At 61.7% G+C, this 60,948-nt stretch overlaps 1 protein-coding gene across 1 annotated transcript; it reads left to right on the top strand.

The window, feature by feature from the left end:
• Positions 1-506: 506 nt before the first annotated feature.
• Positions 507-40,007, top strand: KIF21B (kinesin family member 21B). The gene is made up of 35 exons (XM_060088687.1): positions 507-568; positions 12,596-12,818; positions 13,085-13,267; positions 15,524-15,673; positions 15,758-15,892; positions 16,147-16,320; positions 16,575-16,690; positions 17,161-17,356; positions 18,434-18,623; positions 19,450-19,513; positions 19,593-19,793; positions 20,139-20,220; positions 20,504-20,603; positions 21,648-21,839; positions 23,496-23,695; positions 26,624-26,731; positions 27,155-27,223; positions 27,598-27,830; positions 27,964-28,111; positions 28,214-28,408; positions 28,494-28,595; positions 29,779-29,944; positions 30,125-30,176; positions 30,347-30,404; positions 31,111-31,316; positions 31,395-31,469; positions 33,027-33,140; positions 34,635-34,673; positions 36,333-36,469; positions 37,252-37,432; positions 37,546-37,710; positions 37,917-38,034; positions 38,667-38,837; positions 39,315-39,514; positions 39,908-40,007. The coding sequence occupies exons 1-35, from the start codon at positions 528-530 to the stop codon at positions 40,005-40,007; spliced, it is 4,884 nt and encodes a 1,627-aa protein (XP_059944670.1). The 5' UTR covers positions 507-527.
• The last annotated feature ends 20,941 nt before the right edge of the window (positions 40,008-60,948 follow it).

Raw genomic sequence — 60,948 nt, 5'->3', positions numbered from 1 at the left:
TCCCTCCGCGACCCCCAAGCCACCCAGCCAGGCCCCCAGCAAACGCGTGGACATGAGGCGAGGGGTTCCTTTAAAGGCTTCCGCCCCGCCCCTGCTGCCGGCTCGGGCTTTCGATTGGTGCAGCAGGCTCGGGGGTGGAGCTAGGGGCGGAGCCGGGGCTGGTTCGGGGGCGGAGCCTCCGCCGGGCCGGCCCCCGCCCCCTTTGTTCGTGCGGCGGCGGGAGGCGCTGCGGGGCTGGAGGTGCGCGCGCGGGAGTCGCGCCGTGGGGAGCGGGTCGCGCCCGGGCTGTCAGCTGGCTCCGCGCCGCCGCCCGATGGCTCGAGGGGGCGCGCGGGCCCGGCCCCGGGGATCCTCCGCCGGCCGCGGGTGAGCCCTCCGCCGGCCGCCCGCGAGCATGTCACCTCCAGCCGCCGCAGCCTCCGTCCGCAGCGCCCGCGCCCTCGCCTCTCGCAGCCGCAGCCGCCGCCCGGGGCATTGGCCCCCAAGCCCCCGCCCCTGATCGACGCGGGACCCGGCGCCGAAGCACCATGGCGGGCCAGGGGGACTGCTGCGTCAAGGTGGCCGTCAGGTAGGACGGGCGGGGCGCGTGCGCGGAGGACTCGGCTTTGTCTCGCGTGGGCGCGGGGCGGGGGTCCGGGGGTCCCGGGGAGCCGCTCGACCCGCAGTCGGCGTCCGTGGAGGTCGGGCTGGCCAGGCTGGAGGGCGCCGCGTGCTGGCCCGGCCCCCGCAGGGATCGGCGGCCCCGCGGGCGGCTGGAGGTGGCTTTGTTTGGGTGGTAATTTCGGGTCCCTCTTGGGAGCCCTTAATGATCAGAAAATCGAATAAACAAGGAAATCCGGTATTTCACACCCAGCCCTGGCCCAGGCCGGAGCGTCTGTGTGTTTCCTCTTCGCCTCCCCACGGGCTGCTGTCTAATGCGGGCACATTGGATGGGGGGAAATTTCCCTGCATCCACCCTAGCCGGCTGGTCCTGCGCTCTTGGTCCAGCTGGGGAGGCAGCACGTCGCCCCCGGGCCGGTTCCGCAGACAAAGATCGAGTGCTGCACGGATGGAAGGGCTGGGATGGGGCCTTGGCCCTCCTTGGGGAGTCCAACGCTTTGGAGAGAAGCCTGCCGGCCCTGTCCCAAGAGGGGCTGGGTCTGGGCAGGGAGGATGGGGTGTCTCCGAGGTTCTGCCTCTGAGAGGACAGGATGCTGTGACGCTGATGCCCATCCTTAGGCCTTCAGACAGAACTGAGTGGGACAGGGCCGCATGGACTTACTTGGGACTTGAAGGGACATAGAGGCAGAAGTGAGGTGGGCAGAAGACAGGGCACCTGGAGGTGCGGGGCTTTGTGTTGGGTGGGGACACTTCACGCCATGTCACTCCTCCATTTTTGATTTGGACTTTTCTCTTTGAGGGGGTCTGATGGTGGGAGAGTGCCAGTCTGGGACTGGTCACCAATGAAGGGATGGTGGAGGACATCATTCAGCCCTGTGTGATGGGGGTGGGAGTCTGCGTCCGGGTCTAGGGTGGGTCTGAGCAGGTCTCTGGTTTCCCTGGGTTGTAGATGACCCAGATTCCAGGATTCCAGGGCAGTCACTCGGAGATGACTATGGAAAACACCCCAGGGCAGGTGCCGTCACCCCCCCACCCCCGCACCAGCCACCTGGCCAGCCCTCTGCAGCCCGGAGAGGGTCCGGGGACTGCTGACCACAGCTCTGGGGTTGCGGGAGGGAGACCGAGGTGCCCTCCTCCCACGTCCCCGGCTGCACTTAGAGCATCACTGGGCACAGGCTTGTTGGCTCCGGACAGCCTGAGACAAAGAGGAGCCCCAAAGGTGCCTGGTGGGCTGGCTGGGCGGGGCCAGGCTGCTGCGTGGCTGACTGTGCAGCAGGATCCTCTGGGGGGGCGAGGGCGAGGGCACGGTGTGGGTGGGAGTGTGGGAGTGGGAAATGTAAATAAGACAGCTGCAGCAGAGTGGGAGAGCCTGGGAGCATCATAAAAGGAAACTGTGAACCGGGGCTGGGAAGGAGGGCACTTGGGGTGCCCCTCCCAGGGGGCTTTCCTTTAGACTCCATCTTACCCGAGAGAGCCAAACAAAGCCCCCCGCCCCCCGCCAGCAGGGCCCCCAGGCTAGACTGGGGCAGCGTAAGATGTGGGAAAGCCCATGGCCTTGGCACCTTGTGCAGAGTGAGGAAGAGCTGGTGCTCCTTTGCCACCACCGCCAGAAGTTCCCGGGACCCTTCCCGCCCAGAGGGCACTGTGCCTGCCCACTGCTCCGGCTCTGCTTCCACGGAGATTGCCCTGGGGGCAGCCGGACGCCCCCACTCCTTGCCTCTGTGGCTGATCTGGATGAAGGGGTGGAGAGATTTGAGCATCAGAAGAGCCGGGCTTTCAGGGCCTCCTGGAAGGTGAAGGCCCCACCCACTCCTCCCCTCCCACCCCAGCCCAAGCGCCCAGCCAGGCACACGCCAGACCTCCATGCGCAGCTGGCCGTGGAGGGCAGACAATGCCTGGACAGAGCCCAGTTTCTAATCACCAAGCTGAGGACAGGACCTGGCTTGGGCTGGGGCTGGGACGGGGAGCAGGTGGTGCCACTGGGGGGCTGTAGGGGAGAATTCTCCGGGCTTTGGGTCCCCTTCAACCCCCCACTCCCACCCTCGGCAATCGCTTGTCCCACTTAAAGGACTGGGTGGTGGGCTGGAGTAGCGTAGAGCGTTGCTGGGAAGAGCCAAGGCTTTGGAACTGCCAAGAGTCTAGCCCAGCACCGCGCTGAGCTGTCTTTTTGGAAACCCTTTCTTATATCTAACTGAGAATAACTAAGGGCAAGCCCTGGGTCCAACTGTTGAGACAGGGAGGCCGGGAAAGAGACAGACTTGGTCTGGGAAGGGTGGGGGGGTTGTGTGTATGTGTAAGGGTGGAGGTCCGGGAGCTGCCAGACTAGGTAAGAAGTGCCAGGCTCTTGGCCCTGTAATCTCTCCAGATGAGGCTCAAAGCTGGCTTGTCTGCGGAGCCACGGAGAAGGCCAAGGGGGTACAGAGCCGGAGGAGGCGACTTTCAGGACCTGGGGCTGTGGGATAAGGGGAGAAGGTGTACATGTGAGCAGACCCCAGAGCCCCACCCCAGGCCACCCTGGAGTCTGGCCCATCTGACCCTGAGCTCCGCACCGAGACTCCCAACCTGCCCCGTGATACGTTTCTCCATAAATCCCCTCGTATGGACTCCCTCAGCTCCGAGGCTGGCCTAGGGGCCCGCTTCTACCTGGGGCCGGGGTTTGGGGGGGACCCTGGGGAGAGCTGACCTGCCCCAGGCTGCAGAAATACAGGCCTGACTAGTGGGGGGAGAAGGGGAAGGGATGGCTGTTAAGAAATGCCAGTTGGCAAAGTTGAGATTGGGGAAGGAAGCCAAGTCGCGTGGTGCATTTATTTAAGACCCTTTCAAGCCCCCAGCTCTGAGTCCCCAGCCCGAGGGGAGCCCTCAGTGTGGCCTAACCCCCTTCCCCTTTATCTTTGCCTGGTTTCCTTAAGCTTCCTTCCTTAGTCTGCTAGGGTGGGGATGGGGGCTCTGCCGGTTCCACATCCATCCCTGGACACTGCAGGGTCAGGCAGGGGCTGGAAAGGGCATGGGGAGCACCAGCCAGGGGCCCAGGGACAGTCAGATGGCACCCCTGCTCTCTCCCTTGGGTTCTCTAGCTGCAGTTATTCCCCTGGATTCAGGCTCCTCTGAAGTCTTAGTCAGTGTCTGTCTAGATTTTGAATCAAGAGAATTGGTGGTTTACGACAAAGACACTGAAGACAGAAAAAACTGAGTGAGGGTGGGGATGCCGTGCCTTCAGAACCCCCCTTCCCCGCCCCCTGCCCCACTCGGGCGGAGTCCAAGCCCAGTCAGGGCCAACCAGGGCCCCCTGTGGCCCCTCCTGTCCAGTTCACAGACCTGGGAAACTGAGGCCCGGGCAGGGCCTCCTGTGGCCAGTGGAGACCTGAGAGTCCTGGTGGCGGGCTTCTGCTGCAGAACTAGGGCTTACGTCATCACCAGGAAGTGCAGTGTGGTAACCGCAGGCCCCGGAAGTGTGCCCCCCACCCCGCCCCAGCCGGCCTGCCTGATTGGCTCTCAGCTTTTGAAGACCTCAGAGAGGGGGGTGGGGGCAGGGGCTGAGGAAGTGGCAGAGGTGACATGGGCCCGGCACCCTTATTCCTACAGCTCTGCGGGCAGAGGGCAGGGCTGGGGCCCACGAAGTCGGTTACTGGCTGGGTCATGGGGCCCCATTTCTGTTTCTCCTTCTGGGCCTCAGTTTTACCCACTGTAGAATGAGATCAGCACTTGGTTCTGGTTTGGCCATTTGTGAAGAGGAGCGGTTTGGATGCAGTAGAAGGTGGCCCGTCCTTAAAGGGTGACTCTTGAGAAGCTAAGTGTGAATAAAATGTTTTAAAAATAAGCCCTTAAAGTGTATCTAAGCGGTGTCTCTCTGGGTTAAGCCACAGTGACTGTTAGGTAAAGAGAGGAATTCACCTCCAGCCCTTGGATTGATTGATTGATGGTTGATTGCAGGAAGCTCGCTGTGATGGAAGGACTGAGCGGGGAGGGAGGGGCTGGGCGCTGTCCTTTCCTGCATGCTCACTGAGCGCCAGGTGTCACGCCTGCGTTGTCCCACGGGGGCCTGCGAGGTGGCGATGTCACGCGCATGGTAGAGATGGGCACAGGCTCACAGCAGTAAGTGGAGGCGTCTGAATTTGGACCCGGGGCACCCTTGCTTTCCAAACACGTCCTCCTCACCCTGCTCCATGTGGCCTCGTCATCCGGCTGCTGATTCGCTCTTCCTGGGCACCTCTGTGCCTCCGTTTCCTCCAGCCCTTTCCGCACGTCATGGCCGTGACCGCGAACGCGGGAAGGTCCTCGGGGAGGCACACAGAGCTGCGCAGATGTGGCAGGTGAGGCCGGCTGGGCCTTCTTTGTGGGCTGCCTGTCCCCACGTGCTCCTAGTTTGGGGGAGTCCCTCCCCCCCCGGGTGGGAGCCACCTTTCTCCCTTTCCTGAGATTCACGCAGCTGCCCCTGGACTTTGTTTTCCTGCCTGAGTACCACCTCGCCGCCCTCTAGGGAAGTTCCAGGACAGCCAAGTCTACACCCACCCCCACCCCCAAGTGTCCTTGGGCTCCCATCTCTCTCCTTTAACCTCTAGCCCAGCAGCTCCTTAGGAGAAGGCGGGGCCCTGAGAGGCTGCTGGGCTCCCTGCTGGGGTGGGGATGCTCGGCCTTGACCCCGGGGGCTAATTCTCTGTCCCAGGGGGATGGGGCCGTGGAGTTCAGTGGCAGGGGCCACGGAGCCCACAGCACGTGGCAGCGCTGTTGGCTGCAGTGTCCTGTCCTCTGGAGCACTCCCTCTCTCCCCTCGGCTGCTCTGCAGGTGGAAGGGATGGAGGGTTCCCCATCCCCAGACCCCCAGATGCCTGAGCCCCTATCCCTCTGCCATCCTCGGTGGAAGCCCGCCATCAGAGTGGTGGCAGAGGCCACCAGTCCTTCCTCCAGGCCGGACTGGTCCTTCCTGAGGCTGGAGTTAAGGTGCCCCGAGGAGAGCCTGGCCGGGCGGCTGGGGACCAGGGCCAGCGGGCTGGGGAGAGGCTCAGGCCAGGCGCCTGTTGCTGTGCATTCCTCAGCAGGGGAGTGTCCCCAGGGCCCAGTCCCCACTGAGCTGTCCCCCACCAGATGCAGATGCCGGCACAGCTCTGGGCTCTGCCGCGTCTCCTGGGAGGTCATGGGAAACCCCTGCCAGATGCCCTGGGATGCCGGAGCACAGCTGAGCGGGCTTCCCTGAGCTGGAAACGCCCTCTGGCCAGGCCCTGAGCTGCCACTCATAGGCTCACAGGCCTGCAGGCTCGAGTGGCCAACAGCAGGCAGGGGCCTGGGAAGCTCAGGATCAGGACTGGCCACCCTCAGCCCCTCCTCACTCCAGCTCCTGCCCTCCCAGCCCCTCTGCCCGCCTGCTTCCTCCCCCGTGCCGGCTTCGGCCATTCTGGGGGTGCCTGGGCCCAGCTGAGATCCCGATGCCCTGGGGGGGTGTGGATAAGACTCCCCGCACCCTCCCCCATTGGACGGCCTGTCCGGGCATTCCTCAGAAGTCAGTGGCCAGAACCCCGGGATGAACGGGGGGGTGGGGGGGCGGTAAGGGCGTCCTCCGGAGGGAGTAGGGTCGGTGTGCAGAACCCCAGGTCTCCTGTAGGTTCCCTCTGAGTGTCTGCACCACTCCCTGTGCTCCCGGGAAGATGTGTGAGGGCAGAAGTAGGCAGAGGGGGCTGACAGACCCCTTTCCCCAGGCTGAGCCCTGTAAACCCATGCCCTTTGACCCCGCCGTACAAAGCCTTCTTGTTTGGGGGTTCAGAGCCAGTCTTTTCCCTGCGGCAGCCTCTGGAAGGCTGGGCTGGGGAGGGTCTGGGAGGCCAGGAGAAGGGCCGGTGGGAGGACACCAGGGTCCTCTGGCTGTCACGGGGCTCCCCACACTGCACCCCTGAAGCTGAAAGGGCGAGCACCCCAGGCTGGACCTGCCACCCTGCTTCAGAGAGGACTGGCCCCCACGGGAAGACGCTTTCTCTGCGCTAAGTCGGCTAAAGCCCCCCGGGTGTCTGGGAGCCAGACTCCCCAGAGAGAGCAGGGATTTTGCTTCCAGCCGCCTTCCCGGAGCTGGCAGGCTGCCACGGTGGGAGGAGGAGGGGGAGGAGAGGACGCCTGGTAAAGTGGGTGCGGGTGTCCTCTTTCTGCGGCGGAGGGAGGCGGGCGGCGTGCTCACGCAGGGAAGCAGCCTTCTGCGTCCTCAGCCCCCTGCTTCCCCTGCCCAGGCCTTGGCTTTCTTCACCACAGAATGGGAAAATGCTTCCCCAGCAGACAGCTCTCAGCCCTGCTGGCAGCTGGCAGCAGGATCATCTTTCTCCAGCCCACCTCTCTCAGCGCCAGGGCTGCTTAGAGGGTGAGGCCAGACTGGGCACAGTCAGGCTTGGTTTGAATTTCACCTCCACCATTAGGGGTGTGTGACTTCGGGCTTGCTCAGATTCTCCTTTCTGAGCCTCAGTAGAGAGGGGTCTTTACACGACATGTGTTCATGCATGTAAAGGAGCTCCACACATAGGTTCTCAAAAGATATTACGTACTGTCCTTATCAGATGAGGCTCGGGTGGTATCAGTGACCATGATTCCAGAGGAGGAAGGTTGCACAGCCTCCCGAGCTCCCCTTCCCAGGGCTCCACAGCCTTTGCAGGCAGGAAGTTCCTTCTGCCAGCTTATCTGAATCCCTCCCGCTGTAGCTGATTTCCCCTTTGGTCTGGCTGTGTCACTGACGGGGATGAGGTGATCCCTGGCAGGTCATGGCATGGCTGAGTGGTTTGGTGTGCCAGGCAGACAGGAGGTCCTGGGGCTCCTCTCGGTGTCCCCTGCCACACACACACACACACACACACACACACACACACACACTTCCACGACGGAGGCCACGACAGCCCAGCTCCAGATGAAGCCAGGCATGCCGACTGTGGGCTGGCCTGAGGAGGGGAGGCCGTGAAACCTGGGCCACCCTGGGAGCAGCACACCCCGAGACGGGGCGCTGGGCGTCCTTCCTTCTCTGGGCCTCCCTGGGCTGTCCCACTTGCCCAGGGGCTCCTATTCAGGGTTCCAGAAAGGTGTTAGGGGGTCCTGAAGGAGAAAAGAACAGATAGGCTTATATCCCTGGGGCTTTTTCCAAAAGGACTAACTAGTTACATGGGTGACCGTGGCCATCTGAGGGGAGATTCTAGTCCGGGTCTGTGGTTCTTCTCAAAGACCTCAAGGTGAGGCCTGAGAGGGTGTCTCCCAGCCTGGAAGCCCCCAGAGTGACATTACTCACAGGTGGGCAGCTGCATTCAGGCTGGTTCTCCCTCCTTCTGCACTGAATCTTCAGGCCCACAGCCAGGAAAGATGGTCTTCCTAGAAGACGTTGTTACTAATTAGCTATGTGACCTTGAGCTGCGTTAATTTCTCTCTGAGCCCTCGTTTGTAAATTGGGGCGGGCGGGGGGATACCCCCCTTAGAACGTGTGCAAAGTGTGGTAGGTACAGAGACCAGCAGAGAGGCATCTTGCTCCCTAAGTGCGGGGTTATTACCTACTGGGGAATTGAGTCAGCAGAGATGTAACGGGGTTCCAGGTACCAGCAGAAAAGGGTGTCAGGAATCAGACCGTACACCAACAGCTGTAAGAATCTTCTAGGATTCTGGAACAGTTCTTGGTTACCTGTTACCTCTTGGAGAAAAGTAAGACTTCTTCGAGGGGAAAGAGCCTGGGGGCCGCATCCCTAGGAATTTTGGGCAAAGATTTGGGGGCAGGTCAATGAGGGAGCAAAGGAAGGACCGGAGGCAGCTGATTGGGCAGGACGGATTTCACCTGAGAAGCTGAGCGACACCCACCGCCCCTCCCCCAGCCCAAGGTTACTGGGCGGAGCCCTGGGCGATGATTGGCCGGCTTTGTGCGATGTCACCGAGGGCGGGGTGGGGTGTGGGGCTCCGGCCGGCTACCCTTTGAGGGAGGGACTTTTCCTCCTGGGCGGTATCAGCATCCCCGGGGCCTGCCTGTCTCCCCTGTCCGCTCCTTCCGCCCTGTGCCGGCTCCCCGAAGAGCCCAGGGACCGTCGAGCTCAGTGGCTGCCGCAGGCCTGGGCTCGGGCTGGCGGCCTCTGTCCCCCGCCTGGAGCACCAGCCCGTGAGGGGGCGGCCACGAGCGCCCGCAGTCCCTCTGCGCCAGCGTGTGTGGACAGATACTAAAATCACCAGCCACAGCACCCCAGCTCCCGCCCCGTTGCGCACCGAGGACCCTGGGCCAGATCCCGCCTCCGAAGCGCTAGCGCCGCCCCTTTCTCCGCGACCCCGTCCCCGCCCCCGCCCCCTCCCACCGCCCTCTCTGCGGGTTGCCGAGTGGCAAATAGACCGGTCTCTGTTCTGGGAGGTTCCGGGCCTTTCTTAGTGGGGCCGTCCGCCCGCCCTCCCCATGCAGGACCTGGAGAAGGGATGGGGGAGGTTTGGGGGGGATGGGGCTCGGGGTGAGGTGCCCGTGGGTGACATTCAGGGGGGTCTCTGGATAGAAATGATACTGGACGTTGGGTCCACAAAACTTTGACAAAAACAGGCAGCACGGTTTGCCAATTTGAGTTTCCAAACATTGCATTAAATCATGATTTATCTTGATTACTGAGTGAGTTTTTTTCATGCTCCCTTAAATTTTGCACTTGAGGCGAATACCTCACTCACCTCACCCCGGCCCTGCATCTGGTCCACAGCACCCAGCGTCCATGGTTTATTGGCAAGACCCTGGAACCTGGTTCCCACCGCTGACCTCCCGCCCGCGCCCCAAGGGAGGAACAGGGCTGGGAGTGGTGCCATCCTGCCACCCTGCATAGCCGGAAGCAGCCTCCTTCCCCTCATCTGGGGCAGTGATGCTGGCGGAGGGCCACTAGCTCTCAGGGCAGCCCACAGAAGTGACCTCACCCCAGGCGGGGCCGGGACAGGAGCTGCCGGAGGGGAGGGCGATGGAGTTCTTAGAAAGTTAAAGCTGGGAAGAGGTCGTCCAGATGACACAGGAGGAAGCGGGGGCTCCTGGACCACAGGAGGAGGGGACAGGGGCTTGTCCAGGGACCGTCTTTATCTCCTGCCTTCAGGGCCTGGGTTCAGATTCTCCACTGGGCGGCGTGTGGTGGGCAGGCGCCCCAGGATGCCCACCCCCGCTGGACTGTGCCCTGAAGGCTGGGCGCCGGAGGCCAGCCTGGCGCGTGTGTGAGGCTGTGGTGGGACTCCCCCGGGCTGCCTCCTGCCCCTAATGGTGATGCGTGGAGGAAGTTTATGTACCCATCTAGACATTGAGCTTCCCGGGCAGGAGGCAGCTGGACAAGTGGAGAAGCCGCAGGCTTCAGACTCCCAGCTTCCCTGTATTTACTGTGTGTGACTCAGCTGCTTCAGGCCTCGACTTTCCTCTCTGGACAGTGGGCGCTGAAATCCCTAGCTCACCACCTCCCTTAAGTGAGGTGGTCCGTGGCCGGTGCCTGGCCCAGCACCTGCACATGGAAAGCATCCCTGCAGTCTTCATGGTCTCTGGTGCCATCTCCAGTAACTCATTCAAGGCCCACTCCTGGGACTAACACGCTGCCCTCCTCATCCAGGTCAGTGGCTTTGGTAACTAGTGACTCACCCTGGGCCCGTGTCCTCTGTCTCCCAGCTGGTACCCCATTCTCTGCGTAGCAGTGCTCACCCATCATACCTGCCAAGCACACTGGTGCGTAGAATGGGCCCCCAGCCAGAATGGGGCTGGCTCTCTGGCCCCAGAGGACGGCACACCAGGATGTGCCAGGCTCTGGAGGGTCCCAGGGTGAATGCCTGGCTGACCCCGTGACACCTGGGGTCCCTCCTTTACGCCCTGTCTCCTAGGCTGCTCTTCTGGCCACCCTCTTGGTCTGGGGGCTGGTGGGTGGGGCAGAAGCTGGTCCCTTGTCAACTGGCTCTGCCCGGCAGGGCTGCTGCCCCCCTCCCCCGCTCCCACTGGCTCCCGGGACCCTAATTCGATTTCCTCCAATCACCAGCATTGCCATCTGCTTGTGGTAATTAAATGGTGTTTGAACTGGATCCAGAAATCCCATCGCAAGCAGCCCACGTGGCAGGGAGGGCGTCTGTGGGAGCTGGTGCCGGCCAGCAGAGTTGGAGGGGCCTCAGAGGCTGCCCCCCGCCAGGCCCCTGGTCCCCCTGGGAGCCCTGGACACCCTGGGCCCGAGCTCCTGATTTCCCGCCTGAGGCCCGGTCCCCTCTGAGGTCACTGGCTGGCACGCTGGGCCCTGCCCCTCAGCCACGTGAAGCACAGGAGCATCGAAGCAGCAGAGCACGCCCCGCCTGGCCTCAGACCCTGCTGCCTGTGACTGGCCGGGCACCATCCATTTCCTCGTCCACGGTGGGGACCACGGCGTCCCCCTCGGTGTGGTCGTGCGTGTCGGCTGCCACCACCGGTGGTCCAGGTGGGAGCGCTGCGGCCTGGGCGTCTTACTGGCAGGTCAGGTTTCTGGTCTGCAGGTGCAGAAAGGATGGGTGGGATCCACAGCTCCCTTCCCAGCCAGAAACCAGTCTGGGGGAGACTGAGAAGCTAGATTCTCACTTCAGCCTGGCCCGGAACAGCTGGATGGGGGGAGGGGGTGGTAGCCTCCTTGGACGTCCGGACCTGGCAGCCTCCATGGTGTGAGGACCTGTCCACACCTCAGGGGAAAGGCTGCTGAAGGAAGGCCACCGTCCATGGGTGTGAACTGGACCTGGGGTTCTAACCACCTGCTCCCCCGGTCTCTTTAACCCCCTCGCGGCAAAGTGCAGGTAGCAGGCCCAGGTGAGCACCTCACCTGGCCTGCAGCTCTGAGGGGCCTCGGGGGCTGGACAGCCGGGGACAGGGACAGGATGGCAGCTTGGAGGGCCCGCCTCTGCAGCGAGGCGCCCCGAGGTCCTGGACGCCTGCCGGCCTGGCCCTCGCACTCTTTTCTTCTCTTAGTAAATGTTGGCTTAGGGAGAGGGATGCTGACAAGCAGTTCATTGTGAGAGGCCGGCAGAGGGGCTGGCTTTGTGAGCCCATGAGCGGCGGAGCCCACCCCCCGCCTTACTTTGGGCATCAGGAGGTGCTCCCTGCCAATCCCGACATACACGCATGCTCACTGACTCCCACTTGGTTGCCATGGGGACCTCCTCCGGCAGTGGCCGCTTGGAAGAGGGGAAGGGGCGGGGCATGGAGACGGCCCTGTCCAAGGCTGCGCCCCCCCTTAGCCCTGATGCCACTTGCCTTCCTCTTTACCGGGGTGCCCCCAGGGTCTGGGATGTGGCCCCTCCTGTGGCTGGTGCCCCTGCTGGAGGTCCCTGCCTTTCTCCACCTTTTGCCTGGACCTGCTCTGCAGGGCTGTGCCTAGTCTGCCCCCTTGGCTCCCTGAGAGGAAGGAGCTTGTGCCTGAGACTGTTCCTCCGGCATCTGGTAGAGGGGGGCGGGTCCTGAGCTGGGGGTCCCTGCAGCACCCGCAGGCCTGGGCAGAGATGCTGGTCTCCTGCGGAACGGAGCCCCGGGGGGAGCAGCCAGGGCTCGCCCTTCCTTCTCCTCCCTGGTCTTGGGCTTTGCCTCCCCAGAAGGGGGCCAGCTGCCTTCTCTCCCCCGCTCTGTGACAGACTCACACGCTCCAGTTGGGAGCGTGTGCTTAATGTCAGTCAGACCTGTCACGGTCCGTTGCACAACCTTGGGCAAGTCATTTAAAGTCTCCCAGCCTCTGTTTCCTCCTCTGTAAAATCAGGCAAATAATACATACCTCGCCGGCTTACGGTAAAGAATACATGAACTCATTTAGGTAAAATACCTTTAACATAGATTGGATACATGGAGTGCTCATAAAATGTTAGCAGCTGCTGCTTTGGGGGGTGCTACTTATTGTTAGCGTTGTGTTACAAAGCTGCCCTCATCCTAGGTTTCCTTCCTTCTCCTCCCGCTTGTGGGGCAGGAGGGGCCTGGGGGAGGTGGACGCTGGGTGGCAGGACGGGGAGGACGGTGGCTGCAGTCCCCCCGCAGCTGGGTCTGACCCAGGACTCCCCCCACCCCGGGCAGGATCCGGCCCCAGCTGTCAAAAGAGAAGATTGAGGGCTGCCACATCTGCACCTCGGTCACCCCGGGGGAGCCCCAGGTCCTCCTGGGGAAGGACAAGGCCTTCACCTATGACTTTGTCTTCGACCTGGACACCTGGCAGGAGCAGGTTTATTCTACCTGCGTGAGCAAGCTCGTGGAGGGCTGCTTCGAGGGCTACAATGCCACGGTGCTGGCCTACGGGCAGGTAAGCTACCTCCTCCCACCTACAGCCCCTGCAACCCCGGGCTCCCTGTCTGATGGGAGAGAGAGCCACCCTCAGAGCAGCTGAGACGCAGCTGCAGTTTTGTCTGTGGTCCGAGGGTGCTGCTGCGTTGCTGGCTGTGGCTTTGGGACCAGGCCGGGCAGGGACCCAGGCTGGGAGGTAAATGAGGGGGACGCAGCCAGGGTGCGGGGCTCGCTGGCGCCCCCAGGGTGCTGGGTAACGCCCTCCTTCCATCTTTGCCAACGCAGACGGGAGCCGGGAAGACGTACACTATGGGCACCGGTTTCGACGTGGCGATGGCGGAGGAGGAGCAGGGCATCATCCCGAGGGCCATCGCGCACCTCTTCGGGGGCATCGCTGAGCGCAAGCGGCGGGCACAGGAGCAGGGTGTGGCCGGGCCCGAGTTCAAAGTCAGCGCCCAGTTCCTGGAGGTACCGTGGCCTCGTGGGAGGGCTGGAGGGAGACGGGGGTGGCAAGACCTGGAAGCTGGGCTCCCCGCCAGGGCCGCAGGCATAGCCTGGGGAGCCAGGGAGGCATCTGCATGTGAGGAGGTTCCCGCTGCTGGAAGTATCCCCGCCAGAGCCAGAGGACCACCTGGTGGGACACTGAAGGGGCTCCCTGCCTCAGACGGAGCTTGAGTCAGTGAGAACCTGTAGGATCTCTTCAAACCCTGACTGATTACAGCTCCAACACGTACCAGATGTGTGACCTTGGGCAAGTCATTTCACCACTCTGCAGAATGGGGGTGATGACACCTATTTCCTAGGGGTTTCAGGGGATGATGAGGAAGCACAAGCCCAGCACACAGTGAGACTCTAGTTCTCGCCCCTTCTGGCCTCTGCTGGGTCCTCCCCAGCCTCAGAGCAGCCTGCCCTGTCCCTTTCTGGTTGAGGTCCTTCCTGACCCTCTGAGCCTTCTCTAACCCCAGGGCAGGAAGGTCCTCCTGAGGGGCCTTTCTGGCATCTGGCCCTGCCTCTCCCTGGGAGGATGTCCGGGTGCCGAGCCCAGGGACCGTGGCAGCTAGGGGCCTTGGGGGTGGGGAGGGGACCTCTGGCCTGCCAAGGGGCCTCTCAGAAGCGTGTCCAGGAAGGCCGGTGGGCCTGGGTGCTTCTCATGAGGCCCGGTGTCACCAGGCTCCTGCTCTAGCACACCTGGACCGGGCAGCTCCAGTTCCCAGTGTCCAAACTCCAGCCCACGGACCCCCAGCCCTGGGACGTTTGCTGGGTGTGGAGCCACCCTGGGCTCAGACTGCACCCAGAGGACACTCGGGGGGAGAGATGTGGCCCCAGCCCTCCCCAGGTCTCGTGTCCCCCCCCACCACGCCCCCCGACCCTGGCCCCAGCGTGGCTTCCTCCTGGGCCTGCAGCATGGCTGCTTTCCCCTTAGGGGACCTGTGCTGTAGACTTGAGAGTTTCTCTTTATTCTTCTGGACTTTTGCTTCTGATAAAGAGTCTGCCTCTGTGTGTGTATATGTGCATATATGTGTATGTGTGTGTATGTGTAGGCATGTGTGTGTGTCTGTGTATGTGTTTGTGTGTATAAGTATGTGTAGATGTGTGTAGGTGCATGTTTGTGTATGTGTGTAGGCATGTGTATATGTGTGTATGTCTGCATGTGTTCGTGCCTATGTGTATGTGTGTAGGTATATGTGTGCGTATATGTGTATGTGTGTGTGTATGTGTGTGTGTGTATGTGTGTGTGTGTGTCTGTATATGTGTTTGTGTGTATGTGTGTCCTATGCTGTGTATTTCTGTAAGCTTCCTCATCTCTTTGTTTTTTCCTTTCTCCATCCTTTTGCCATAGAGAGCCCCAAAGAGCAGTTCAATACCTAGAAAACCCATGCCAAAGGGTGACCCACAAGGGGTTAAACGATGCCATGCGTCTGTCCCAGCAGACAGACAGACACCAAGGCCCCCACGTCTGCACCGGTCCCTGCCGTTTCCTCTTCCCCTTCCTGTGGGGTATTTCTGTCCCTTTAAGGCCATCAAAGCCTCGGATGTCCGAGGGCTGTGGCCTCCCCCCTCCCCCACGGGATTCTGTTGGCTGCTGACCGGCTGCCCTGTCCCTCCAGCTCCCTGCATGGTGAAAATGCCAGCAGGTGAAACTTTCCCTGCCAGCAACTCTAAACACAAGAGTCTGCAAGCCGGAGACCATCTGAAATGGGGTGATGCTCGTGGCCAGGCCACCTCCCATGGTGGCGTCCCCAGACTGCCCTCCAGCCCACATTCCTCAGCCCCCAGGGACCATAGGGATCGGATAGGGCGCTTCTCGGCTCTCCACTGAGTTCCACCCCCCTCCATCCTGGAGCCACCCCCCACCCCCCTTTCCCGCCCTGTGACATCCCAGGCTCTGCCCCAACCACGGTCACATGCTGTTCGTCCACGTGAGGACTCGAGTCCCCTTGTCCCCACCAGGTCCTTAGCCCCCCACCAGGGCTGAGCGCTGGGTGCCACCTCCTTGGGGAGTGGGAGGGCTCTCAGGATAGCTCTCCCCGGGGCCCAGCTGCCCTACCCTGTCCAGGGGAAAGATCCCGGAGCCAGAGCCCAGAGAGGACCAGGGGTGGCCAGGTAGCCTCCCAGAGCCTGGTTTCCACACCTGCAAAGCAGAGCTGGCCTGTGACACGAGAGCGAGCCCCGGGGGCCCCTCCGCCCCCACCTGCGCCCAGCGGCTGTCTTCCGCCCACACAGCTCTACAACGAGGAGATCCTCGACCTCTTCGACAGCGCCCGCGACCCCGACGCCCGCCACCGCAGGTCCAACATCAAGATCCACGAGGACGCCAACGGCGGCATCTACACCACGGGCGTCACCTCCCGCCTCGTCAGCTCCCAGGAGGAGGTGAGCATCTGAGGAGCCGCCCGGGGGCTGGGGGCTGGGGGCCGGGCTCTGCAGCCAGCTGGTCCTCACGTCTGCCCTCCCCAGCTGATCCAGTGCCTGAAGCAGGGCGCCCTGTCGCGCACCACGGCCAGCACCCAGATGAACGTGCAGAGCTCCCGCTCCCACGCCATCTTCACCATCCACGTGTGCCAGATGCGCCTGTGCACCCGGCCCGACCTGGTGAGGAGCCCGCGGCGGCGTGTCGGAGGGCGGGGTGGGGACGGAGTCCGGGATCTGGGGGTTCGGGCTCACCCTGCCGGCTTGCGGACCTTTCTTTTTCTCCGGGGGGGAGAACCGGCACATGCACGCAGTCAGATGTGCTGTGTGTGTGAGCCCCCCAGCCACGCTGCACCCCGAATCCCGAGGGCAGGGGCTGAGAGCACAGGAGCCCAAGGTGGGCGGGGGCCGGGAGTCACACGCCCGCTTCCCTGCAGGTGAACGAGGCCGTGACCGTGACCGGGCTTCCCGACGGCGCCGCTCCCTCGGGCGAGTATGAGACGCTCACCGCCAAGTTTCACTTTGTGGACCTGGCCGGCTCAGAGCGGCTGAAGCGGACGGGGGCCACAGGCGAGCGGGCCAAGGAGGGCATCTCCATCAACTGTGGCCTGGTAGGCACGCGGCGGCCAGCACGGCTCAGCCTCAGACCCTCCCCAGGCCCCCCTGGGGCCGACTACTGGCCGGAGCCCCATATGTCACTACTGGCTGGCCTCTGGACCCTCCCTCTCCCCCTGTCCCCGACTGCCTGACCTCACCAACCATCACACATCTGCCTTTAAACCCTCAGGGAGCCTGAGGGCTGCTGGGGTCAGCGGGGCAGGTCCTGCGGCTCACGAGTCGCTGGTCCCACCCCCCTCTCCCGCAGCTGGCCTTGGGCAATGTGATCAGCGCCTTGGGGGACCAGAGCAAGAAAGTGGTGCACGTGCCCTACAGGGACTCCAAGCTCACCCGGCTCCTCCAGGACTCGCTGGGCGGCAACAGGTACCTGCCCACCACCCCAGGGAGGGGCAGGGGTGAAGGCGCAGGGGCACGCTGGTGGGAGGGTTGGAGCCAGAGGCCCAGCGGACAGGGGGCCCTCCCGCCCCTGTGGGCCGCAGGCCTCGAGGTGCCCGTCGGCCACTACGGTCGGACCCAGCTTTCTCGTCTGCACAGCAGGGAGGGATAGTCCTAAAGGAGGTGCTAGAGCCCAAAGGGGAAAATAAATGGGGACGCTAAGGACACACACAGGGCCATGATTTCGGTGATGACACATCACGGCCTCCCTCGCTGTGGTCACCCCTGTTGGAGTGGTGGAGTCACCACCGGGCTACGTAGTCCGGATCCCCACGTCCCAGCCTCTGCCCAGGTCCTCAGGGCTTCCAGGCGGGAGCGGGATCTGCTCCGAAGTGATGCTCCTGGGCCGGCCATGCCTTCGTCCATCACTCCCCACCCCACTCCCCCATGCTCCCCAGCCAGACCATCATGATCGCCTGCGTGAGCCCCTCTGATCGGGACTTCATGGAGACGCTCAACACGCTCAAATACGCCAACCGAGCCCGCAACATCAAGAACAAGGTGGTGGTGAACCAGGACAAGACCAGCCAGCAGATCAGCGCGCTGCGGGCCGAGATTGCGCGCCTGCAGATGGAGCTGATGGAGTACAAGGCGGTGAGCGGGCCCCCCCCCCCAACCTGGCCTCCGTGCGCCCTGGGCATCGCCATGTGCCAACCACGGCAGCCAGTGCCAGGCTCACCTGGTGGGTGACCTGTGCATACCAAGTCAGAGCCCTCAGGGCTTAGAATATAAGAGAAGGAAGAGCACACCCCTGGTTGCATAGATCTCATGTGTAGGGCAGACGCTCTGCTGGGGTTTCCCGTCTGCTGAATATGCCGTGTTGGACCAGGTAAGACTCTGGGCTGCGGCACAGAGTGAGGAGAGTCGATGGGGACCACGTGAGTGGTCCAGCGTGCCTGGGGGATGCTGCAGGGGAGAGGGTTGGCCCTCCTTGCTCAGGTGGTCAGGGAGGGCCTCATGGAGGAGGGGACCTTTTATATGGATCTTGAGGAATGAATGAGATACCAGCAAAAGGAAGTGGAGCAGGTGTCTTAGGATGCCGACAAGCCACGTGCAAAGGAACAGAGACAGGAAAAACGAGTGCCTTTGGGGGAGCATCCCATTCTGTGTGACTAAGGCAAAAGTCACCAGCTATGGCCCCTGGCCCGAACCTAGCACACAAGTGGGTTTTGGTTTGCCTCGCCCTTTGCTTTAAAAGAATGCAACGTAGTTACCACGCTTTCTGAAAATCAGGGAGTTTCCGTTTTCCTTTAAAAATCTGAAGCTGTAACGATCTGGCGCCGAGCTGGCAGGAGTGGCCCGAGTGGCTGTGCCTTTCAGACTGCGGGCGACCCTGGGCTCCAGTCCCCGCCCCCCGCCCCGTGGTCTCACCCAGACTGCTGCCCTCCCTCGTGCCGCCCACCGGGCCCTTCGGGTTCCGACCCTCGGGTTCGTGTCTGGGGAGACGGGAAGGTGAGCGGTGGAGAGGGAGGTGGAGTGAGAACACAGTGGCCTGCAGTGGCTGGTCACAAAATGGGGACTTTTTGTTGTCACTGGGGCCCCGGCAGGTTTCTGAGCGCTGGGAGGTTGGCAGGGCCGCCTTGCCGAGGGAGGGGCCGGGGCGGGGGTGGCGGGGAAGCGTATCCTCCCCCCCTCCCCGCCCCTGACCCCTCGCCCTGCCCCTCCTCCCAGGGCAAGAGGGTGATCGGGGAGGATGGCGCCGAGGGCTACAGTGACCTGTTCCGGGAGAACGCGATGCTGCAGAAGGAGAACGGGGCGCTGCGCCTGCGGGTCAAGGCCATGCAGGAGGCCATCGACGCCATCAATAGCCGCGTCACGCAGCTCATGAGCCAGGAGGCCAACCTGCTCCTGGCCAAGGCCGGTGAGTTAGCGCCAGGCTGGCTCCGGGCGCGGGCGGGCTGGGCCCTCCGCCCCACACCAGCCCGGGACGTGGGGTGTGCAGGACGGCGTTTTCTTTCTCTGAAAATGCGATCATATGTACTGTCCTGTGACTCCCTTTCCCCTTAGCATTACGCCGTAGGAATCTTTCTGTATTTTTCTAAAATTATTATTTTTGGCTGCGTTGGGTCCTTGTTGCTGCACGCGGGCTTTCTCTAGTTGCGGCGAGCGGGGACTAGGCTTCATTGCGGTGCTTGGGCTTCTCATCGCGGTGGCTTCTCTTGTTGCGGAGCATGGGCTCTAGGCGCACAGGCTTCAGTAGTTGTGGCACGCGGGCTCAGCAGTTGTGGCTCGCGGGCTCTAGAGCGCAGGCTCTGTAGTTGTGGCGCACAGGCTTCGTTGCTCCGTGGCATGTAAGATCTCCCTGAACCAGGGATCGAACCCGTGTCCCCTGCATTGGCAGGCGGATTCTTGACCCCTGCGCCACCAGGGAAGTCCCGGGATCTTTCCATATTAAAAACATACAAGCCTACTTAGTTCTCTTCAGCTGCACAGGGTTCCATATGTGATGGCGACGAATAATTTATCCTAACAGCCTCTATTGATGGATATTTGCTTGTTTCCCGTCTCGCTGTTAGCAGCTGCGCCTGTGTGTCTCTGCGCCCACAGACAAGTCCCTCTTTGATAGATTCCTCCCTGAAAAAGGCCCTGCTGGAGGAGGCACTGATACAAGACCACCAGCTCGGAGCTAAGGTCCTCGCTGAACTTATTATCCTCTTAACTGTTCTTCCTCCCTGCCACTCCCTCAGGAGACGGCAACGAGGCCATCGGCGCTCTGATCCAGAACTACATCCGGGAGATTGAGGACCTGCGGTGAGTGAGCCCCTGCGCACCTGGGCGCCCGGGGGCCGAGGCAGTGCCGCTCACCTGCCCCCCACGCTCCCTTCCGCAGGACCAAGCTCCTGGAGAGCGAGGCCATGAACGAGTCCCTGCGTCGCAGCCTCTCTCGGGCCTCGACCCGGGGTCCCTACTCCCTGGGCGCCTCCCCGGTCGTCCCGACCAGCTCCATGGAGGATGCCGCGGAGGTCATCCGCCGAGCCAAGCAGGACCTGGAGAGGCTCAAGAAGAAGGAGGTCAGGCAGCGGAGAAAGAGGTGAGGGGAGGCTCCCCCCAGGCGGCCCCCAGGACCCTGTGCCCAGCAGGGGCTGTGCGTACCCCGGGTGACCTGGGGACTCAGTGGGCAGGTCTCGTTTGTGGGCAGAAGGCTCCCACCTTCCTCTGACGCTGGGCTTTCCCCGAGCAGAGGGAGGGTGGAGTCCACCCAGGGTTCATTCTGAGTTGGGGGCCAGGGAAGAGCAGTGGATCCCTGCAGAACCGGAGCCCAGCCCCATACAGGGCCCTAGAGACGAGGCGCTCTTGCCTCCCCATCCCCCCCGCCCCACCCACACACTGAAGGCAGGTCAGTCCCCTAACCGGTCCACCCTTCACGCCTGGGCAGCCCAGAGAAGGAAGCCTTCAAAAAGAGGGCAAAACTCCAACAGGAGAACAGCGAGGAGACCGATGACAATGAGGCCGAGGAGGTGAGGGTCCCCCGCCCACCTCGGGCCGCCCCCATGTCCCTGCCGGGGTGCAGGTCCCCGTGACGTCCTTGCGCCGGGGTGTGGGTCCCCATGACATCCTTGCGTCCTTATGCCTCCCGGTATCTGTTCACCATGGTGACGTCCCTCCTCCCAGCTGGGGGATGGGGGCCGGAGGCTTCCACAGAGGGGCTCTGCCCAGGCTGTTGGGAGGAGTGGGTGGGAGGCGCCCCCAGCACCACGACCCCCCCACTCCCCACCCCTCCTGACGGCGCCTGGTGCCCAGGAGGATGAGGAGCCGGAGGAGAGCGGCCGTGAGGACGAGGACGAGGACTCGGGCAGCGAGGAGAGCCTGGTGGACTCGGACTCCGACCCCGAGGACAAGGGTGCGTGCTCCTGGGCGGGGCTGCCCGGGGTGGGGCTGCCTGCCACGCAGGCCCAGAGAAACTGCTCGGGGCAGCGGGTGTCCCGGCTGAACTCAGACGTGAAACCAGCAGTAGCAGAAACAACAGGGACGCAATGGCAGCAGCAAACTCTCACTGAGCGCCCACGGGTACCGGGCACTGAGGTGAGCCCTACCCTTCACGTGCCTGGCCTCTGCATCCTCACAACCACCCTGGACGGAGGTGTTAGGTCTCCTCCCTTTGTCACCACTTTGATCCCACATGCCGCGGAGCAACTAAGCCCGTGGGCCACAGCTACTGAGCCTGCGCTCTAGAGCCCATGAGCCACAACTACTGAGCCCACGTGCCACAACTACTGAGCCCTCGCGCCTAGAGCCCGTGCTCTGCAACAAGAGAAGCCACGGCAATGAGAAGCCCACGCACCGCAGCGAAGAGTAGCCCCTGCTCGCCGCAACTAGAGAAAGCCCACACACAGCAACAAAGACCCAACACAGCCAAAAATAAATATAAATTTTAAAATATATATTTAAAAAAATAATAAAAATAATAAATAAAATTTAAAAAAAGAGCAAGCTTGCGAGGGTTGGTGGCCTCCGCCAGTGTGGGAGATGCAGAGCTGGGCCTTGGACCTAGGTCTGGCTGGTCTGCAGTCCACTCCTCTAAACGGGACGGGTGTCCCTCAGCTCTGCTCTGACCCAGAGTCCTGCTGGCTGCTCTGGGTCCTTCCCTCCTCCAGCCCTGCTGGCTCCCAGGTCGTCCACGGCGAGTGGGCATCAGCCTCTGGGGCACAGCAGAGGTGGGTGGGACGCCTGGTTCCCCGCCCCTCCCAGCTCCCTGGCCCAGGCCTGCACTTCCCGGGCAGCTCTTTAAGGGTGTCACCACCTGGCAGCACCTTCCCACCATGGGATGTGTCACTTCCTCTCGCCACTGGTCACCGAGTGGTCACGGCTGGCCAGGGGAAGGCCCGTCCCCTCCACCACGCCCCTGGCCCCCGGCCCCCGGTCCAGCCTGTCTCTGCCCCCACAGAGGTGAACTACCAGGCTGACCTGGCCGACCTGACATGCGAGATCGAAATCAAGCAGAAGCTGATTGACGAGCTGGAGAACAGCCAGCGGCGGCTCCAGACGCTCAAGCACCAGTACGAGGAGAAGCTGATCCTGCTGCAGAACAAGATCCGGGACACACAGCTGGAGCGGGACCGAGTGCTGCAGAACCTCAGTGAGGCCCCGCCCCACGAAGTCCCGCCCCCACGAAGCCCCACCCCATACCCACCACACACCCCCTCCCCGAGCCCCTCCCCGTCAGAAGGGCACCACCAGGTTACCTGGGCCTCTGGGTGGGGCATTCTGACCTTGGACTGTGCACTTAGACCCACAGTCAGAAAGTTCTTGTGTCCAACTCTGGTCCCTTTGCTACGTTCTCAGTTTATCATTTCTGTTATTTTTACCATCGCCTCAAGTATTAGAATCCTGTCTCCAGGCCTGTGAAGGTGAACTCCCTCAGCCTTTCTTCCTGAATTTGCTCCTTGGGTGTTTCCTTTGATCGCGTTTACAAGTCTGCTTCTCACAGTGTTACCTTCCTCACATGGCTCTCGGCCCCTTCATCCCATGACGCACTCACTCATCCCCTCACTTGTTCACTTACTCAGCAAACATGCATTGAGTGCGTCTTGCAGAGCGGTCCTTGTTCTAGATGCTCGAGATTTTGGAACGCACGTTCTAGTGGGGAGAGACAGACATAAATAAGATAAGTGGCAGCTCCTATAGCATGTCAGGGGGTGATAAGTGTCGTGGAAGAATGCAGCAGGGAAGTGGGCAAGGTGTGCTGGGGAGGGGGTGGGCGTGTTGAGAAGGATGGTCGTGGGAGACTTTGCTGAGAGGCTGGCATCTGAGCAAAGACTTGAAGGCGGTGAGATAGTGCTGGAGAGAATGAGTGAGGGGAAGAGCATTGCAGGCAGAGGGAACAGAAGATGCCAAGGCGCCGAGGCAGGCATGCACCGGGCGTGTTGGTGGCATGCCGAGGGCCCCGATGGCTGGAGCGCGGTGAGAGGGGACAGTAGCAGTGAAGGGGATCGGAGGAGGAATGTTGGACCAGGTGTGTCCGTCGTTTCAAGGATTTTTGTCTTATTCTCTGAGGGACACGGGAAGTGTGGGGTTTTAAGGGGTGTGATGTAAATCTTGTAAGCATTCTGGCAAGATCACTTTGGCTGCTGTCAGGGAAGCTTGAGGCCAGTTAGGAAACTCTTATAAAGGTCCTGGTGAGAGATGGTTTGGGCAGGAGGAAGTGAGAAGTGGTCGTATTCTGGATCCATTCTGAAGGTGGAAATGAAAGGCTTTGTTGATTGGCTGGTGGGGGAGCCAGAGATGCCTCCAGGGAGGGAGCTTCTGGAAGGACGCGATGAGATACTGAGATGGGGGGGACTGCGTGGGGGGGTGGAGGTCGAGGAGGTGGGTTTGCACCGCTAGCTTGCCATGTCTGTTAGACGCTGCAGTTCAGGTAGGAAAGGTCAAGGGTGGAGAACCAGGCCGCTCCTTCTCCCCACGCCCACCCACTCTGTCTTCTCTGGCTAACACTTCCCCTTCCCACTGGTCCCGGCCCTTTCCTCCAATCACGGGTCAGAACCGAGCCAGCGGGAGTGGTCCTCAGGCTCCTCATGCAAGCTGATGGGCAGGGGCTCAGAGATCTCAGGATGAAATCACCCCTTCAAGGTCCCTAGAATGCCCTTGGGTGTCTAGTCCGAGCCCCTCCTTGTTCACACGAAGGAACGGGCGGAGGAGGGTGTGACTCGCCCGCATCACGCGCCGACACTGGAGCCCAGGCTGCCCGGGCACTGGGGTCCAGGGACCTGTGCAGACCCCGCCCCGCTGCATGCAGGTACCATGGAGTGCTACACGGAGGAGAAGGCCAACAAGATCAAGGCGGACTATGAGAAGAGGCTGCGGGAGATGAACCGGGACCTGCAGAAGCTGCAGGCCGCGCAGAAGGAGCACGCGCGGCTGCTCAAGAACCAGTCTCGCTACGAGAGGGAGCTCAAGAAGCTGCAGGCCGAGGTGGCCGAGATGAAGAAGGCCAAGGTGGGGGCCGGGGCGGGGTGGGTGGGGGTGCTGGGGCCGGGCGGTGGGTGGTCCTCTTAGTGCGTTGTCCAGGGTGAAAGCACCTTTCCCCCTGGAGGGGCAGGAGAGGGCCCCCAGGGACCCCGCCCCACCACCGTGGCCTCCAGTCCACACGCAGTGCACGCGAGGCCTCCCACTTGGGCCACATTTGCCTATACTCATAATAATACTAATTACGTAGTGACGATTGGATGTGGCTCTCCGCCAGTCCCCCAGCACCACGACCGCATGCGGTCCCGAGGTGGAGCTGGAGAAAGCAGCTCAGATGTCACTGCCACTTCCTCGGAGAGTGACTCCCACCTCCTGGGGCAGCGCCGGGATTCAGACTCAGTTCTCTGCCGCCGCCCTTCTCCAGTTGCCGTCGTCCAGGGCGCTCGAGTCTGGCTCCTGGCTCTAATGCCTCCCGGTCCGGCTGGGTCCTCATTCCCGCCTGGGCCTGCAGATCCGTGCTGCCTTTACGTCCTCCATCCCCTTGGCTGCCTGGTCCGCGTTCCTGCCCTGGCCCCAGCCCCCCGTGTACCCCAGCTCCCCGCAGCCCTGGGACAGGACCCCAGTGAGCTGCAGACAGCTGGCCTTGGGAACAGGTCCCACAGAGGGAAGCACCCGGGGCCATAGTAACTGCGTCCTCACCGCCCGACTGGGCTGGCGTTAACCAGTGTTCAGCGGAGAGAGGTGATGCTGTGATGATGCAGATTCTGACAGGTGGACCCTCAGCCATCGGGCTAGCCACCTCCCCTGGGCAGGCTCCGTCCCCAGCCACGCCTGGGCCACACATCCAGGGCCCATCAGCCTGTCCAGGGTGGAGAAAGGCCAGTCTCGCTCTGCTCAGACTGTCTGTCCTGCACTGGCCCCAGGGAGCCAGTTTGCCCGTGGGACCTCCACCAGCAGATGCTGATCTGGGCTGCTGCAGGAGGAAGAGGGGGACTTGGGTCAGCGGGCGCCCTCTGGTGGTAGGAGGGAGGGACCAAGGCCTTGGCTTCCCCATTTGGGGGCTGCACTGCACACCCTGCAGCTCCTGGAGCGTTCTGGGGGCTCTGCCTGCGTCCTAACTGTCTCCCTGGAGGCTCCCTGACTAACACCTCTCGAGGCGGTCCTGGCTGGTGCCGGCCGGCCATCATCTCAGCGGGAGGTGACCCTACTGTAGATCCTTATGAGGGAGGACCCTTCTATGGCTCTGAAGCCTGGAAAAATAATATAATAACGCCCAGGATCTCTGTGAAGGACAGACGGTCCCTGCGTGCTCCTGGGTTTCAGTCTCAGCTTGCTCAGCCCTTCAGCCGGGGGCCCCGCCCTGCCCGGCTAACTGTGCTCTTGTGAGCCTAGGAAAGAGGCTGAAGAGAGCACCCTTGGGCTGTCCCAGGGTGCCCAGCAGGGGCCCCGGGTTTCTGTCCGAAGCACCGAGGGCAGCAGTCAAGGATTCTAACCAGATGCCGCGAGAACCAGTGCCCAGGACCCTCCCACCACAGTCCAGGGGCTGGCCCTGCGGTTTACAGAGGTGTCCTAAGGCGAGGAGACACTCAGAACAGTGCTGGCCTCGGGTGCTGCGCTGTCACATGCCTGCAATGTTCCCACCCGTTCTGAGCCCACCACCCCTGTGATGACCTCCCTGGGACTCGGCCACACAGGCAGAGTTGGACAGATGGACCTTTGTCCAGAGAGACACGTTCCTCCCCAGGAAGGCTCTGGCCCCGGCTCCATATGAGGGCCGCCGTCTCAGTGTGTATGTAGCTCCCTGTGGGCGGGGCTTGGGTCTGCTTCCAGCCCAGGCTTGGCTTCTCTTGTCAGCTCCAGCCCTTTGGGGGAGCATTTGTTCTGGACCCCCAAAGGCCCAGCAGCAGGGAGCCCTCCTTCTCTCTGTAGCTTCCCCCCCCGACAGCCTGCCTTCTGAGGCAGAAGCCAGCGCAGTCCTTCCAGCCTCCCTCCGGGGCCATTTCCTCTCTTAACTGTCCTCAGGGCAGGCTGGTGACATTCCTGGGGTGTCTGAGGCCTCAGTGGCAGAGGAGGGACAGCCCGCACCTGATTCTCATGGTGCCGTCACACGGAAGGAGTCTGACCCCTGTGCACTTTGCACCCTGTGCTCTGGGGCCAGGGGGGTGCATGCTACAAGGACCCAGCGCACGGCTCCCGTTGTGCCGGGTCACCTCTGGCCTCCCGGATGATGCTCTCTGAGCCTTTGGCCGGCCCTCCGAGAACTCGGCTCCAGGCTCTGTGCTTGGTCGCCAGCTCTGCTCTGACCTGCCCTGGTGCCATCCCCACGGCCGTAGTAAGAGCTGGATTTTGAAGCAAAGCGACCTGGGCCAGGAGTCTGGCCACCCATTACTGATTTTCTGACTTTAAGTCATTTTGTCTCTCTGAGGCTCCTTATTTATAAAATAAGAGTGATAATGCCTGTCACGTATGATTATCTCAAGGACGGGGCTGGGCATGTAGTGTGGGCTCAGTAAATGATGCTGGTTTTTATGTCGTCCTCGTGAGAACCTGGCCTGGGAACGCGCCCCGTCGGCAGCTCAGCTGCGAGTGGGAGAGAGAACACTGCTCCATCCAGGCAGGACCACTTGCCTCTAGCAACTTAGGCTGGTCCCAGAATGTCTGGGCACTGGCAGGGGCTCTGCCTGAGGACCGCCAGGGGCTGTGAGCAGAGCCCTGGGGGCCGTGGCTGGACCCTGCAGAGTGGTCTCCCCTGCACGGCTGGGCTTGGCGGTAAGGCCGCTCCTTTCGGTAGGTTGCCCAGGTGGTGGGACACCTTCAACTCCTGTGGACAAGGTGGGCCCAGACCCCCTGAGGCACTGCCATCTGGTGGCTTCCACCCCTGCCTGGCATCCTCCGAGCCAGCCCCTCCGCGCAGGCCTCGGGCCTCCCCTCAACACCCACCTCCCCTCCCCGTCCCAGGTGGCCCTGATGAAGCAGATGCGGGAGGAGCAACAGCGGCGGCGGCTGGCGGAGACCAAGCGGAACCGGGAGATCGCGCAGCTCAAGAAGGAGCAGCGGAGGCAGGAGGTGAGGGCGGCCCCGAGGCTCCCCGGGCCCCCGGCCCCCCTGCATGCCCGGCCGCCCCTCCTGACCACGCAGGCCTAAGCGGTGACGGTGGCGCTTAGAGGAGAGGGGCAGCTGTACACGGGAGGGCAGGACGGCTGCAGCAGCCCAGCCCGGTCCTTGTGGGCTTCCGAGCCAGGCCTCGAGCCCACCGCGGGGTAGGACCCCGCCCAGGTCACCAGCAGCTTCCAGCCCTCCGCTCCAGGCTCCCCGCCCATGGTGGGGAGAAGAGGCCGAGAGACGTGTTCCCATGGAGAAAGGGACCCAAACGCTGGGTCGCCTTTACCGGCGAGTTCTAGCTGCACAAGGCGCTCACCTCCAGGGCCAGCCCGGGTGGAACGGGCTTAGGGCCCGAGCGTAGACCCCAGCCTCTCCTCTCACCCGCAGTTTCAGATCCGAGCTCTGGAGTCCCAGAAACGGCAGCAGGAAATGGTCCTGAGGAGGAAAACCCAGGAGGTGAGCCCGGCCACCCCCCGCAGCCCCGGCCCTGCCCCCCTGTCCTGAGAGCAGCCCCCTGTGGCCCCGGCTCCCCCGGCCACGTGCTGACTTGGGGAGGCCCCCGTGGGAGGGCCTTTCTCAGCTAGAGTGCTGAGGCTGGGGGTGGGCTGCAGGTTCTGGTCCAGCTGCCTGCCGCAGTGGTTAACTTTTAAAAAGGACGGGGAGCCTCTTGTGTGTCCATTTCACGTTGGAGACCCTTTGGACCTTTCTCAGTCCCAAACCCAGGCCAGGACGGAGCGGCCCTGTATTCTCCCTGCCCCGCGCCCCAACCTGGGCCTTTCCGCGGGCTGGGGGCACCCTGTCCACTGGGTCCCGCTCCTCTGGGCCCCCAGGTTACTGCACTGAGGCGTCTGGCCAAGCCTATGTCTGAGCGGGTGGCAGGCCGAGTGGGACCAAAGCCACCCATGCTGGACTCGGGCGCCGAGGTGTCGGCCAGCACCACCTCGTCCGAGGCTGAATCGGGGGCGCGCTCCGTCTCCAGCATCGTGCGCCAGTGGGACCACAAATTCAGCCACTTCTTGGGGAACCACCCCATGCCCACCGTGTCTGGTGGCCGCCCTGCGAGGTAAGGCGGCCGGGAGCACCTGGGAGGGGCAAGCGCCAGGGTCCCCTTGGCCATCGGCTCTGGGTCGGGGTCTCCACGCAGCTGCAGGGGCTGAGGGTGGTCCTGCCCCCGCCCCTTTGCCTCTGCCCCCCAGAAAGAAATTCCAGAAGAAGGGGGCCAGCCAGAGCTTCAGTAAGGCTGCCAGGCTCAAGTGGCAGTCGCTGGAGCGGAGGATCGTCGACATCGTCATGCAGAGGATGACCATCGTCAACCTAGAGGCTGACATGGAGCGGCTCATCAAGGTGGGCCCCCCCCGCCCGGCTGTGTCCCCCCCCACCCCTCCTCCCTGCGGGCAGGGCCTGCCCCGCCGGCGCAGCAGCCTGAGGCCTCCTCCCTCCCCCCAGAAAAGGGAGGAGCTGTCCCTCCTGCAGGAGGCCTTGAGGAGGAAGCGGGAGCGGCTGCAGGCGGAGAGCCCAGAGGAGGAGAAGGGGCTGCAGGAGCTGGCAGAGGAGATCGAGGTGCTGGCGGCCAACATCGACTACATCAACGACAGCATTGGAGACTGCCAGGCCACCATCGTGCAGCTGGAAGAGACCAAGGTGCCCATGGGCGGGGCAGCGGGAGGGCGCCGGGGCCCGGGGCGGGGCAGCCCTGCTGACGCGGGCCCTCCGCCTCCCGGTCCAGGAGGAGCTGGACTCCACAGACACGTCGGTGGTCATCAGCTCCTGTTCCCTGGCCGAAGCCCGCCTCCTGCTAGACAACTTCCTCAAGGCGTCCATCGACAAGGTAGGCCGTGGCTCGCCTCCTGCCGGGCCGGTGGGCAGGCAGCCCCGGGACCCGCCCCTGAGGTGAAGCACAGGGCCCGGCCGGGCGCCCGGCAGCGTCCCTCACAGGCGCCGGTGAGCGCCAAGGCTGTAAAGCCGGGTGACGGCTTGCTGCGCGCGCGGCTTTAAGGAGATGACAGGGCTAGAGGTTTGGCGTGGCGCCTGGCACACAGCAGGGCCTCCGTCGGGGGCGACCCTGGCGTCTGGTGTGAGCCCATCCAGAGCAGGGCCGGTCCTGAGCCCGCGGAGGTGGAGGGGGCAGCGTGTGTGTCTGTGTGTGCGTGTGTGTGTGTGTGTGCGTGCGCGCGCGCGCGTTTCCAGTGGGGCAACAGGAACAGATAGACATGCTCCACCCAGGAGTGGGGCCAGTGGCATCGTGCAGGAGCAGAAGGCATCCCTTGGCCTGTGTCGGTCCCCTGTCCCCTCTGCCCGACAGAGCGCTGGCCGTGGGGACTTCCTTCCCCCGGGGTCTGTGCCTGCGGGGCAACTCGGGGAAGGGGCAGGGGCCTGGCCTCCTTGACCCCTCACCCGCCCAGGGAGCCCTCGCAGCTCTGCGTCGCCACGCAGGGGAGCGTGTTCCTCTGCCGGGGCTGCCGGGGCCAGCACCGCGGACAGGGGGCCTAAACAGCAGACGTTTACTGCTCCCGGTCCTGGAGGCTGGGGTCAGAGATCGAGGTGTAGGCGGAGCGGGTCCCCCTGAGCCTCTCTCCTGGCCCTGTACACTCGGCCTCTCCCTTCCTGAGGTCCTCCGTCTGTGTGTGTCTGTGTCCTGATTTCCTCCTCTTATAAGGACGCCGGTCGCAGGGATTAGGGCCCCCTCTAGAGACTTCGTTTTAACTTAATGATCTCCTGAAGACCCCATCTCCAAACACAGTCACGTTCTGAGGTCCTGGAGGTTGCAGCATCTGCCTATGCGTTTTGGGGACACGATTCTGCCCATAACAGGGCGTGTGTCCCACAGCGTGGATGGGGGGTAGGTTAAGGGGGCTGGGGTGCATCACAGGTCTGTGATGGGCACAGGCTGGGGCCTGGGAGCTAGCAGGGAGGCATCTGGTTGGAAGCAGATCCTGGGAGGGCAGTGACGGGGCCCCCCCAGCCCCAGGCCGGGAGGGGTAACGCCAGGCCTCCTCGCTCCCCGCCCTCAGGGGCTGCAGGTGGCCCAGAAGGAGGCCCAGATCCGGCTGCTGGAGGGACGGCTGAGGCAGACAGACATAGCGGGCCCCTCCCAGAACAACCTGCTGCTCGACGCCCTGCGCGAGAAGGCCGAGGCCCATCCCGAGCTGCAGGCCCTCATCCACAACGTGCAGCAGGGTACAGGGCGGGGGGCAGGCCTTGGGGCCCCCAGGGACCCCCAGGGCTCCCTGCCTCCCGCCTCAGAGACCCTCCCTCCCCGAGGCTCCCCGGGAGCCACGGTCCGATCCCAGAGGGTGAGGGGTGGGAGGGAGGGTGAGGGGTCGGGGCTTCACCCCTCGGCTCCCTCCTCCCCGGCAGAGAACGGCTATGCCAGCACAGATGAGGAGGTGTCTGAGTTCTCGGAGGGGAGGTGAGTTTCCAGGTTGGGAGCGAGCATGTGCCTGGGGCTGGATTGGGGGGTTGCCGGAGGGTCGAGGGCTGAGCCTGGGCTTGGGGGCTCTTTGGGACCCATGAACCTAAGTCCCAGGGAGCCGGGACATCAGCTGTCGGCATCCTGACCCTCGTCTGCTTTTTCCTTAGCTTCTCCCAGTCGTTCAGCATGAAAGGCTCCACCAGCCATGACGACTTCAAGTTCAAGGTGAGCCCCACCAGAAGGCGGCCGGTGGGGGGTGGGCTCCACCTTCCTGGGGCTCTGCCCCTACCCTCGGCCCCAACCCAGTATTGCCTCCAGCTGGGATGAGGCGGCCAAGAAGGGTCTAACCTGGAAAGGGTCGGGGTGCACACATGTGTGACCCGTTACAGCCCATTCCTTTTGAAGTGGGTGGAGTGACATCACCATAGCCCGAGGCCTCGTTGTCAGAACTCACCCTCTTCCCCACCAAGACTTTGCCTCCGGATCTGAGTCAAAGACCAGCCCTGGATGTCTAGTTACTGTGTGTGCGGATTACTGACTCAGCAAGGAGGGAGTCTGCCTGACACTGAGGGAGCAGCTACTAGACTAGACAGAACCACGAAACAGGACTCACTAAAGAGAGAGGGGAGAGCCCTGCAGGCTGGGAGCGGTGCCCTGTGCACAGCCTCTGAGTAACTGATTAGCTGGTGAGCAGCAGAGGTCGGCCTGGCATTCCGTTTGTGACGTCTAAAGAAAGGCAGCAGAGGCATCTCCTGTTGGTCTGGCTTCTCCAGAAGCCTCGGGAGACGTGCCTGGGTCGTGTCTGCCGGGGCCGTTCCATCACCTCCTCTGCCTCAGGCCGGCGGCACGTCTCCCCGCTGGAATTCCCCCAGCTCCCCGTTCTGTACCATCGTGTTTGGGCAGTGGGCCCACCCAGCCCTTCCTGTCTCAGGGTGAGCCCAAGCTGTCCGCCCAGATGAAGGCCGTGTCTGCTGAGTGCCTGGGCCCCCCTCTGGACGTGTCCACCAAGAACATCACTAAGTCCCTGGCCTCCCTCGTGGAGATCAAAGAGGACGCAGTGGGCTTCTCCGTCCGAGACCCCTACTACCGGGACAAGGTCTCTCGGACCATCAGCCTGCCCACCAGAGGGAGCACTTTGTAAGGAGGGCGCTGAGTGGTGGGGGGATGGGTGGGACCGGGAGGTGGGCCTGGGCCTCACTGGACCCTGCATTCCAGCCCCCGGCAGTCTCGAGGAGCGGAGACGTCCCCTCTGACCCGGAGGAAGTCATATGACCGAGGGCAGCCCGTCAGGTGAGGACGTGTTCTAGACCCTGGGGGCGGGAATCGCTGGGAGGCCCACTGTAGACCGTCGTGTACACTTTCATCCGGCCCCGCTCGGCTCCCCTCACGGCCCCTTCCTCACTTGGTCAGCTGCAGCTCAGGAAACAATCTCTCCATAAGCACCTGAGCTGGTGGCCAAGGCCGCTGCTAAAAGCTGCTGGCTGCCGTGAGCTCAGCGTGGGTGGATTTGCAGTGGCCTGGACTGGTCACGGGACCAGTGGGCTTCAGCCCCGTTCACGGCCAGGGGTCCTTGGAAGGCCTCAGCCCCTTTCAAGGTCTTGTTCTGTGGGCGGAGTGTAGGTGAGTAAGGACAGTCCCGGGAGGGGACGCAGGACCGAGGACAGTCCCCAGCCGGCCAGCCACTCATGGGGCCCCACGGGCTTCTTCAGGTATCCCGATGCCTCTCAGGGTCACCTTAATTTTCAGAGATGTTTGGTGGCTTCCCCAGGTCACACAGCGAAGCAGTAGAAGGGCAGGGGCTCAGGATGACCTCATGCACCTGCCTTGTCGGGAGGGGGACATGCTCCTGTCCCTCCCTCCAGTCCAGCCGCCCATGCCCGTGGCTGCAGATGGGCCTGTGATGGGAGGGGTTGCAAGGAGTTGCGCACCCGGGGCCCCACAGACTGTCCCGCCCCCCGTGACAGAGAGAACACACTGAGTTGCAATTGGGGGGAATGTAGGCTGGACTCGTGAGGACCCTCCAAAGGGAAGGAGGATGGGCTGAACCTGAGAACCACCTTCCAAAGGGCAGGGTCGTGGGTGCTGGAAGGGGTGGCGCCCTGAGGCCTCGGACTCTTCCCTGGAGGTCGGGTCACGCTGTTTGTGGCAGTTGTGTTGTCCAGTCACTGTGAACACGACTTAGCGAATCCTGAGCCGCTGTTCCTGGGAAATACAGGGCTGGGCTCCTGGGGGCCTCTGGTCCCAGCGTTTTCATCAACCTGTCATGTGAGTTTCTGTTTAAAGACACCTAATCCAATATGTACCGTTGACTCATTAACATTGAACTCAGGGCCAACAGCCCTAGAACTCACGCCTGAATGAAGCTCATCTAACACGTATTTTCTCTGTAAATCACGTCCCAGCTTCCTTGAGCTCAGGATGCCAGGTGGCCCTGCATCACCATCTTCGGGGCCATTTTAAACACTGAAATCACCAACCAAAAGCACAAAAATATGAAAAGCAGGACACTAAATAGACTGCAAAAGGCGCTGTGTGCACTGTGAAGGAGGTAGGGCCACCGCTTTTGACCTCAGCTGGGAAGATGTGCGCTTGGGTCCTCATACCCTGCGGGTACTGTTTGGGGCTGACAGATAGGCTTTGGTGAGCAGGTGAATTAATTCCCAAATGTGGAACCCACGGATCACCAGGACCAGCCCCTGGGGGCTAAGCAGGAGCTGGGCCGTAGGACCCCCTGCCCTGCAGGCCTTACAACCAGACGGAAGGTGGTGCAGGTGACCCCGCGTGTGCATGCCCCTGGGCAGAGGTGCGGTTACTAACGGATGCTGCTCTGTCCTGCTCACCTGCCAGGTCCACAGACGTGGGGTTCACACCCCCCTCGTCCCCTCCCACTCGGCCCCGGAATGACCGAAACGTCTTCTCTCGTCTCACCAGTAACCAGAGCCAAGGGTCAGCGCTGGACAAGTAAGAGCCGGGCACCAGGGGGCGGGGGGTGCAGAGGGGACAGGGAGGCTGCGGGCGGGTCCTCGCCGCAGGCAGGCGGGCAGCGGGGAGACCCTAGGCATGCTGCGCTGGCCCCGCTCCCGGCACCTCTGCCCTTTCTGTGCTGACCGTGGACCCCTCCTGTCCCCTGAGTGTGTGGGGACCGCAGGAGAGGGCACGAAGGAAGCCACGGGGCCAAGCCCGGGCAGTCGGGCACCCCATGGGCCTACCCAGAGCTGCCCCTGCCTCCTCCGCTGATTCTGATTCTTCTCTGAAGCCCCTTCCTTCAGCTTCAGTCACGCACAGCCCCCACCCCCACCCCCGCTAATGCTCAGGCCACGCCCCAGCGCCCTTGTGAAGGGTCCCTGCAGAAGGAGACCCCGTTTCTGTCACATGGTGGGGCCAGCTCACCCCTACTGCCCACTCTCGCTGGACACTCACCTCCCAGTGCGGTGGGCACCGCCCCCCAGCGCCGCCCCAGGCTTGCACACACGTGATTCCGCTGGAAGTATATAAACCAGCCGTGAGGACTGCCTTCCCTGCTTTACAAAGAGGAGATGAGGCTCAGAGGCCCCGGGACACCTAGAAAGCGGTCGAGTTGGGCCCAAACCTGGGATCTCTGACTTGTGGGCCTCCGCGTGGGTGAAGGGAGAGGCCCCGCCCTCCTGTGCTCCCCTCCGGGCCCCCCACACTGCTGGGCACCCCCGACGCCCAACTTCCTGCAGCCCCCGGAGGGCTCCCCTCGGCTCTAACGCTCCTCTGTCCTTCGGCAGAGCCCAGGCTACAAAGCGCTAGGCCTTGCCTGCATCACCTCTCCTCACAGAGGCAAAACATCGCTCCTGCCCCAAACCTGCCGTGGCCCCCCTTGCGGGAGGACAGCACCGAGCCCGGCCCACGCCAGCCAGGGGCCCTTCACACCAGCCAGGGTGCCCCCTATGCCAGCCAGGGGACCCCCTTGCCAGCCAGGGGCCCTTCACACCTTGACAGTCACAGGTCCCTCTCAGCAGCTCTGGGTGGGGCCCTGGTATCCCAGCCCCGGGGGCTTCCAGACCCCGGTCCTGCCCGGTGGCCGGGGTGTCGGGCCCATGTGTGTGCAGAGGCAGCTCCCGGGCACCGTCCAGTGGCTCGTGGGGCCAGTGCTTGGGGATCAGCAGGTCCCTGAAGCACTGCTGGGAGAGGCCTGCTCCTGGGAGGGGTGGGAGGAGGCACAGCGTCGCTCAGGGGGCAGGGGGCCCCCAGCTCGTGCAGTGAGGCAGCCCAGATCCTGGGACCAGCCAGGCCCGTCTCCCCTCTGCCCTGCCCGCCCCCCTCCCCGCCCCGAGCTCCCCGGCCTGCCCGCCTCCTCTCCGCCGCCCTCTCCTCTCTCCGCTCCCCTGCAGAGCATAACCGCCCTCTGACCTCCCCACGCCGCTGCCGCCTCTGCTCCCTCGTGTGTGTCCCTCTCTCCCCCTAATCCAGCTAATTTTCTGCCCCCAGGTCTGATGACAGCGACTCCTCTTTGTCGGAGGTCCTGAGGTACACAGAACGGCTCGCTGCTCCCTGTCTGTCCCCCTCCCCGCACCCTGGCCTCAGCATGCGGCCCCTCCTCTCCGTGGCTCCCCCAGACCCCGTCCTGCCCTCTCACCCCTGGTTCCTCTCTCGTGGGTGCTTCGTGGCCTCTGACTGCGCCAGGCTGGAGCTGGGGGCTGGGGAGGGTATGGCTGCTGGTGGCTTGTCACTGGGTGGGAGTGGGGGGCACGGGAGCCTGGGGGCCCGGACCCCTGGAGAAAGGCTGCTGGAGGGTCGCGCGTGCTCAGTGTCCCGGCTTTTACTCAGCTGTGTCGGGGGCTCCCTCACCGACCTTGGCTCTGAACGAGAAGAGGCCCTGCCCACGTCTCCTGGCCCAAAGGCCAGGAGTACCAGGAGACCTCTCTCCCCTCAGCCAGCCCCGCGCACACGCGCATGCACACACACACCCCTCCCGCTGCCCATAACAAGGGGCAAGTCCCAGGACCTGGTGGGCCTGAGCCCTGGCTGGGAAAGGGCCACCCTGGGCTGAGGGCTCCCCCTGCTCTTCCGGGGCGACCGCCACTCACTGTCCCTGTCCCCGGGGGTGACGCCCCTGGCTGCAAGGCTGCCAGCCACCCCCCCACCCCCTGGCCCCTCCCATGGGCGGAGGGTTATCCTTTTAACTTGGGGTCTTCCCACTGCTGTCTTGGGCTCCTTCCCCGGCCCCTTCCCCTGGGCCCAAGCCACCGTCAGAAGCGGGGAGCTGGGGGGTGGGGCTGTTTGTGTGCCTGAGACACCGGGGACAGCGGGCCTGTCCCACCGCCGTCCTTGGGGATGCCGGTGGGGTCCGGGGGCTCTTGAGCAGCTGCGGGCAGGGCAGGACATTGGTCACGTCAGACGCTCTCGACCACGGGGGCGGCGCTATCTTTGGAAAGAATCGGCCATGTTTCAGACGTGCACGTGGCTTGGCCAGGGGCTCGTTCCCAGAGACCCTCAGTGGGGAAAAAATCCTCATCCTCAGGCCCTCCAGGAGGCTGGTGTGTAGCGAAGTCCTCAGGTCCGCTCAGGACAGGCGTCCTTGGTCTCTGAGTGTTCGTGCGGGGGGGGGCGCATACCAGCTCCACTCCCCACAGGGGCCTGCACTTTCTTCCCACAGAGCTGAGCAGGGCTCCCCAGAGGGGCTTAGTCCTTTGCAGATGGCAGTCACGGATCTGACCACTCTGGTCCTAAGGGGCCCAGGTGGAGGTGACGTGCACGCCTGCATGCGCGCGTCTCTGCCCCGGCGCGGCGGCCTGGGCGCCCTCCCTCTCTGCACTCCTCCACCCTCCCTGTGGACACCGAGGTGCCGGAGGAGCCCATCCAGCTCTGGGACCTCTGCCCCGCCCGGCTGGGGCCTGGGGGCGTGTGCGTCTTGGGTTCTGGGTCAGGCAGGCGTCGGAGGGGACTCCCGCGTGTTCTGGGCCCCCGGCCGTACCTGGCCGGGCTTGCTCCCCAGAAGTGCTCAGGATGGCGACGGAGAGGCTGCACCACAGGCCCCTGTCTGCGCGGCTCTCGGACCTGGGGGGCTGTGGCTGGAGCCCCTGCCACAGCCCGAGTGCCCCTGCGCCTGTCCCTCACCTGGGAGCCTCGCTCAGCCTGGCCGCGGTTCCGGGCTGACGGGCGCCTCTCTCCCTCTCTCCCGGGAAGGGGCATCATCACCCCGGTCGGAGGAGCCAGGGGCGCGCGGACGGCCCCGCTGCAGTGCGTCTCCATGGCCGAGGGCCACACCAAGCCCATCCTCTGCCTGGACGCCACGGATGAGCTGCTCTTCACAGGGTCCAAAGGTGGGCGGAACCCGGACCGGCCAGGTGGGGTCAGGGCCTCCCGCCCTCCCGCTCCCTTTGCCAGAGCCGGCTGCCCAGGAGACGGGATCACAGCCGCCAGGTTGAGGAGGTGGGGTCTCCTGCCGGGGCTCAGGGCTCCCCACCCCAGGCCTCCCCTCCTAGCTGGCTCTGGGGTCTCCATCCAGTACCTCCTTCCAGACCTGCCTCCGGAACTCCAGGAAGCGTGTCAGGTGCCCCGCCTTTGCTCATCTCAGCCCCTCCCCGACCCCAGCACTTAGGGCTGCGCACTTCCTACGATTCCTTAGTCCCAGCGACAGTCAGAAAACGTTACCTTCCGTCAGGGAGAGCAGCTGTGCAGGAGGCACAGCTAATAGAGAAACGGGAAATGTGTGTACACATACCTGCGAGGCAGGAGGGAGAGGGCTGTGAATCTAGGTGAGGTTGACTGGGTCCAGGTTTTCCCCCGAGACTTGCTTGCCATCGCTTGTTCATTTGGTCAGCGATGGGCAGGCACGGGAGCTTTACTCCAGCCCCTGCGCCCCGACGATGCTCCGGGAACCTGGCGTTGGTGGGCGTTTGCCCGAGAAGCCCTGGTGGGAAGTGCCGGGCTCGTCCGTGCACCACGGGAGCAGGCGGGAGCACGTTTTCGCCCCCAGACCCCGTCCCCTGGGCAGCCCTGGACCACCTCCCCTGGCCTTGGCGGCCCCGGTGGCTGTGGGGACGGGAGTTCCCCGGGCCCCGGCCATGACGACCGTCCCCTGCTCATGCCCGCTTTCTCGCAGACCGCAGCTGTAAGATGTGGAACTTGGTGACGGGGCAGGAGATCGCGGCTCTGAAGGGTCACCCCAGCAACGTGGTCTCCATCAAGTACTGCAGCCTGTCTGGGCTCGTGTTCTCCGTGTCCACCTCCTACATCAAGGTGTGGGACATCCGAGACTCGGCCAAGTGCGTCCGGACCCTCACGTGAGTCGTCCCGCCCGGCTCGCACTGGTGGCGGGGCAGGAGCCAGGACCCAGCTCAGGAGACCCGCGAGCGACAGCCCAGCCCTTACCTCTGCCTCTCTCCCTCACGGGCAGGTCCTCAGGCCAGGTGGTCTCAGGGGACGCCTGTGCGGCTGCGTCCACCCGCACCATCACCAGCGCCCAGGGAGAGCACCAGATCAACCAGATTGCCCTCAGCCCCTCGGGCAGCATGCTGTATGCCGCCTCGGGCAACGCCGTCCGCATCTGGGAGCTCAACAGGTCGGGGAGGGGCCCGGGCAGGGGCGGGGGACCCCCGGGGCGGCCCCGGGCTGCAGGTGGCTCGTGCCTGGGTCTTGATCTTGCTCTGAGGGGGGATAGTCCCCTGGCTGGCGTATTCACCCCAGGGTGGACCCCCAACCCCACCCCAGGGTCCCCCCGATCCAACACCCCCCCCCCCCACCGGCTGGGCCTCTCCTCCCCTACAGGTTCCAGCCGGTCGGCAAGCTGACTGGCCACATCGGCCCTGTGATGTGCCTGACGGTCGCCCAGACCACCAGCCAGCACGACCTGGTGGTGACCGGCTCCAAGGACCACTACGTTAAGGTATGGAGAAGTCCTTGACCTTGGCCTTGAGGCCGGGCTCGGTGGCGGCTCTGTTCTCCTCCTACTCTCCTTACCTTGGCCCTCTCCCTCCACTGCCTTGGGACTCATGGAAAATAATGAGACCCCTGGGGACTTATGCTGAAAAATCACCCCCAAGGAGCCAGGTCTGTGCAGAAGGTCAGGATTGCAGCGTGATTCTGTACATGCTGAAAAATCAGAAAGAACCTAAATGTCTACGGGTAGTAAAAAACAGTCAAGTAAATTAGGGAAAACCCACAGGATGGGATGCAGTACGAGTGATCACACAACAAATATGAAAAAACCCACAAAGCACAAGTCAGCACTCATGCTGTGTGCTCCCTGGTTCTGTCAGTGCAAGTGTAGGTGCAGGGTCGGAGGCTGGGAAGCAGTGGATAAAAAGGGAAAGAGGGTAGTGGGGTTATGATGAATGTTTTTATTTAAAGTACAAGTAGTGTTACATTTATTTATTAAAAAATTTATTAAGAATTTTAATAAGGCTCACACCCCAAACCCACCTTGAGTCAGCCTCCCTGCCCCCAGTTCCTGTCCCCCGGGAAGCTCACCCCCAGCCTGGTGAGGCGCCCGGCCTCCCTCCCGCCCCTCTTCCGCAGATGTTTCAGCTGGGTGAGTGTGTGACGGGCACCGTCGGCCCCACCCACAACTTCGAACCCCCGCACTACGATGGCATCGAGTGTCTGGCCATCCAGGGGGACGTCCTGTTCAGCGGCTCCCGGGATAATGGCATCAAGAAGTGGGACCTGGCGCAGCAGGAGCTCATGCAGGTGCAGTGGGGGCGGGAGGGGTGGGCTGCGGAGAGGCGGTCCCCGGGCAGGGCTTGGGGGCCCTGTGTCCTGGGCCAGAGCTCCCCAAGCCTGCCAGTTCTGCAGCCTCTTCCCCACCTGTGTTTATGCCCCTGGCCGGCACCCTCTTCCCCCCTGTGGCCCCCCCACTGGCCGGCACCCTCTTCCCCCCTGTGCCCTCCCCCCGGCCGGCACCCTCTTCCCCCCTGTGCCCCACCCCGGCCGGCACCCTCTCCTGCCTCCACCATCTGCCTTCAGGCAGCAGCTCTCAGGAAGGGTCTGCTCTCAGCCCGCGGTCTGACCAGTCGCCCCCTTCTCTTCCGACCCCTCTGAGGGCTAAAGGACTCTGTACCAGTGCAGGGTCTCAGGGTGGAGCATGGGAGCAGGAATGAGGGACTCATCTCTAGAGCCTGGGGCAGGGCCCCCGCTTCCCGCCCTCACGGCTCGCTCCTCCCGCAGCAAATCCCCACGGCGCACAAGGACTGGGTGTGCGCCCTGGCCTTCGTCCCCGGCCGCCCCATGCTGCTGAGCGCCTGCCGCGCAGGCGTCATCAAGGTCTGGAACGTCGACAACTTCACGCCCATTGGCGAGATCAAGGGCCACGACAGCCCCATCAATGCCATGTGCACCAACACCAGGCACATCTTCAGCGCCTCCAGGTGGGTGCCGGGCAGAGAGCTCCGCTCCTGTTCCCCACCCTGTCCCGGGCGCTGTCCCCGCGGCCAGGGCGTGGAGCAGACCCCACGGCGCCCCTGGCCTGAGCCCGCCTTCACGGAGCGCCCGCGGGGGATGCTGGGCCCCAGGCTGGGACCCCCCGCTGTGTCCCAGCCCCTCCTGCCCCTGACACAGCAGCCCTGACCCCTGTGCAGGTATCTCAGACCACAGAGCAGCCCGCCTCCCTCAGCCCCAGCTCCGGTCCCATCCGGGGACGCCCAGGCCCTGTGTCGCAGGGGCAGCTGCTCAGACGGCCTCTTCTTTTTCCTTCTTGTTCCGACCTCGCTCCCTCTCTCCGCCTCCCCTCTCTCCGCCTCCCCCTGCCTCTCCCCACGCAGTGACTGCCGGGTAAAGGTGTGGAATTACGTTCCTGGACTCACCCCCTGCCTTCCTCGCCGAGTCCTGGCCATAAAGGGCCGAGCCACCACCCTGCCCTGACCCCCGCGCCCCCTCCGCTCTCCTCTCCGCCCCCCACCCTCCCCGCCCCCATCTCCTCTCTCATCCTCCCCCTTTCCTCTCCCCTCTTTCTCCACTTCGATCTGAGCTGCTTCTTAACGGTACGAGATTATTTTACTCCTCCTCCCTCCTCCCCCGTATCCCGCCTGCCCCGAGAGTGCCCCGCCTGCCCTCTTCTTCCAAGCATGGACGGGGGACAGACCCCCAGGAGAGGGGTGCCAGGTGGCAGAGAGCAAAGGGGGAGCATTCAGGCCTGGACAAGACAAAACAAAATAGCAGCAACGGAGAGAACCCGTGCTAAGAATCCTGGGGGGCCTTGGTGACCACAGGCCTCTCCCTCTGCCCAGCACCCCTCCACCCCCGCAGCCGCCCTCAGCCTAAGCAATGCTTGCCCCTGGGCCCCAGCCCTGCCTGGCAAGTTGGGGAATCTGGCCCATGCTTCATTCGGGGGTGGCCAGCCGTGCCCTCTTCAAGAATTGACCCGTCCTCTCTTGCTCCGCCCAGTGACCTGACAGTGAAGTTCTGGAGTGCCCGGCGCCTGGTACCCAGCGGCCCCCACTAGGAGTGAGCTCAGAGGACAGCCTGACCCTCGGCCCAGCAGCCGGGATGCACAGAGGGGAAGCTGGGGCCCAGCGGGGCGGCGCCCGGGGGACAGAGGCTGCAGCCCTCCTGCCCGCCTTCCTCTCCCTGACCTTCCCACGGGATACTGCCCCCTCCCCCTCCCCCCTCTTGGGGACAGGGAGGTCGGGGAGTTAATTAAGCTGTGAAGCCAAAGGGCGTTTCCCCTCCTTTCTCTCCCTGCAGCCTGCCCCCCCCAACCTGTCCCCGTGTTCTCTTGCCGAGCTGGCCACGCCCTTCCTCCAGCCTTGGCCCGGGGGGCCTGTCCTGGAGGTGGGGCAGCCCTCGCCGTGCCCGTCCGGCCAGCAGGCCTCCCCTACATCCTCTGGCCCAGCCACTGCACCTGCCTCTGAGCCCAGAAAGATAGCCCTCAGGTAACCATGGAAACCAGGTGTAGGCAGCTGGCCCTGCAGCTGACCTTAGTCCCGCGGCCACCAGTGGCCACTCCTCGTGGACCCCAGTAATTCCTTGGGTCCCTTTCTGACGGGGCCACGGTGGAGCTGCTAGAAAGATTCCTTTGGGGAGATGGTCAGTGTCCTTCAGTTATTTATCTTTTATTTTTATTTTTGCTGTTGCCTCCTGGAAACTGACTTGAAGTTTCTTCCCACAAGCTTGTTCCTTCAGCTCTTAGGGGCCAGGGGTCCCGGAGGGGATCCACCCCCCGCCCTCCAGGGCCGCCCCCCCATTTGCTTTGCAGAGGAGGGCGGCGCCCCTTTGACTCTGCAGCCCGGGCCCGTCCCCGACCTCACCCGGGGGCCGCTCTAGGGCCCCCGCCTCCGGCCGCCTGGCGCGTCAGTGCCTTCCTACGCCGGGGCCTGGCACCCGCCCCGGGCAGCCTTACACCAGCCACGCCCGCAGAGCCACACGTGTCTTCTCACCCGCGGGGTCTCCTGCCCGCTGTCCCCACTCCCAGAGCCCCGGCTGGGCCACGTAGGAAGCAGCTCGGAAGACTGTCCACCATGAAGGGGTTGGACGGCACGCCCGGCCTGGCCCCTCCCCAGTCCCCCTGCATCTCACCCCGGCCAGGCAGAGCCCCCGGCGTCTTTCCCTGGTTATTCAGGAGACTTGCGTTCAAGCCTTAACTGGCACGGGCCAGGGTCTCTCCCTGTAGGGCCAGCGGTGAGGATGGACTCCACTGAGTTTCTCCTTTCCTTGGGGCCGTGGACTCCCCGCTCCCAGGATGTTGTTAAATCGGCATTCTTTTTCTTTTTCTTTTTACACACTTTCTCTGATGCTTAACTGGTCTTGTGCTTCCTGGCCTCACTCAGTCTGAGGGCCGGGAGCCCCAGCTCTGTTCAGAGGACGCAGTGACTTTTGGATCTTCCGGAGGTGGCCCTGTGCTCTCCCCTCGGTGCCCCTCCCCACTGCTCCGAGCTGCCCCCCCAGCTCAGAAAGCCGTCCTGCCGTGAGGGCCCCTGCTGGACTTGGGGTCGACACTGGGGGAGCAGACGTGCAGCAGGGACACGCCCAGAGCCGGGACAGTGTCTTCAGGACTGGAAATCCCTCCTGCTGGGCCATCCCAGGGGTGCCAGGAGCCCCCTCAGCCACTCAGAAGTGGGTACAATTCTCTTCTTGGGCCCCAGCCCTCCACCCACCTCAACAGAAATCTTCAACCTTGCCTCCTGTAAGAAAGAATCTGCATGACTGTTTACAAACTGTAGAAACACAAAAGACTGGAGGCCTCAGCCTGGGGCCACTGGGCAGCGGCTGCAGGCCTGCCCTTGCACAAGATGGGCCCTTTGGCCCGCGAGAGGTGCTCAGCGTCCCTGCCCCTTTTCTGCTGTTTCTTATGGGTCAGCTACCTCATGGCAGGCTGGCTCTGCTGTCCTGGCGGGAAGCACCGACTCTGAACTTGAGGTCTCTGGAGCCTTTCCCAGCTGTGCTCCAGAGCCCTCAAGTCTGCCTGCTCCTTCGGGAATGGGTTGTGTCCATGGTTGGGGGGCCCCCAGCGCCCCTCGATGCACAAGCATCCTCAGTGTGGAAGCACAAAATGGTTGTGATTTGAGCACAAGGCAGGGCTGGTGGCAGGCGGCCTGGGCAAACCTGGCCAGGAGGCTCTGCCCAGCGGGAGACCGAGGACGCCCACTTCAGGGGCCGCCCTCGCTCCGACAGGGCTCGGCCCGCAGCCTGTCCTAATTCCGGGACTCGTCCTACTACTTCTGCCCTGCTGTGCCCACCCAAAGGCTTGAGGCTGGCCCTGCAGGCAGGCCACATTGGAGGGCTGGGGGCCCTGGAGTGGCACCCTTTTCCCCCGACATCCCAAATTGTTGAATGCTCGATCCCAGGTCCATCCCAGCCCCACTGACCCATATCCCGTTCCGGGGCTGAGCCCCGGGAAGGCTCTCAAGCTGGCTGGCAAGCTCCCCTGACGGGACCATCTCCCGGCCACTGCCCGTGGCCTCGGCGCGGTCTGGGCCAGGCCTCTGCTCTCAGCATTAGCCAGGCCAGTGTTTGCTTCCATCTGCAGGGCTGGCTCCTCCGAGGCACCTGGAGTTGACTCTGGAGCTTGCCAAGGAGAGAGGAAGGCTGAGAGAGGCCAGCACGCCCCAGCCTTTGAGGCGGTCAGGGTGCCGCCTTCCACCCCTTGGGGGGCCATCTGTGGGTCCAGGCATGGTCCGGCCCTGCTGCCCGCCAGGGGCCGGGTGGCCTGGGCGGAGGGAGTTTAAAGCACAAACCACTGGAGGGAGGACTGTTGCCAGGACCGGCTCACGCCACCCGGCGTGGCGGAGATGCTGGCAGCGCCGCTGTATGGCCGGGGATTCCTGGCCTCTCCCACCGGTGCAGGGCCTGGCTCCCGGGCATCCTCTGAAGCTGTCTGGGCTGGGTGCGGGCACACCCCCTGGTCGTTCATCCCCACGTCGCCCGGTGCGCTCACCACCGTGTTGTGTGGCCAGGGCCTGCCCTGCCAGAGCGCTGAGCTCCTTCCCACCAAGTGGCCCGAACCCAGCACATCCGCCCCTTTGCACCCCGAGCAGCCAGGGCTTGGCTGCTGCCGCCCACAACCCCTCCTCTTTTGGCTCCCAACCCCTTCCCAACCCTCTGATGTGTACAGATAGAGTTGACAGGGAAAGTTCTGATTCTAAGGCGTCTTTGTTCCACTCCCCCTTCCCCAGTGCTCAGAGGAGCTCCCAGCTGCACCACAGCCCAGTCCAGCCCTTGGAACTCCTGTCCCGAGGGCCTTGCAGGGAAGCAGGGACAGTTCCGGGAAGAGCCGGGGGTCAGAGAAGACCCCTGCTGTGAAGCCCTGCCCTGCCCACCAGCTCTTTTCTAGCTATCCCCTGCCCGGGCGCAGGGTTGCATTGGTTCAGCTCCTCTGCTGGGTGCTGGCACAGGTGTATATATGTTTTGTATGTCTGCCGATGACTGTACATAGTGTATGAAAGTTATTTAAGCCTCATGCTGTACATTTCTGTTCCCGGACCGGATGTGAGTGTTCTAAGAAGCTGTCATAAATAAAACGCGAATGACCCTTGTCTGTGGTGTGTGGTGTGACCCTGAGGGCTGCAGATGTTGGGCTGGTGGTCCTCCCTGGGGCAGGGGTGGGGGGGAAGGGGCTGGTGGCAGGCAGGGGCAGGCATCTGGGCCAGGCCCAGCATGAGGGTCAATACAGGCCGTAAGTTGGGAGCAGGCCTACTCACTGGGGGAGCCGAGTTCCCTCCAGCCTCCCTGCGTCCCCTCCTGGGACACGTACGCAGCTGGAGGCGAGGGTACCAGTGTCTCCTGAGCGCCTGCTCCATTCCAGACACTGTTCCAGGCGTCGTCCATCGGGTTTTCACTACCTGTGTGACAGGCGGTGTTTGCATTTTCTGAAATGAGAAACATCTCAGAGGAAGCGGCTTTCCAGCATCCCAGCTGCTAAGGGCGGAGTCACGGTTGACACCCGTTCCTGTCACTCCATCAGGCGCCGTTCGGGTTACGCCCCCCAGATGCGGTTCTGTTCCTCGTGGCTTAGGAGGAGGGTACAGAAACACAAACGGTCCCACGTGCCAACGGCTCCACCGAACGCGTGATGTTTGGTTCCAGGTCACGGCTTCTCAGTCTTAAAAACTCGTATTCCCTTTTCTTTTTCCCACCGCCTTAAAAATCCTGTGCTCTGCCTATACGTCCCATTATTTTGAACATAAAAGACCCATTTTAACATTAAAACGTCTCTGAGATGCCGAGCGACCCTGTAACGTGCTCTTCAGCCCGGAAGACACAGAGTTGTTACTGTAAAACGGAGCTGCTCTTGTGCTTGTAACTCACTAGATCCTGTTCGTTACCGCGGTTTTCCAGGCATCGGTGATGCTCATATAACTTAGGGTTGTATGCACTTCAGGGTCCGTAGCGTCCCGATGCACTGCACCAGCTGTGTGTGCAAATCTCCACTTTGTCGGGTTTAGCTCTATCAAAGAAAACATTTTCATAACAGTTTTATTGAGATGTAATTCCCATACCATACAATTTACCCTCTTTTGGCGGGGGGTGGGGGGGTTGGGTACTGACTTCATTTTGTTTCTTTCTGTATTCCCTCAGTGCCTTGTGGCCACAGATGCTGAGCAAACACTTAAAGAGGGAGAGTGGGAGTGAATGAAGAAAGAAAGAACAGCAATCCTGGCGGGTCGAGTGATGAGCTGTCAGCAACTATCTAAACCTGCCTTTGCCTTTTGAAAACCCCTCCACCCTCCACCCCCCACCCCACCCCCGCCCCTGCACCACCACCTCGGGGGCCAGCCTGCACCTTCTTGCCTCCCCCGACCACTCTGAAGCTTTCCTTTCTGATGTCCATGTTAAGAAGACAATTGGGTCTCTCTTCGCTTTGTTTTCCTAATACAAAAGCAAGCTGCTTCGTCAGCCTGCACAGGCCCTACTGCTGATCTGGACCCACAGCTGGTGACAGGTGATGGCGCCGATGGGGTCGCCATGGGCAGAGGAAGGGTCCTCCCCAGAGGGTCCCGGTCCTCACAAGGAAGGGGCTTGGCAAGTTGGGGGACCCTGAGCCAGTGACGGAGATGCATCCCTCCAGCCCCGCGGTGGGCACGGGAGCCTCCCAGCCCTGGGGAGCAGCGGTGGCTCCCGAGCCCGGTTGTTTTTGGCTGGTCGACCGAGCCCCACCCACGCCACCTCCCACCCGGTCTCACCCCACGCTTGCCTCCCACAGGCCATCTTTCACACAGGATTGTGCCCTTAGGGACAGAGGCTACTGTCCACTGCGGGAAGTGACAACGGGTCATCGCCAGCTGCGGACCAGCGGGGAGGGGTGTGGATGAAACCAGAAGACGGAGGGCCTGGAGCTGACTGCACCCAGCGGACTCCCCCTCAGCCCCCAGACTTTGACCCAAAAGGTGGTTTTTCCAAATTCAAGTCTTGACGAAGCCAAGGCACTTAGGGGTGGGGAGGCAGGCATAGCGAGTTAAGGGACATTGCTTTTTATTCTTTTAATGTGGGATTTTTCTCTCCAGATTATAAGAGTAATAACTGCTTATTATGGCCTCTTTTTAAAAAATTTTTGGCCACACCCCACGGCATGTGGGACCTTAGTTCCCCGACCAGGGATCGAACCCATGCCCCCTGCCCTGGAAGGCAGAGTCTTAACCACTGGATGGCCACGGAAGTCCAATAACTGTTTATTATAGAAAACTTGGAAAACAAACGAGGATGAAGAAGAGAAATTCCGTTTAGGATATAAGTTCCCAGGCGGCTTTTCCCAGGCAAGAAATTTGCACTTCTCGGAATCTGACACGAGCCATTCATTGCCAGGGCTGGGTGGCATCTTTAAAGATAGTTTTTTCCAAACCTCTCAATTTACAGATGAAAGGAACTGAGGCCCAGAAGCCGACAGATGTGGCCAAGATCCTCCCAGGACAAGAGGGCCCTAGAATCCATTTCCTGGGCTGGTCTCTGCCTATTGAGTCCCTTAACTTGGCTCGACCAAGGCAAGGAGCGTGATTGTCTCTGAAGCGGCTCCTATACCAATGCACTCGACCTACTGATAGGTTATAATACGATAAATCCTTTGTCATTGCTTGTAGCAAAGCAGGATTGCACTTTGGAGGGCGAGGCAGGGACCATGAGTGTATACTGAGTCTTGTGACTTTCCCCGAGCACCACCACCTATAACAGGTGCGGCCAGAAAGGCCCCTAGTGCCAGCTGGTGACAAAGGCGGTGGGTGGAAGAGGCTTCTGGCCAGTGCCGGGTTAGCGCGAGATTCAGCGCTGCCTCTAAGGTCTGTTTGCAACCACGGCAGTGACTCCCGCCGCTCCCCAAGCCCAGATAACCCAGGGAGCGTGGCCACTGCTGAGAGGGAGGCGTGGAAGGTGGAGACGGCCACTGAGCCGGAGCTCCACATGTCCCCGGGGGGTTGGGGTGCAGGTGACAGAGGCCAGACGCTGCAGGGCCAGAGCCAGAGCCAGGCCGGGCGTCCGCCTCGCTGTGGCCAGAGTTTGGGCCATGGGGCCCCTGCTCTGTAGGACATGGGGTCACTGTCCCTGTACCCAGAGCTCTGCCCAGGGCCCGGCTGACTGAGGTCGGGGGTAACAGGTGACACCCCAGCTCCGAGGGGGGGCTGGGTGGTGGCAATGGGAACAGCCAGTGGCCCTGCGTGGACGGAGGTCTGCCCTGGGACGGTGGGACGGCTCCCCGCAGGGCCGGTTCCAGCAGGGCAGTGGGAGATGGTAGGTGCTCACCCCGCTGACCCGTCGGCGTGGCAGGAGGGACAGTGGCCAAGTTTTCCATGCCCGGGCCTGAGCGCTGTCACCTGGGCCGGGGTGTGCTGAGCCAAGGGACCACCACAGTGGTGCCCTGCGGAGCCGCCTTGTGCCTGGAGCTGACGGATGCCCTTTAATAAGCGGCTTTCCGGCGTAAACCAGCCAGAGTGCACTCTGTTGCCTACGGCCAGGAGCCCTGCCCACACCCCCTGTATCCCAACACCGCTTTCCTCCCAGTTCGCAGTTCAAGCTGAGGTTCCGGAGTCCCCGCACTCTGGCCTCAGGACCCTGGCTGAGTGAGGGCGGGGCTGGGAGGGGCCTGGACCCAGAGGTTCGCTGCAGAGAAGGCAGCTCTACCCCACGGGCGGGAATGGGCTCCAGGGGAAAGACAAGGAAACACCTCCTGCTCGGACGTTCCCTCTTTCTCCTTTTATTTTAATTAAAAAAAAATTTTCTTTTGACCGTGCTGCACAGTTTATGGGGTCTCAGTTCCCCAACCAGGGATTGAACCCAGGCCATGGCAGTGAGAGGCCGGAATCCTAGCCACTAGGTCACCAGCGGTCCCTCTCCCTTTATTATAGAGGCTTTGCAGGGACCCCCCCCCTTCCCGTCTAGAGCAGGGCTCAGAAGCCCAGCTGCACTCACTGTTGCCACCGTCTTGTCTGCCCTGGACGCAGGCTCAGCAACGGGCCTTTCTCGGCTTCCTGCAACAGAAGCAGGAGCTGGGGGTGGTGACCTTCATCTTCTCCTTGGCTTCCAGGACGTAGGAGGTCTGCGCGGCCAGGCAGCTGACCGCGGGGTCGGGGTCTTCCTGCATGCACTTCAGAGCTGTAACGCAGACACAGTGGTGCTGAGCAGGAGGGCCTGGGCCTGGGGGACGCGGGCTCGTGGGCAGCGGGGTGGTGCTGTGCAGCAAGGGGCAGGACAGCTTATAGAATGTAAGCAAGAGTTCCTCCTGGGGGTGCACACACCCCGGTCACAAGCAGGACCACACCTGCCGGGCTCCAGGAGACGCGCCTGAGGCTCCCCGTCCAGCCCGGGACCAGCCCTGGAGGTCCTGCCCACTTTCCCCTCCCCGGCTCTGCCCTGCTCGCCCCAGAGCATAGCTGTGAGCGAAGTTCTCTGACTACAGGGACTCAGCCAGCGGCCGGGAGCCCCGCCAGGCAGGGATGCAGTGCTTGGGAGAGGGGAGGGCGGGAGGGAGGGGTGTCTCCATGGATGGGCGGGGGACACAGGGTGGTGACCCGGGCAGGAGGGAGGCGCTGGGAGCCCCTGCGTGGCCCCACGTGAGAAGAGGCCGGTGTCCCTCCTGCAAAGAGGTCCAGGAACCGTCCCGGCCGATGAACGGCTGGAGCTCAGTGGGGTGAGGGACGGTGAGTGACCTGGGGGATGGGAGGGCCCCAACCAGAGCCCCGAAGCTAATGCCTGGGAGACAAGCTCCTTCCTCAGTCCTCCCCAGTGGTGAGTTCTGTGAGCCCGTCTGCCCATTTTCCCTCATTTCTGAGCCTACCCCACCAACCCCGGCTCCACATCTGACAGCCATGGGCGGTGTGCCGCGGGGCCGCACTGACCTGCGTAGGTTTCCTCCACCTCGCTGGCCTCCTCCTCGCTCAGGGTCTGGATGATCTGGCCTGCGGGGGGCACAGAGGACCGGTGGGGCCCCGGCTGCACCTGCTCCGTGCCTCTGCCCCAAACCGCCGGCATTCCCGCCTTCTGTTTGTCTGGCCCTCCCACGACTGGCCTCGGGTCCAGACTTTCCCCCTGAAGTCAAAGTGACCTCGTCCCTGCTTCTCTGAAGGGTCCCAAGCAGATGGGGCTGGGGAGGGGGAGGGGAGCCTCTGCCTTAAAGATGCTTTTCCTCGGGTGATCGAGCTGACCCCTCCAGTCTCTGAGCCTCCCTGCCCGGCCACCTGTACGTGGCTTAGCCCAGGCAGGAGCTTCCTATGGGGGGTGGGGGTCAGGGGCAGACAGTCCTCCGCCCTCCAAGGTCACGACCCCAGGCCCTATCTGCCCGCTGTCCCAGCTCCTCGGGCTGTTTGAAGGACCCCAGGACAGGGACACGGTGGCTCCAGGAAGAGGGAAGGCCCACCATACCTGCAAACCACACGGCTGCCTGGCGGATGCGGGCCTGCGGGCTCTTGAAAAGCATCACACTCTGCTTCAGGAACCACAGGGCTTTGCTTTCCTCCTGTTTCAGCTGCAGGAAGAGGTGCCGGCGTGGGCAACGTGCCCACTGCCGGTTCTGTGGCCCCGCCCCCTTCCTCCCCCCCAATCTTGAGAGTACACTGGAGTCATCCTCTCAGTGTCACATCTGTGACAACATTCTAACCTGCATCCCCTCCCGCCCAGCTCCTAAGGACTGATCGACTCGGTGAAGGCTTCCCGGACGGATGGAGCCCCGGCGACCACTTTCCCTGGAGGAGGCATGAAACTCACACAGAATCACCCCCATCTCTGGCTCACACATTTTCCCCTCCAATTCCATTGTTTCTATATCGTTTATTTACATCTCGGCTTAAAAGCTTCAATCTCCACGTCACCTGCCTCAGGAGGCAAGAGAACCCATGGTGTCTACACCACGGTTTAGACAGGGCCCCGCGGTGCCGTGTACAGTTAAGTGTTTTACTACCTTCCTTCCACACCTGGGAAGGTGCCACCTCTGTGTGTATCCTCCCTTGAAGGTTGCGAGGGTGATGCGTCTTCCCTTTGCAAAGACCGCCAGCCCCGACCCCGTCTCCTGCTTTTCCTTCCTGGCTACACCCGACGCTCTTTTTCACTCTGCATGCAAGTTCTTAAACAAGGAGGCTACATCCATGGTTTTTCAGATTTTTTTGGCAGTAGAACCTTTTCTTCAAATAAAAACCCTAACTGGAAACCCTACATCCCAAACCGACAAAGGCGGGACCACACTGGTTGAAGGTGTGGTGAAGCTGAGCCGCCCCAAGGAACCCTTGGGTTCCTGCTCCCTGGGCCCCTCCCTCCACCGTGCCCCCCACTGACCCTGCGCCTGCGAAGGTCACAGCATCCCCTGTGGTCCAAACCCAACGGGCCCCCCCCAGCGGCTCTCTTCCTACACTCATACTGCGGTCACCATCACTCCCTGAAGCTTCTCCTCTTGGGGGACCGTGACGCTCCTCCCTTCTCATCCCTCTTCCACTCCTCTGCCGGATTCTCTTTCCTAGACTCTGCCTGGGTCCTGGAAGCCCGATGCTGACTACGTGCCTGTCCCGCTGTGCGAGTCCAGGCTCAGGGCTGCAGCTTCCACCTGCCGTTCAAGTGCACGTCCCTGCCCACGGCCCAGCCCGCTCTCCCTGCGTCAGTGACCCGTGTCTGACGTCCAGTGGGACAGACCCCACAAGCCTTACTGACTCCACGTGTACAAGTCGAGCCACTGGCGTCCCCTCCACACCTGCTCCTACCTCTGGATTCTCCCCTCAGCCTCCGACGCCAGCACTCACCTGTGTTAGGAGCCCGGGGGTCCACCCTTACCTGCACGCTCCACATCAAATCAGCCTCCAAGACTGGCTAACCCCCCATGTCTTCGTCTCCATGACCCCATCACTTCTCCCTGGCCCTGGGCCCAGACCCAGTCCTGTCCCGGGAACTTATCCTCCGACCTGCCGCCAGGCGGTCTGTCAAAAATGCGCGGCCATTCGACCACGTGACCCTTGCTTAGTGTTTCGATGGCTCCCCGTTTCCTATAGCGTCAAGTCCTGCTCTTGTGTCCCAACCTCCACCAAACCATATGACCCAGCCTCCTGCTTCCTGCTCTGTGGTCCTGTACCAGGACGGCACCCCGGCAGCCATGAGCCAAGCCAGCCCGCAGATGTTTCCGTCTGCTCCACACACTGTTTCAAACATTCTTAATTAGTTGCCAATATAAACGTGGGAAATTGCACCTAAAATCAGGATTTCCACTTCCTACAGCGAAGTGGAAGATGGAGCGACCCTGAGCCCACGTTTTCTCATGGACGCAATCAGCGGGTCTCAGCCTTCTCAGCTGGGGGCTGTGCCGTCCCCAGAGGGATGGATGGAACTGTTGAGAGGATGAGGGGAAGGACACAGTTCCTCATGTCCCATTGATACCTGTGCAATCAAAACCTTCTTTCTAATCATCTGTGCCCAGAACTTGACTCTGTCTTTTATAGAAACACAGAGTACTTTTTATGGTTCAGATACACACTGGATTTTCTAGGGACGCAGGTACAATATAGATCAAAGCAAGACTGTAATTCACATTTTCAGAACTTCACCAAAAATTGTCCATCACTTTGGAAGTCACATCACCAGCGGCAACACTTGTTGGGTCTCTATTTGCGTCCCCAACACACGACCTGCATTTGTAGCTGGTCCATCCACGGGCAGGAGGCCCCACATCACGTCTCCTAGAGGCGTTGGGCCGGGCACGGCCATGCTTATATCACAGTCACATCCTGCCACGTTATCACGTCATGTTATGTTACATTCTATGAAAAAGTACTTTCATTTCTCCTCTGGAGCTAGGGTTTTATATCTCTTTACTTTGGGAGTCTGTATAGGCGGTGATGTTACCCACACATTTCACTTCAGGATAGTAAGGGGCTGTTATCGAACACGTGCTCTAACGAGGCGGAGAAGCACGGCCGGAGCTGGACCACGATCCTCAGCCCTCCAGACCCGCCCGGCCTGCTTCTCTGGTTGATGTTCCCCGTGTGGCCCAGAGGCATTTGAGTTTTCTGCTCCTGCTTTAATGATTCCAAGCCACTTGCAGCTCCCCACAGGCTGGGCTCTCCTGCCCTTATTTCCCATTAGCAAATCCTATCAGATGAGGTGGACCAGGCCCCGGGGACAGAGTGGGAGCCCTGCCCCACTGCTGCACGCCCCCCTGTAGGGCGGCACCTCACCTGCACTCCTGAGCCCAGCCCCTTGCCGCAGTGTTACCTCGCCCTCCACTCCCCACTGCCCCCAGGGAACACCTCTGCAGGAAGCCTTCCTTCAACTCCCAGACTGGGCTGAGCGCCCCCCCTTGCACTACGAAGTACATTCCTCTCTTTCAGCCTTTACTTGACTGCTCAAAAATGATCCATTTGTGTGCCCAGTTCCCCAACTCAGACAGGAAGAAATGGGAGCAGGGTGGGGCAGGAGCCACATGTAGGTGCTGGGCACAGAGTGGACGGCCAGTGGGCATCTCATCACCGCACCACTGCAAACCCAGAAGCCGCAGGAAAAACACCCACACGGCTGGGTGCCCCGGCCTCCCTGCCCAGGAGCAGGCGCCGCGCGAGCTGCGACTTACCAGGGCTCTGAGGATGGTCCAGACGTCTTTCTCGGCAAATATCGCTTTGAGCTTTGACCAGCCCATCAAGGTGGCCGTACAGCAGAGGGCGGGCCGGGCAATCTGGAGAGACGGGGAGGCTCAGTGCAAGGTGTTACAGGGCAGGGCAGGGAGGAGACCCCGAGGGGCATGGAGAGAGGAGACGGATGGCGGTGAGGTCAGCCCTGGGGGCACGGGACTCAGCGAACCCCGAGGGATCCAGGGTGGGAGGGAAGCCGGGCCGTCCTTTGGCTGTACCTGCACCCTTTCTCCTACCAATAAGAAGTTGAAAAATCAGGGTGGTAATGATTTTCCCAGTTGCTATGTTACTGTACGGAGACCCACCCAGCCCCCAAAACAGTTTCTCAGAGAAGAGATTTCCCTGAAGTCTGGATCCTCCAAGTGGGTGGTCACTCCTCTCATCAGGGTCGGCTCTGCCAGAAACTCCACGCGGAGTTCCCTGGGAAGGCGCCCCCCCGCCCCCCACAAAGATAACGTCCCAGCTCAGCTGCTGGTTCAGCGCATCCTCACACGCGCCCGTCAGAGCCTCGCCGGGCAAAGGAGCCGGGTGCGTGCAAGCCGGTGTCAGCACTTCTCAGCTACAGTTCACACGCCCAGGCTCCCGGGCTCGGAGCCAGGATACCCACTGCAGAACATGGAGCCGTCCAGGGCCCTCTCTGCTCTGGACGCCGTGCCGCCTCCAATGGGGGCCTCCCCGCCCTGGGAGCCCATCTCTGGTCAGTGGCAAAGGACAGAGAGCGGCTTGGAGAGAAGGCCAGTGATGCCCGGGGCAGGGAACCACGGGGCCCTCCTGGGAAAGGAAGTGTCACACCCACAGCTTTCCACCGTGCGCTGGTGGCCGGCCGGGGAGCCGGGGCTGCAGAAAAGCCTGGTGCAAGCGTCGGGTCACCCCAAGCCTCTAAGTGCCGCCCTCCAAGGTCAGAGACAGGAGCCTCCTTCAGCGCCCCCCACAGCGCCCACTCACATCCTGCTAGCATCCCCCCACCCCCTGCCCCACGGCCTCTCACCTGAGCCACGCTGACATTCACATCCTCCAGGTGGAGCACCAGGTGGACGAGCAAGTTGAGCACCTGGTGCCTCAAGGGGAAGACGAGGAAGCGCCTGTTGACCTTGGCCAGGAGGGCCCCATAGATCTCAAAGGCCGGCAAGCGCAGACTCTCGGCCTCCTGGGTGAGAACACACGCACATGCACGTGCACGCGTGGGGCATGCAGCCCCGAGCCCCCCACCATCCGCAGGCCCCCGACGATGTGTCCCGGCCCCGTGGCGTCACGACTCTGCCAGTGCCCCCTGGACCCTCCCCAGGCCGGGGGACGCAGCCGGCAGCCCCACAGCAGGTTCCACCTCCCAGCCAGGGGGCCTTGGAGACGGTTCTGGCAGCTCCCAGAAGGGAGACGGGCCCTCAGGGGACTCACCTCCTCCAGGAAGGGCCCGAGCATGAAGGCAAGCTGGATGAAGAAGGCGGCGGCGTGTTGCCAACTCAGCTGTTCCACCAGGCCCCGCAGCACCTGGAGGGTCTCGGCCACGACGCCGCCGTCCGCGGAGTAGCAGCAGTTGAGCACGTAGGGCTGCAGGGCCCGGAGCTGCTTCCCCTGCGGGGCCGGGCGACAGGGGGACAGTCTTACCACCGCGCACGACGGCGGTGCTGGCACACCCCCTCCTGCCCTGGACCTGGGGCAGCAGCGGAGGTGGTGCCGGCAGAGGGGGCCTCCCCGGAAGGCGTCGGGCAGCACCCCTGTCCTCGTGGGGAAGGGAGAAGGCAGAGGACAGCCCCTCACCACCGCCTCCCCCAAGGCCCCATCTGCACCTCCTTCTCATCCCTGGTAAGGACGCCCGACTCCAGGAGACGCAGCTGGCTGGGGCGACCCTGGGGCTGGCTCAGGAGGGTCTCCTGTTTCCTTCCCTGGCAGGGTGGGAGCGGCAGGGGCGCACGTCCCGACCCCTGTCCTCAGCGGGAGGCTTCACGAGGGCCTCCTCGGTCTGACCCTGAGAGTGGGGCCTACCCCGTTCACAACTGGACACTCTGGGCCCCCAAGTCTCCTGGGGTCCCGCCCGCCGCCCGGCCGGCTCACCGTGTGCTCGTGCCTCGCGAGGACCTCCACCGCCCGCAGGAGCAGCTTCACAGAGGCCAGCTCCTCGCGCTGGAACCAGCTGGCCAGAGTCCCGACCGTGACCTCGTCCACGACAGCCGCCACAACCAGGGACTGCAGCAGCTGCACGAGGACACGAAGAGGGTCAGAAACCACGGGTCGGGAGGAAAAGTCCTCAACGACCTTGCATCCAGGCTCCTGCTCGTGAGTAAAGATACGCTCTTCAGGATTTGGAAGAAGGGCCTGAAGAGGCCAACGTCCAGCTGAAGGATCACGTCACACGCTGTGATTCCAGAAGGCGTCCCACCATCCTGCAAGTCTTCCTGACGCATCTTTTTTTTTTTTTTTTTTTTTTTTTTTGCGGTACGCGGGCCTCTCACTGTTGTGGCCTTTCCCGTTGCGGAGCACAGGCTCCGGACGCGCAGCCTCAGCGGCCATGGCTCACAGGCCCAGCCGCTCAGCGGCATGTGGGATCTTCCCGGACCGGGGCACGAACCCGTGTCCCCTGCATCGGCAGGTGGACCCCCAACCACTGCGCCACCAGGGAAGCCCCTGAGGCATCTTTGACAAGGGGAACTGCAGGGGATAAAAGTAAGAAATGCACCAATGTGCATATAGATATGTATACATGGTAGGAGCGCATATTTGGCTGTTCACGTATGAGACGCGTGGGTCCAGGACTGGTGAGGTCAGAAGGAGAGGCAAAAATGGGAAAGAAAAAAGGCTACAATTAAAAGAAAATAGCAAAGATGATTTTATTCACATATTTATGTGAATTATATGTGTATATTTGTTATTTAAAATAGAATTGAAGAAGACAAAAGCTAATCAGATGCATTTAACCACTATGGGCTTGCTTTGCGTGCATGCACGTGTGAGGTATGCGTATCTATGTCTCCACGTGTGGTCCTGATGACGGAGATGATTTTGTGGACAGCTCGGCACTTCCCACCATCTCCGACAGGCGGCCACGCAGACCCACCCTCCCGGACTTACTAGCCGAGCAAGTTTCTTAGATTCTTTGAACCTCAGTTTCATCCTCTGCAAAATAGAGGTAATAACATCTTTTTCACAGAGTTACAGGGAGCACTAAAATAACTGAGCATCCTGTTCTCTAAGAACCCTGAACAAAAGCTCGCGGCCCTGACGGTTTTACATATTTCTGCTGTGGTCATGCCCGGGCAACGGATGAGGATAACCAAATAACAGACAGGGCAGGTGCAAAGTGCTGTGAAGCATTAGAAACGTCCACAGCCATTCACTCTCTGTCATAGACCTTGACCCACTCTCTTAGCTGGCACCTAAATCCCCACTGGTTTTCGAGTTTAAATCAACTGGGTCTCCCTTTAATTGCTGGGAGTGAGGTCTGTCCATACCCCTAACCTTTTCCCCAGCATGCTGACCCCTCCCTTCCCCCTTCTCAGCCTGAAAGTCCAAAAAGGGAGGCAGATGAGTGAAGGCCCATTCCCACTGTTTTCAACAGATATTACACATTTTGGGGAAATTCTAAAGAGGTTCTCACTCGTAGCTGTGTTTTTAGAAGACAGCTTTAAACTTGGGAACTTCTCAAACAAACTGATACCTGTACCCCATCCCAGACCAATTCAAAGAGAACGTACAGGCAGGGAGCAGGGAGAGGGGTGAAGTGGTGGTCTGGCATCAGCATTTTTCAAAGCTCCCCAGAGGATTCTAAGATGCAGCCAGAGTCCAGAACTCCTGCCCTCAGGAGAGCAGCCTCCATCCAGGGTGGTCCCCCCTGCCACCCAGCATGTGCCTTGTACCGGTTCTCAAAGCTGGGTCCAAGGGCTACCTGGACAACAACCACTGGTGTATTTCCAGAAAATGAACGACTCCAGGCTTTCCCCGAGGGCCGTGGAGTCCAAGTCTCTGCAGACAGGGCCCAGGAACCTGCATGGAAGCAGCTTCCCCACAGAAACTAGGTGCTCTAATGCTTGCCTGTCACTGAGCTAGGAGTCCCCTTCTGTTCAGGGTTCTGGTCCTACATGTCCACACTCCCCATCCTTAGCAGGAGTTCTGCCAACACAACATACGTCCCTGAATGCATGGATCAGCACCCCACCCCGACGTGCACACATTAGCTCTTGGTTCAAGGTGGAGGCACCCTCAGACAAGACACCAATGCCCTGGAACCTACACAAAAACACACCGCTACACACTAGGATAATATCTATTTATATTCTAGGATTAGCACTGTGTAATCTTCTATCTCTGCTATTTCACAAGTAATCTACTCCTATTAAAAAAAATCAGGTGGCTTGAAATTTTAAAAGGAGCTTATTTAAAGCTGTGGTGAGTCAGAAATCCTCAAACTCCTTTTGGACACTGCCGGTGGAAGTATCAATATAAATTGGTACAACTTTACTGGAAAGCAATTTGGCATTAGTCTGAAAAGTTATAGAAGACATTCATATTTTTTGAACCAAGCCTTCACTTATTATATTCAGTATTTAAGGAAATAATCTGGAATATGGGCAAAGTCTTTCACATAGAGACGCTCATTACCGTGTTATTTATAATAGTGTAAAATTCGAAACTGAATGTCCAATTATAAAACATCTTCGTGATGAAATATTACATCCCCATTAAAATGTATGTTTACCAAAAACACCCCGTAATGACGTAGAAGATGCTTAAAGAGAACAGGATACAGAATATGAATAGAGAATGATTTCAACCATGCACACACACGCCCCCTCCACTCAGACCAAAAACTGGTTTCCTGCAGGCATCACGATTCTTCATGGTTTTGTCATTTTTAAGATTCTTTTCCATTTTTTCTAAATTTTTATGCCTTTTTTCTGCCAGGTGGCTGAAATACGTTGAGCCCATCAGTGGAGCTGAGCAGAGAGTGACCTTATTTATTTATGCTTTTTATTTAACGTTTTTATTTGGTGGCACCGGGTCTTAGTTGCAGCTCACCTGCTCCTTAGTTGCGGCATGCAAACTCTTAGTTGTGGCATGCAAACTCTTAGTTGCGGCATGCGTGTGAAATCTAGTTCCCTGACCCGGGCCCCCTGCACTGGAAGCACAGAGTCTTAACCACTGCACCACCAGGGAAGTCCCGAGAGTGACTTTAAAAGGCGGAGGTGGCTGCAGGGAGGAGCCGGGTTGTCCCATAAAGTCAGGGCGGAGCCGAGATTCAATCGCACCCTGTAAACTCAAGGCCTGTGAGTCCAGATAACCGACCAGGTGTCCTGAGCAATGTCCCCCAGCCCGATGTGAGGCCGCGGCCTCCTGGAGTGACTGTTCCCGGAGGGGCCGCCCTCACCTGCCCGCCAGCCACTCACCTCGGTGATGAACACGAGGGCCGTCAAGTGAGTCTCTTGGTCCGGTTCCTGGAGGATCCTGACGGTGAGGCTGAAGACGGGGCGGATGTGCCAGCAGTTCTTGATGATCATGGCCCTGCGGGGGGAGCACAGCGCCCAGGGTCAGGCCTGAGTGTGGAGGGGCCCCAGGACAGGTGGGTCCCCAGCCAGGTGCGGCCCAGTCTCACCTGGCTAGCAGGGCCACACCCTCGTGGTATCTTTCAGGCCTGGTGAGCAGCTCCCAGCCACCCAGTTCCTGAACATAAGACACGTGGTCGCTGTACCCCGTGCTCCTCATCAAGGTCTTCAGGGCCTCCACGGTGGAGCTGGGGGGAGGGGGACAGAGAGCAGGAGGGGAGGTCGTCCTCTCCCTCACCTGCAACCTGCTTGTCCACCCAACCTCACTCACGGCCGCGGCCTGCTGGTGACGGGACAGCCCTCAGAGACCCCGGCGACATTTCACAAACGAGGCACCCAAGGCCGAGAGAGACGTGGCACCCAGGGGACACGGGAGGCTGTGACGGGGCGGGGCGGGGCCCAGGTCTGCGGACGCAGGTGCACTGTGTCACCTGCTGCACTGATTTCACGGTGGGACAGGATTCCTGCGTCAGCCCAGAAAGCCAGACTTCAGAAAGAGTCTTTTCTAAAAAGCCCAGCAAGAGCTGTTGAAGGATGCGTGCGGAGCACACCCGGGCCCGGCAGAGGGGAGGAGGGGCCGGGTTGGGCGCCGGGGTGTAGGGGGGCGACGGACAAGGGCCCCGAGAGACGGCCCCGGAGCACCGTTCCTCGCAGCCCCGGCCGAGGCCCAGGGTACCTGACGGGGTCCGTCCACTGGGTCACGTGGTGCTGCTCCTGGGCGGCCTCTGTGGCCCCTTCCACCTTGAGGAGGGGGATCTGGAACAGCAGGGCCGTGAACAGGGCGGGGAAGAAGGCCTGCGCCTCCAGCCTCCGGCTGGGCTCCAGCAGCAGCTCATGGAGGGCCCTGGTGGCCTGCAGTGGGAGGAAGGCGGGGCCATTGTCACCTACATCTCCAACCCTCGGGCCCTGACGCCAGGCAGCCTCGGACCACAAGCAGCCACCCGGTCGGGCTGGCCGGGAACCCCACGCTTCTGAGCGTGGAGGCTAAGTCAGCGTGAGCCGGGAAAGCAGAGGGCGACGCCTGGGCTGTTGCCCGTCTCAAGTGCTCTTGTAACTGCGCTGGTGGTTCTCTTCTCTCGCCACCCTTGAGAGGTCAGGGGGGCTGGGGTGCTGGTCTCACCCGATCCCACCCAGGAGAACTAGAAGCCAGTCCTTCTGTTTCCCTACAAGGCAGAGCCCCGGGGAGAACGCTCCCTCCCACCCTTCCCGAGACTCTGCCGTGAGGACATTCAACCTCCTCTGTAAAAGGCAGAGGCCCGAGAGCTCAGGACAGCCTAGGATGGGCACCAGGGTGCCCCCTCCCAGCCCCCGGCCCCCTCCTCGGGCCCTCGTACGATCAGCGGAGAGATCTCTGTTCTGCAGCTGGGCTCCTGGCCCCTTGACTTCTGCTGTGGAGTCAGCCTCTGCAGGAGATGCTCCATGATCACTTCGTAGCCTTTGGGGAACGATGCCAGGACTTCCCAGGGCTTGCGAGCCCCCCTGCAGAGGGGAAGCCCACCCACAAGGTCACGGTCTGGGGAAGAGCTCGGGGCTGCTTCGCCCAGCTCCCCAGCCCCCTTCCTCCTTCCCTTCTCCCCACCTGTCTCTCTCCCTTCTCCCCTCTCTCCCTCCTTCTATGCCTTTCATCTTTGAATCACCTCCAGACCTCCCTCTTCTCTGCCATCTCACACAGAGGCGACTCTGAAAATGTTCGCACGACCTAGGAACTTGACATGAGAAAATATCTGACGCCAAAGCTTTTGGGCCCAACTTCAACGTGTCCGATCAGTTAGAAGAACCTCTTCTCTGTGGCCGTGTCCAAGCTCTCATTATGCACTCAGCCCCCGGACCTCAGATGTCATGTCCAGTCCGTAATCCACGTGCCAGCTCGTCACTCTCCAGGCCCGGTCTGGCCACCTCCCCCCACAAGGCCCTTCCAGCCTTGCCTGATGTGCTGACTTATGTTTGTCCTTTGCCTGGAGTATCTTCCCTACTCCTCTTGACCTGACAAATTCACACTCAGAGGAAAAGGAGAGATCTGAAAATTATCTTCTACAAATAACATAATGCAATTTCAGGAGAATCCGCTTGGTGTACTCAAGAAGCCATGACCTTTGTGAAACAGGACGAGAGAGCAAAGAGGACATGAAGGAGAGATGAAAGGTGAAGATGAAGACACTGTCCCTGCTGGCAACGTGGCATCCTGGGGGACAAAGACGAAGGGAAGAACCCAAAGAGAAAAAAGTGGGTGCTTGACCAGGGTTTTGAGTATTAATCAGTGGAAGAGAGAGACTGCAGTGGGCTTGCTCTGTTCTGGCCATCACAGCACTGCAAGCACATCATTTCTCAATAGGGAAATGAAGACTGCTTGTTAATTTCTGATAAATACTCTTCATCACGATAAGGAAGGTTTTTTTTCCATTCTATATTTGCTGAGGTTTTTTTTAAATTAGTAATACATTTGGAATTCTTTTACCAAATTCCTTGACAGCTTCCAATGATAAGTTTAAAAACATGTATAACTGTTAAAGTAAAAATTATAACTTTTTTGGTGGTGTTTCTTCAGTGTGTATAGACATAATACATGTGGCAACTATACCACGAAGTAAGGAAGATAAAGGAAGCTACGCATTGAAAGCATCTATGCTTTCTTTTTTTTCTTTTGCGGTACGCGGGCCTCTCACTGTTGTGGCCTCTCCCGTTGCGGAGCACAGGCTCCGGACGCGCAGGCTCAGCAGCCATGGCTCACGGGCCCAGCCGCTCTGCAGCACG

The sequence above is a fragment of the Mesoplodon densirostris genome, chromosome 2 (assembly GCF_025265405.1).
Source record: "Mesoplodon densirostris isolate mMesDen1 chromosome 2, mMesDen1 primary haplotype, whole genome shotgun sequence".
NCBI lineage: Eukaryota > Metazoa > Chordata > Mammalia > Artiodactyla > Ziphiidae > Mesoplodon > Mesoplodon densirostris.
The sequence above is the reverse complement of the archived record's forward strand: the minus strand, read 5'-3'. Positions and strand labels throughout refer to the sequence as shown.

Coding starts and splice junctions, on each gene's coding strand:
- KIF21B (XM_060088687.1), top strand. CDS start 528: ATGGCGGGCCAGGGGGACTGCTGCGTCAAGGTGGCCGTCAG. Junction 21,840..23,495: donor CCGAGTGCTGCAGAACCTCA/GTGAGGCCCCGC, acceptor CGCTGCATGCAG/GTACCATGGAGTGCTACACG. Junction 30,405..31,110: donor ATGACGACTTCAAGTTCAAG/GTGAGCCCCACC, acceptor TTCCTGTCTCAG/GGTGAGCCCAAGCTGTCCGC.